Source organism: Podarcis pityusensis (assembly GCF_964106645.2).
Source record: "Podarcis pityusensis genome assembly, chromosome: 7".
In the NCBI taxonomy this organism is placed as follows: domain Eukaryota; kingdom Metazoa; phylum Chordata; class Lepidosauria; order Squamata; family Lacertidae; genus Podarcis; species Podarcis pityusensis.
In genome coordinates, this window is record NC_138031.1 from 72,080,829 (window position 1) to 72,152,917 (window position 72,089).

A 72,089-nucleotide genomic window follows, 5' to 3' on the forward strand; every position below is an offset into this window, starting at 1 on the left:
TCTTCTGCTTTGCTCAAAACCCCATAGATGCTTCAACCAAGGAGAAATGTCCAAATTTTCCATGAAATTTTTGCCAGAAGAGAAATTCAGGCACAATTTTAAATGCATCATAAAACAAGTGCTGAACTGGACATCAAAACACCATTTGCTGTTGTTTCTTGGTCATCTTTCTGTCATATATTAAACTCTGCAAAGTGCAATGTATTTGTGTGAATTGACCTATGCAGCTACCTATATATTCATCTGTTGAACCAAAGAAACATTCTGCAATGCCATGCAAAGACAACTGGATGGCTTTTGTGCCTAGATGCACACTTGAGCTATGCCATTCATCACCTGTACTAAATTATCTACTGTGGTATCTACAGGTGAGATTAAAAATGAATGAATGAATGGGAAAGTAGTAGACCTGGACCAAAATGATCCACCACATTAACTCAGTGTGATTCTGGGAGAAGTCCAAAGATCACTCCCATATAGGGCATTGACCAGGCCTGCTTGGCATTACTGACACACTGAAAGCTTTGAGACAGAAGCAAGGGCACATATGCAATGTGAGTTTGCTCATATTCAAGCAACTGCAGGTGGAAGCCTCCTGCAGTACTTCCCCAAGCAACATGATGAAAATTGGAGATTGAGAGGAGGCACACCATGCAAAAGGGCATTGCAACCCCACCTTGGTGTACCCATGTGTTCAGGCACACCATACCTGAACACACCTATTATGGGAACTGAAATGTCATGGTCTACAACCCATCCAACCCTTTGCTCAGTCTGTGTTTTTAATATTCTGTTGGGAGCCACCCAGAGTGGCTGGGTGACATATAAATAATAAAGTTGTTGTTGTTGTTGTTGTTGTTGTTGTTGTTGTTGTTATGTAGCTGCACGCTGCAAAGAAATATTAGTAGTGGATGGCAAGCTGTATTTAAAGAAGCTTGTTTGCCATTATTGGTTTTCTTATTTAAAACCCCCTGAAAAGTTTCCAGGAACCCTCAGGCTTCACTGGAGCACAGTTAAACCAAAACTAAATGATTGAACCTTCTCCAAATACTACTTTAAAAAAAAAAAAGTCCTAACAAGGCAGGCTCCTTCTTTTTTTATTTGTAATTATGTTAGTGACACCCAAAGAAGCTTGACTTCTGCCAGTTGTGAGCATGGATTGCTGATACGCAGCTTCAGGCCTTTGCTCAAATTGAGTCCCTGTGTTCTTCCTACGGAACAGATTCCAGCAGAAAACGGTGTGTATTCCAAGTTTCCTAGATATATTGGGATGGGCACTATTCTTTGGCCACAACTCTGCATAAGGAAGGAGGCTGCAATCTGCTTTCTCTCTCTCTCTCTTTCCAATCAGCTACAGCCACAGGGTCTTGGCAAAACTCCATTGTGGCCGAGAGTCAGAGTCAGCTGTAGCTTGGGTGCATCTGTCAGCCCTAACTGAAATCTTAACATTTTTTGCCACGGCGTACTGATTTGCTTCCAGCAGAAGCTATTAGTGAAGGTTCGTTCCAGTTGCTGTTAGTCATCGTTGCTAGCACTCTAATTGTTTGACTTTCAAATATCGGGGATAATGGCATTTTTAATGTGATGACTTTGGTTATTTTTACTCAACTTTTTTTGTGGGGGGGGTAATGATAAAGGGCTCTCCAATTTTCATGGAGCATATTAGTATTGAGGTGGCATGTATGGCATTTCTCTTGCTTGACGATAAACAAGAGGACGCAGGCTCTTCGATGTTTTTGATGCGATCCCACAAAGTAAAAATTGAAGAGGGGATAAAAGAAAGCCAGTGGCAGAGCTTTCGACACGAAGTAAACAAAATGTGAAGAAAGGCCAAGAGATTGGCTTTGAAAGTCTTTGAAGACAAGCATTATCATTGCTTCTAAAAGTCTACAGAAAGAGGCAGAGACTCACATAATTATGCATTTATAAAGATACTGGGTTAGACTAAGAAGTGCTGATAACCTTTTAAAATAATAAAACTGAGGGACTCTATAAAGGACGTGCAGATCATCTGATCTAGTCATCTGCTCCCAGAATCCTACATGCTGAAACAAATTTGTGTATGCAAGTGTATGTGTAAATGTAGGTGTGTTGTATCTGACAAAAGGGACAATCCTGTGGCAAGATAATGCAGGGCAGCCAGCATTAAGTCCCCAATCCTGGCTCCTCCAAAGATATGCTGACATAACTTGCTCATCCTAGCTCATCTGGGGCTCAGACAGCTAAGCTAAAGCTGGCTGAGCCAAGTCCAGTGTTAGTCTCAAAAATAGGTGTTCTGGAGATGAGACCAGAGACAAGGGGACTTTGGCCAGACCCGAAACCCCATTCACATCAATCATGTGAGCTGGAAACCTGGTATAAATTACTATTTTAAAGGCTTGTTTCCCCTCTGCCAGGCTTAGGCAGACAGCAGTCTCTCCACTGCTAAATGCAGTTTGGATCTGGTGTAACTTTACTCTTCTGTAAGTTATACCAGCTTGCTTTTCACGAGCTTTTTCTGCATAGGATTGCTTCCTAAGTCATCCTAAGAGTAGACCCATTCAAATCAATGGACTTAGGTGAGACAGTCTACTCTGGGTGTGACCTAGTTGGATACCACGCTTGATTGAAACAGGTATACTCAGATTACGGCTTAGTTGGATAAATCGCAACTTCATTTTTTTTAATAAAATAATATTTATTGCTTTTAAAAGTTACAAAAAAGTAGAAAAAAGAGAGAAAAAAACAAAAAACAAAAAAGAAAGAGAAAAACAATACAATATATAAACAATACAAACCCACCCTAAACCCATTGAACTAAACACATGAACAAAGCAAGACAAAAACAATTTAAAAACATCCCTCCTTTTCCATACTCTGTCCTTCATTCCCTTGTTTCCTCGACTTCCTCACACCTCCGCTTCTAGTACTTGTTTCAGCAAATCCTTTCCATCTTTCTCTATTTTCTGTCATATTATGAATAACATATTCTTTAACCTTATTTCCCATTAACGGTTGATTACTTATATACACCCAACTTCTTATAGCATTTCTGCTAAATCCATAAAATATCATTCCACCATTTTTCTGACAGTCATTACTTTAACAAAATTTCTAAATAAACACTTTAAATTTTCCATTAATCTTCCACTATCTCCTCTCCCTGGCTTCGGATTCTGCCAGTCCTTTCCGTCAGTTCCATATAATCCATCAACCTGGTGCCCTTATATCGGAGGCTCTTAAATCTCTTCCAAGTCCCTTCTGCAGGTCTTCTTCATATTCTTTGATGCTCAGGAGCAAATCTCGGGAAAACTCCAGCCTAGCAATACTTTTGTTCCTTCTGGACAGTTCAGCCAAATTTCCAAAGTTAAAAGTAAAGTCCATAGAGTGTTTCAGAACGTATTTCAGGATTCCTCCAATTCTAGTGACCCCCAAAACTTCAAGCTCCTCCAAGCCCAGGTCCATGTCCCAAAAGTCAGTCAACCCCTGGATAGAGGGTTCTTTCCAACTTTCCTTCTTCAATCCAAGCCGGGATCCTAGCCTCAAAATTTGACTTTTGCTAGATTCAGTCATGAAAGACCTCAATTTATAATCCTCAATCTGCTTCTGAGAAATTAAGGATCCCGCTTGTACTACTTTTGGTTTCACATCATCAGCTTTCTCCTTTTTCTCCACCATTTTCACATCATCAGCTTTCTCCTTTTCCTCCACCATTTGTCCAACCAAGATATGTTCCTGTACCAAATCCTGAGTTGTTTCTGTATTGACACTCACTTTTTGATTCAAATTAATCACGTTCTGTTCCAAGTTGTCAATTTTAGAGATCGTGTCATCTGTCTTTTTATGGAGCTGTTCCAGCGAGTAGTTTATCTTGTATAATACAGTCACAATGGCTTCTCCTATCAACATTTTGAGTGATCCAAGGTCAGACTCCAGTTTTCAGAATCTTATCTTGCAGCTGGAGCTCTCCCTGTTGCACTCCTGTAACAGTTTCACATGCTCCCTCTAGAGGGAAACAGTCTCCGTTTGTATCAATTCTTTCAAGCACGACTCAAGCAAGTAACAATAGTTTCAATTTCGGTTACTTTTTCCTCCATTTTTAAACGCAGAAGAGGACAATGGAAACAGTGCCTTTCTTATTTTAGCTAGCTGTCAAATCCGTTCTGTCAATAAACATTCCCCGAACGTCATCTGGCAGCCCTTTTCCAGGTTCAGAGCAGTGGCAATTTAATTTTGACTCTCTTCTGCAGGCGCACTAAATCCAAAACTTCCCCTCTCTTCTCCTGCTTCCAAGAGGGGTTATGTATTTTTGTCTGGTGGGAATTTAATCCTTTATCAAAAGCTTTCAAAGACTTTAGCTTGTAACGTCTTTGCTTCAATCTATTTACAAAACGGGAGGCGGACTTCCTGTTTACAGCCTTCCCGCTTCAGCGCCAGATTAAAGTGTTTCAAGATCCAATTCTCCGTTCTACTCACTGGTAGTCATTTAAAATCCAATTGTCCACAGGAAAAAGTCAGCGCTCTCTGGCAACAGCAATGCAGCTTCACTCCGTGAAAGAAGCGGTGGATTCAAAGCACCGCGCCGCTCACCCCACGTCACTCCGGATCCCCAAAACAGGGTTTCCCCATGAGTAGGGGAGGCGCAAAGGGTGCCAGCCGAATCCCAGGTTCACAGGCTTCTCCCGCCTGTGATTTCTATGGGTCTCCGCCTTCACCGTGGCGGTCAGACCCTGCTTTTCACGGAGCAAATTCCTCCCGATCGGAGGAATTCAGCCATTGCCGGAGGCGCCTCCCCGGAAATCTCGATAAATCGCAACTTCAGAATGGCATCACTAAAGTTATGTCACGCTTTTATGGCATATGATTGACCAAATCGTGGCAAATGGAGCAAAACTATGCAAACCGTAGCAGTCTTGCTTCTAAAGGTTCCCTACTATATTTTATCGCTTGCAACAAATGGTCTGCAAATCAATAAGATGGCTAGTAGAAGGGCAAAAACTTGCTTTTTCCAAGGAAATGGACATGGAGTCTTCACCTTCTGTCATGAAACTGCATTCCAAAATAAGAATGAGGGAGGGCAAAATAGCATTTTTTTATTTTTACATCTGGTTTGTGTATGTGTACACACACACACACACACACACACACACACTTTATTTATTTATTTATTTATTTATTTATTTATTTTAGATTCTCAGCAAGCAACAACACCATGAACTAATTAGCAAAAATAGCTATGAGTAAATAAGCAGCAAATATAAATAGCTCAAATCATACACCACCGTTATTTATGAAGCAAAGCTAGCTCAGGTTGCTAGATTGGTAACAGTTTCTTTCACAGTTTCTGTTGCTCTTCAGCAACAGTGGGAGAGCTAACTGAAGCACCATGAGGAACCATCTGCACTACTGCTTCTGCATGTTTTTAGAAATCTGGGCAGTAGGGCAACGCCCCACACAAGCGGCAGGCCTCCTGGCCCTGCTGTGCTTTTGATAACATTAGTACAACAGGGCCCTAACTTTAGAATTGGGTTTCTTAAAAAAATAAACAACAACCAATAATTCGTTATCATACTTGTGTGCCAAGGCTCTGTGCCCTGAAGCTCCCCACTGATTAATAAACACACGGACATGAATATTTAGGTTTATGGGATAAAGAAGGCCACAGCTTTATTGGTTACAACTGTAAGTGGTTTGGCTTAGGCACTGGGTGAAGCCAGGCTATATCTTGACTCCCTCCCTTCTGCAGGGAGTTCAACTAAAGGTAAAACACCAGTAGGGGGAGCCCTATGACTTACTTCGAATAGGGGCACCCTGAGGGGTTCCCATTGGGGTTGTGGCATGGCCATAGCCCACGTCCGGACAGGATCCACACACACACCAATCCCTTTAACAGGATATCATTAATGAGGAGGGGCAGGCGGGCACTACAACCTCCCCTCCCTTAAAAAAAAAAGGCTTTGTTGTTGTTTAGTCATTTAGTCGTGTCTGACTCTTCGTGACCCCATGGACCAGAGCACACCAGGCACTCCTGTCTTCCACTGCCTCCCGCAGTTTGGTCAAACTCATGTTAGTAGCTTCTAGAACACTCTCCAACCATCTCGTCCTCTGTCGTCCCCTTCTCCTTGTGCCCTCCATCTTTCCCAACATCAGGGTCTTTTCCAGGGAGTCTTCTCTTCTCATGAGGTGGCCAAAGTATTGGAGTCTCAGCTTCAGCATCTGTCCTTCCAGTGAGCACTCAGGGCTGATTTGCCTAACTGCCACTCGAGCCCAAACAGCTCTCCACCGATACCCTCACACCTACAACCAATTTCTGAGGCTCTCTGTAATGCCTTTCAGCCAGATATCATATCCAACATCGGAAAGGCGTACTCCATCATTACGGAACAATGCCTCCTGGTCGAATGTGATGGCAGGGTGACATATCACATGACCTTTCAAGTGTTGCACCTTCTGTGCAACTACGCAATTAGGTTGCTTTCTAGCTTTTTTGGTGGCAACTGGGTCAGGGCAGTCATGCCAGCAATTCCTATCCAATAGCTAGGATCAGATTAAGGTTAAATCCGGGTACAGGGCAGCAAGCTTATCAAAGTCCTCTTTAATGTTCCAGGTTAGGTCAGTGCCCTTCCTTAGAACCCAGTCATTTTTGCCCAGCTGAACGACCAACGTGTCAGGAGGGCCAGGCAACACAGCTCTGTCTGGAAAACAAATCATTTTACCGAAGCCCCATTCCACACTGAGATGGGTGGGTGTGCTCACACATCAAATGCAGTTATGAAACAGGGTATTATTAGACATTGAGATTGACATTATCAACATTACTGGCCCTCTTTTGCATCCAAGCATTCTCAAGCACTTGGCAAATGTGATTAAATACTGCTGTGTCCTTTATCTATCTATGCCCACTGGAGCATCACACCCAAAGGCACTGCTAATTCGCAATGATGCAGCTATACTTTGAGGAGTATGTATTGTGAAATTGGTGGCGGTGGGGAGACACCCATTGCTCGTTCTCTCTCTCTCTCTCTCTTGCCTAAGACGAGGGGGAAAAAGGAGAGACAAGCTAAACATTTCCCCTACTTACTAAGCAAGATATCACAGGACAATCTATTTCTGACAGCCTAATTCTATGCTCTAGTGTGCTAAAACTGCAGTCTATTAGGCTAATATCTCCTAGCTCTATAGCAGCAGCTGTCATCATTGGTTCGCCAGATCGTGTCCTCCTCCCAGAGAGCACGCGTTGCAGTGAGATCGTCAAGACTGACCTCACTGCTGTTGTGGGTGGGAGCAATTGGATAGCCACAACAACCCGATTGGTGGTCCCTCGGTGACTGGGGTAATTCTGGCCAATGGGATCGTTCCATGCATTAACCGAGGGACCTATATACCGCTGCACGTTGTGTTGAGCTTCCTCTTTTCGCCTCGTGCATCGGATCACCTGTCCACCCTCCTTATATTTACGGTTCATTATGACCTTGCTATGCCGTCATGGGTTGTCTGTTTTTGGGACAGGGGCCCGGTAGGAATTTTCCCATTTGGCTGATAGGCTGGTGCCACTTGGGTTTCGCCTGCCGCGTAGCAAATCATCACAACTTTGTAAGGTTTGGCTGTTAGGCATTGGTTCAAGGTGGAGGGGAGGGGAGGTTGTCACACCTGCCCCTCCAATGCACAAAAGGCTTTTCCATTAAAGGAATCCAGGGGCTCGCCTTGTTTTTGTCCGATCCCCTTCCAGGGGTTAGGGCCATGCCAGAGCCCCTGGGAGCATTTCCGGTGAGCTTGAGTCTGAACCTGGTCCAATGCTCTCCCAGGATGTTTTCCCTTACTGACGTCTGCTGGTGTCCAGTTGTCAATGTTGCCCTGCCAGAGGTGTAGGTGCAGCTAGTCGGGAACCAATGCCTAAGCAAACCACTCACAATCTGTAATCAATAAAGTTGTGGCCAAAATTATGCCAATAACCTTAAACTAAATTCTGTGTCAATTGTGTCTTTATTTATTGGGGGAGGTCTTGGGATCTTAACACGCAACACCCCTTGTATCAGGGCACATCCATGGAACAGAAACACTGGGATAAAGAGGAGGGAAAGCAGGGTATATTGGGGAAGAATTCCCTCCATTCCCCATGTCAATGTATGAGTGCCAATGCACATGGAAGTAAAATGGCACCATCCACACACAGGGATGAAAGAAGTAATTGTTTTTCATTCTGTCCTGTATTACTTGCATGCAGTGCTATTTTTCTAGAAAAAGACGTGTTGGAACTCGCCTCCCTTGTTCTCTTACAATGGCAATGGCACCCATCTGAGAGGTCCCAGAATGGAGAAAAACTTTCCCTGCCAAAACTTAACTAAGGAGAAAATCCCTGCCTCTGCCTATGTGTACAGTCATCTGATTATCTCATCCAGACATTATTGGAGTGCCACAGACTGAGCCAGGGGGATGAGGCTCCCACACCACTGAGGTAACGGAGGAGAAATGGAGGACCTTTGAGCTTCCAGATGTTGCTGAACACCATTCATTCATTAATTTATTTGTGTGCTGCTTTTGCACACAAAACCATGCCCAAAGTGATATACAACTAATAAACAGGGATACGTTTCAAGCAACACTACAATTCCATAATAGCACAGCAAAACAATAACATAATATCAGTTTCCTAATAGCACGGCAAAACAAAAAGCTATTTCAAAAATCCCATACTCTGAAAGATGCTGCCCTTGTGGCACAAAACAAGTCGAATCCAACACACACATTTTATTTTATTGCCCATTTAATGCAAAAATATGTGATAAGTATTTGGCCCCCTTAATGAAAGAGGGCATTTACCGCACTGACTCTTCCAGGGTGTCTTATTTGCTGAGCAATTGTAGTAATGAACTTGTGGAGAATGTAGCAAGATTTCTGAAATTATGTCACCATAGGTCCTAAGAACCATTTTTGTACCTCACGATGTCCATACAGTGTTTGGGTTTTTTTAAAAAAAAATATTTTTATTGATTTTTGACATACGAAATTAAAAAACGTACCCCACAAAATTATCACAAATATAATCGTATTAGACTTCCGTCAGCACCTCTGATAATCTTCCGTCTTACATCACTTCTTATGCATTTCCTAACTTAATACTGCCTTTATATCTCTTAACCTATTTTCTCTCCTTTTCCATTTTAACAATATTTCCATTAATACTCCTCACAGAACTTCTTGTAAACCTACAAACGTCATCTGGTCATCACAAATACTCTTCAAATAGTCTGTAAATTTACTCCTGTCTTCAGTAAACTTCTGGTCCCACCGGTTTTGGATCCTTCCTGTTAGTTTGTTGAGTTCTGTGTAGTCCATTAATTTCATCCTCCATTCTTCTATCGTTGGTAATTCTTCTTGCTTCCATTTTTGGGCCAATAGTATTCTTGCTGCTGTTACTGCATATTAAAAAAAAGCTTACTTTCCTTTCTATTTATATCATTTCCAACAATACCCAAGATAAATGCTTCTAGTTTCTTTACAAATGTATATTTTAACATTTTTTTCAACTCATTATATATCATCTCCCAGAAGCATTTCACCTTTTTGCATTCCCACCACATGTGATAAAAAGATCCTTCTTTTTCCTTACATTTCCAACATTTATTACTAACTTTATACATTTTTGCTAACTTAACCGGTGTAATATACCATCTGTACATCATTTTCATCACATTTTATTTTAATGCATTACATGCAGTGAATTTTAAACCTTCTTTCCATAATTTTACCCAGTCACTCAACTGTATATTATACCCAAAGTCTTTGGCCCCACGATGTCCATACAGTTTTATCCATAAGTATCTCCTACTACGTTTTGTTAACTGTGTTGTGTTCTGATCCATGTATACGATGCACATTTTCTATGCCAATAAAGGAGATAGATAGATTGATTGAACAAAAATCCAATAGCATACAAAAAAAAAAAAAACAACCCCACCCAGATTTTAATACTATAAATATAACAAGATTGCTGAAACAATGTGTAGCACCCAACAGCAAAAATAACTAGGGAGCTTCACAGTTTCACCTTAGTCCTAGAAATGCCCTCTGATTATGTTGCTCTCCTGCAACAGTTTCCTATAAGGCTTCCAAAGGCAAGGGATGGTGTAACAACATTTGCCACAGTGTCAAAAACTTTTAAGCTGCTGCTCAACCCAAGCAGAGGAACCCTTTTTCGAGCTTCTTCAGAAACCTGGCAACAGAAAATGGTACAAAACCCCAATGTCGCAATTCCCTATCAGAAATCAGAAGGAAAATGAAACGACTCTGAATAAATGAGATACAAGAGCAAACATGCAAATTACGATTTAAACTTTGTCATGTTAATCAAACAGGGCAGAAGCATATTATGCTGCTAGATGAAGTTGCAGACTTTCATTAGATAGCTTGATTTCCTTGAGATCTGGACAGATAAAATTGAAATAATGACAACCAATTGTTTTTCCTCCTTCTGAAACAGATCAAAGACAGCAGACCTGAAATTTATTGTACTTGGCACCTTCATAAAAATGCCGAATGCCTACGTGATTGAATCACTCTCTCGGTTCCATTAGTTTTGTATCTATTAAAATTAGCAATTCATATCCCCAGCCAAACAAAATATCTAGAAAACTAGACAGAAGGCTATAAACATGACACTTAGAAATTAACAGGAAGAATCTCTTAGAGAACAGTATCTGTGTTAATGTTATGTCAAGAAGTCCGCATCTGGGGCAAACTGAGAATTTTCCAATGGGCACCAAAGGGATTTTGGGAATGGCCCTTAAGTGGTGATTTCTATCTAGCACCAAACATCAATGTGCCATTGGGCTAGAGGGAATTGTGGCTTTCATACTGTTTCTGAGGATGGGGATGCAGCTGGGGTGTGGAACAAGCACATTACATTACATTATTATATATTAGTTCATTCTTTTAGCATGCCCTTCCTCCCTAAAAACACACACACAGTACATGAAATATTACACACACACACACACACTTAAAACACTACACACTGCACAATAAAACTTAAGACTCCAATAAGTCTATATTCCAAAAGCCCGACCAAATAAATAAGTTTTTAGTTTGTTCCTGAATGTTGTCTATGTGGGGGACAACTGAATTCCAACTGAGATGGAATTCCATAGATGGAGGATTGCCACACAGAAGACCCTGCCCCATGGGCCATGCCCATAGGTGGGGCTATGAGCAGGGCTTTCCCAATTGATCGTAAAGCTCAGGTCATCAAATGTTGAGGGAGATGCTCCTTTAAAGCTCAGGTCATCAAATGTTGAGGGAGATGCTCCTTTAAGTACTTGGGACCGAAACAATAAAGGACTTTGTACTCCAGTGCCAACACCTTGAATTCAGCTTACAGAAAGAGCAATTCTAAGAGTGTTGGCTGCCTGATGGAGAGGGGGAATGAAAATCAGAATGTAGTGAAATGAGAAAGACATGGCTGACTGGCTGGAACCCTGAACACTCTACTCCACACTAAAATATTTTATTGAATGTCCCCTTGTAACTCTCCTAATGGTTTCTGCATCACTGACAAGTTGGTGCCTCAAGAAATACAATAGTCTAGATTAAAAGTATCTCAGCTATCAAATTTAGGTAAACTGAACCTCCATGGTCAGAGAAAGGATACCACAGACTATCAAGTGTTGGAGACAAAAAACATAGGACAATCATCATTGTGCCCTGCTTGTGAGCTTCTAGGAACACTTGGCTAGCCGCTTTTAGAAATGATGATCATTAGATCCCTCTGTAATAACACATAGTCATCAATAGCTCATAGTAACCCAACTGCTAAAAGCATGTTCTCTGTCATGTATTAGGCAACATTTATACAACATGTGGCATTTATGTAGCCAAAATGAGACAACCCACATACAAGAGGCTTGGGGGAAGAAAACCCTAAGAAGGAAACTCGAGCACAGCCAAATGAGGACTGGGCAAGCTCACTGGTGACAGAATGATGACTTGACTCTTGGTGGTAGTGATGGGACAAATGGAAAATCAATGGGAAAAGGAAATGGAATGGAGTATACTGGGAAAGGACTGCAACAATGAATGGGTCCCACTTGCCCTCTTTTTAATCACAAAAGAGCAGGCAACTGTATGCATTATAAAGGTATTGCATTGTTCATGAAACTGAATTCAAAACTGAGTATATCCTAGTAATATTTGTCCCTAAAGTCTTTAATTATATGTTTAATTGCTTAAACTACTGTTAACCTTTCCTGAAGCAGGGAATTATGACTGTGAGATAAAATACGTCCATGCTAGTTATTTTTCTTCTTTGTCATGTCTTATTTAGGATTTATTTGTGGTGTGAGCATATAAATGGATCTGTTAACATGTTTTTAAAGTACCCATCTAATGTCTAAATGACAGAGATTCTTCCTTACTTCATTATCACTCTCAAAATTTACAGAGAACACCTCTTTCAGCACTTTTTTCCCCCTTCCTGAAAATGAACATCTATATTTTTTATATATATCGTCCCCATGGAGTACAAGGCTCCTGGTAGACTAGTGTTTGATTTCCAGTCCTTTTATCTCTGATTGTAGATACGATAATTCCAACCTTAGCCAAGTCTGATTTTAATTGAAACTTCATAAGAAATTGCATTTCCCTTTGATAGAAGATTTCAAAGTTGCCAAGCAAAGTTTTGGGGTATAATTGAAGGGTCATGAAAGGAGAGGGCCCTGAAGTGTTCCAGTGCTCCTGGCCATGATCATCAAAGGGTTTCTCTGTTACTGGCAGCCACAGAAAAGCTAGTTTGAAGTTCTATTAATATAGGAGTCCTACATCAGTCCAAATCAACAAATAAAACTGCCTTCTGTTGCCTTTCCATGGATTCAACCTGAGACCCATAGTAGCATGAGTCTTCTGTATGATCTTTGATCTACTGGCCAAGAAGACTGATTCTGTATAGGTGTCAGTAGCATATCCTCACCTCAGCATATCTGCTGCTTCCTATAAAAGCATCAGCAACCTAGACTTTCCTTATTTTATCCATATTTTCCACCATCATGAATGACCAGAACCACAACACCATAGAATGTGAAGTAGGACTTACAGAAGTGGTGAAGTGCCTGCTTTGATTTCTCCAGCAAGATAAAAGCTGAGGATAAAGGCTTCGTCTCAGAAGTTGAATGTTTCAGTTTTCAAACACCAAAAACCTGGAAATAACTGCTTCAGTTTTTGAATGTGCCTTGGAGGTCGAACAGGAAACATGACTTCCATTTTGAGTTTTCTATAAGCAATTGCTTCTGGAAGCAAATGCTTCAGTTTTCGAACGTTTTGGAAGTAGAATGGTCTTCCAGAACAGATTACATTAGAAAACCAAGTTACCGCTGTATAGTGTGTCCTTGTTTCTTAATTTGACCCTTTGACATGGTTTTGTATGTTTAGTGGTATTTTATGCATTGTGACTTGCCATTATTTTGGTTGATTATAGTTTAGTATTTCTTTATTGTAACTGATAACTGTAAACTGCTTAATTATTATTTGCTGATATTTAATTTTACTGTTTACAATTATATTCCAATGGATTACTGAATGTTTATTTGATATACTGTATTTTTTGCTCTATAAGACTCACTTTTTCCCTCCTAAAAAATAAGGGGGAATGTGTGCGTCTTATGGAGCAAATGCAGGCTGTGCAGCTATCACAGAAGCCAGAAGAGCAAGAGGGATTGCTGCTTTCACTGTGCAGTGATCCCTCTTGCTGTTCTGGCTTCTGAGATTCAGAATATTTTTTTTCTTGTTTTCCTTCTCCAAAAACTAGGTGCGTCTTGTGGTCTGGTGCGTCTTATAGAGCGAAAAATACGGTAACTTGTTTTGTTAAAACCGCTCACCTTTTGCAGTGGGTGGCATTGCGGCTGGGCGGCTGGACCCTCATGGTGATCCGGCTAGGGGGCGGGGGATTGATGCCCACCTCGTGCCAATTTCCCAGCCGTGTCACGCTCGCGCAGCCAATCAGTGCTAGCAAGGGGCATGACCACAGGTGTTTTAAACTGCGGCTTGGCTGGCGGGCTCCCTCTCTTGCCTCCTTGCAAAATCTACCGGTCGCTTCTCCTTTGAGACTTCGCTTCTTATTTTCTTCCAATCCAGTTCCAGGTTACTGTTGATCATTGCTGCACCCGCAAGATTCCCACCCCATTGCCTGGGATTATCGTTTATGTTAAAGTTATTGTGACTTTGGATGAGATTGTTATTACGTGTGTGATCTTTGTGTCTATTTTGTTGTTTCTTCAGCTTGTAAAGGCGGTATACAAATTAAAAGTGAAATGAACTGAAATGGGAATATGATATCAGTAAACACCAATCCCTTTAGTGAGATTGACTTCTAGCACCAGTTAGAAAATAGATAGATGATCTCTAGATAGCTAGATAGATATAGCAGACATGGTACATGAACCATAGCTCTAATAGGACATGAAGATCCAGAGACCCTTGATGACCTAGGTGCCCTATGATTTTAGGGAAATGTCTTAAGTTGGATGGTAGTTCTATCAATTCCAGTAAAGGCTATTTCGACTGACAGCATGGTCCAAAGTCTCAAAGCAGAGGGCTTTCCTCAAGCAGGAGCACAGCCCCATCCACAGTAGGCCACCTGCCTAATTTCTGGACCTGGAAATTGCCTACCAATATGACCTCTTGCCTTTGCAGGATCCACTTTAACCTTGTTGATCCTCACCCAGTCCACTCTTGCATCCATGCACTGACTCAGGACTGGCACGGCCAGAGAAATAGAAATATCTTATCAACTATTGCCAATGAAAAAAAGAACAGTAATTATATTTTAAAAGTCATAACTGGTATTTTCAAACACTGTGGAAAGAACAGTGTTAACCTATGAAGTCAGGCAGATAAATAATGCATATGTCTCAAATACTTATTTTCGTAGCAGGCAAAATATAATTAAAAGTTAATCATGTAGAAGAAATCTTTCCCTTCATATTTTTCAAAAAGTAATGTGGGGTTGTTGTTGGTTTTTTTGTCTTTGCAACACTTTCAGTCACCTTATTTACATTTACTGTATCACTTGCTAACAAGACAGCAGAATGAAGATTTCTGAGTTCTCCACCTACAATTAACATTTTACAACTTGAAGGACGAAGCAAAGGTGAGCAGCGGTAGCTGTTTCTTGAGGAAAGAGGAAAAAGCTAAATGGTATTCCTAAAATTCTTTCAGTTACTATGGGGCTTATTTTCTCTAAAGGGTCAGTCAATCTTACCATTTTATTTCTGTTACCAGTGCTGGAACATTAGATTATATATAACAGTGGTCAACAACATCCCTCTAAACATGTTGCTGAACTACAAATCCTGTCATCCTTGATAATTGACTATGTTGGTTGTGGATGATGGTAGCTGAAGGGCATCTGGGGGCTACCCTGATGTAAAGAATAAATTGAAGCATACTTGAGTGTGTGCAGAGCACATTTGTTTTCCAACTAAGGAGCTACATAGTTTACACACAGCCATAGGTGCCTACTGTAAGGGTCCGGGGTCCCTTGACCCCTTCAATAATTTTCTCCTTGATATTTCTCCCCATGTGCTTGCCTTCCCAGCTCCCTCTCTCCCTCAGTCTGCTGCCTTCCCCCAGCCAGGCACCACCCTCTGTTTCCATCTTGCCTCCAAGAGAAGCAAGGTGGCACAGCGGTTGCCACAATCAAGTGTGTGGCATGTGCATGTCTGTCCCCTGGCTGGCTGCCCATCCCTCCTTCCTCTGCTCACTCGCTTGCTCCCTCCATGCGGCTTGGCACAGAGCAGACCAACGCAGGCGGATGGGTGATCCAATGGAGGTGGCACCCTCTTATGGTGAGGACGGTGGCCTCCTTGGAGGCAAACCTCAAAACTACCATGGTGGCAGCCCAAGCACTGACGGGCGCACAGGGTCAGTGGGCTGGAGTGGGCTTAGGAGAGGTGGGCGTTCATCTTGAGGGAGGCAGCTGACCAAAATTCATTTATGAATTTATTCCCATAAAGTACCTTGAAGCAATGCCACAATAAAAACATCAGCCTATGTCAAAACATTTTCCAATCCAATACTAATACAGATACAGGCTGGGATCAAGATCTCCACTTAAAAGGCTTGTTGAAAAAGGAAGATCTTCATTAGGTACCAAAAAGACAAAAGAGAAGCCTGGTTTTTACCCGGAGGGCATTCAAAAGGGTAGGCACTGCATTACTAAAGGTCTGATTCCTACATTGTATCAATTGGAGCTATAGCAATTATGGGGGGGGGGGTAGAAATTCTCTTTTAAATTTAGTTAAAAGTTGGAAATTATCTCTGTGTAAAGCAAGCAGAACTGGCACCACCTCCATCCCTGCGACCTGAGGCAATTGCTTCAGCTTACCTAATGGAAGTGCCAGCCCTGGTTTCCCTCATACCAGTGCCACACCTCTGTTTGAGACCGGTGACATTGCTGCGAGAAGGAACCATACAAACAGCATGATCCAAAGCATCACTGCTTTCGTATGTCATTGCCTCACAGTAGAATTATTTTGGGGAGATTGTTGTCCGGCCAGCATGTTACCAAGGTAATGAATTTGTTGGGTCTAAACCTATTTGAATTATATATATATATATAGTCTGAATGCTGACCTTAATTGAAAACTATAGAAGGCATTTTATTGAAAACACGCTGCTGCTGCTGCTGCTGCTGCATCATCAGTAACTTTGTTCCATTGTGTGTATTTGTTGTGTTAAATAAAGTGGACTCCAGTCCATGGAAGCTTATGCCATAACAAGTGAGTGCCTTGAAGGCATTGCAATTCAATCTGGTGTTTTTGCTGCAGCAGATTAAACACAGCTACTCCTCCCCTGAGTTTTCAGGGATCTGATAGGGACACTAAGCTAAGGTTACCAGACATCCCCGTTTCCCGGGGTCAGTCCCCAGATTTACAAATCAGTCCCCTGACAAAATCCTGAAAAATCAACTGAAGTTGAAAATTGTCCCCGGACTCATGGAAAAAAAATCTGGTAACCTTACACTAAGCTGCACGATAACAGACCCCTGCCTGCAAAAGTCTATTGCCTGCCTGCAAAGAGCCCTCCACTCGATTGTGGACAAGTGCTATTCAGCCTTAGGTTTCCCAACATTCATGGACTACAGTTCCATCATCCCTAACTACTGGCTAAAATGGCTTGGGGGATGTAGTCCCAAACAACATCTAGGGACTCAAAGTTGAAGACCCAGCTACACCAGGGAGTTGCTATCATTAGGAGGCCTTGTACTTTTAATGGAAGTTCCGTAGAAGTGATTTACTAAGTCATCGGCTTTAAATAACAGATAATTGATTTCTTTGCTTAATGGTCCTCCAAGTCTGCTTAGTAAAGGAAGGCTTGTCTGCTAAATTACTCAACCTCTGCTCTGCTGAAAGAGCTATCTTGTTAGATTCATTGACATTAGATGTTACCATGCCTGGAAGTCCTGTATTCTACAGAGCAAAGATACTTTTAGCCCATCCATTTGTGGTGGTGGTTGCTGTTGTTGGTTTCTTCAGTAATTGATTGCATCTATATTATACAATGACAAATGCAACGCCTTGAACCAAAGTGCAGTGAATGCTGACAGGAGGCGAAAACCAAAAATCTAGACATTGCTGAATAATACTTTTTTTCCCTTCTGCCAGCTCCATTTATCATGCCAATGTTAAAGTTAAGGAATGGATTAAAGCATAACTTTAAAAGCAAAGACACACTACAGAGGGTATGACTGCTACAGCCTGGCCCAATCATTAATCAGACCCGGGACTGTATTTGCTTTGCAGTAACAGATTTGTCTCAGGAAGCAGAACTATCTAAGGCAATTCTTTCACATGACATATGAGAAGCAAATTCATTCCAGAGAGTCTCGTTTTCTAGGCCACTGTTGTGAGATTCCTCTCCAAATTGCAGATTTAATTCCCTTTGTGTTTCTTATTATCTTTGAGGAAGGCACAGAACGGGCAACTTTGTAATAAATGGAACTCATGACCCAGGTCAATTTATTTGCTGTCAAGCAAAGATGTCCGTTTTTAGGATAATCTTCTAGATTTTCAAAAAATGGAAAGCATTTTCTTTTAGCACTGAGCTATAAAACCAAGCATACCTCATTTTGTTGTGCTTTGTTTTATTGTGCTTCACATATATTGCTCCTTACAAGAATGTGGGTCCAGCTGCTTCCAGGGAAAGAAGTCCCCTGCTTTTGCAGCCCATCTACTAGCCATGGGAATGGACCTGGTTAGGGCTGGAGCAAGGTTTTAACCCTCCCATCCCTGCAGCCAGGGGGTGCTGGCTTAATAGACTACAGTATAGTGTAAACATAACTTTTATATGCACTGAAAAACAAACAAACAAAAATGTGTGACTTGCTTTATTGCAATGTTTGCTTTATTGTGGTGATCCGGAACTAAACACACAATATCTCTCCAATGTAGGTAAAAGGTAAAGGACCCCTGGACAGTTAAGCCCAGTCAAAGGTGACTATTGGGTTGCGCCGCTCATCTCGCTTTCAGGCTGAGGGAACTGGCGTTTGTCCACAGACAGCTTTCGGGGTCATGTGGCCAGCATGGCTAAACCACTTCTGATGCAACAGGACACAGTAATGGAAGCCAGAGCACACAGGAATGCCGTTTACCTTCCCGTCACAGTGGTACCTATTTATCTACTTGCACTGGTGTGCTTTCAAACTGCTAGATTGGCAGGAGCTGGGACAGAGCAAAGGGAGCTTACTCCGTCATGGGGATTTGAAACCGAACACACAATATCTCCAATGTACGCCTGTAGCAGATTCATTCCTGGCATTTCTCAAGAATTCTAAAAAAACTTCAAAAAAGTGCAGGTTTGAAAGGTTCAGGCCACCATCTCAATTCAAAATGGCATCCAATTTTATCCAAACATGGATGCTCCTTGATCTCAGGAACCATCACACATACAGGATGGGACTATCAGCTACCTGGGTTTGGGGTTCTGTTCAACCACCCCCCCTGCATTGCTCATCACAAAAGATCCCTTTGCCTCAGTTTAGAATCAGGCTGGCAATTCTGAGCATCCTCAAAGAATGGTTTATAAATGCATATATTGCAAAGCTCTAAATTGCCTTCCTTTCTGGGGCACAAACACATTACTACAATGCTGCTTGGGAACTGTAGTGGATTGGCAGAGGAAGACTGCACATTGCTTAACACAGTCTTCGCTTTTCATCCATTTACATCATGAGTGATGACACCTGAACCCAGGAGCTACCAGTGTATTATTATTATTATTATTATTATTATTATTATTATTATTAACCCATGGACTAGGTTGTGGTGTCCATTGCAGTTTCTCCAGTTTGCAAATGCGTCTATGGACTCAAAAAGGCTGAAGATCCCAAACATGGAAAACATGGAGAAAGTTGCAAGAATTCTGGTGGCGATGGTTGAAACATCAGCAAAAGCGCTGCCCCCATATGAACAAAGGTCACGAAGGTAGGGATTTTTAAAACAAACTAAAAAAATGAGGGAGCCAAAATGACTCACTTTTCTGCTCTTTCCACCAGCTGTACTGTTCTGGTTTACATGTATCCACACACTATGGTTTCTATGGCAACACCAACATCACTTTTTCCACTTTCAATTTGATTAGTTTGTTTTTTCAAGAGGCCAGTTGCTCCCCACCCCACACACTTGGACTCATGAGTTTCGTTAAAGGTCACATTTACATGATGTATGCCCCTCGGTTGTAAGTGACTTTTTTTGAACTTGGAAATTCTCAGGCCAGCTGATTGCTAGGGAGCCAAGGTATTGTTGTGTAAATTGCATTTTTATTTTGAGAAGTTCTAGCTGAAAGTTCAGCTATCAGCGACAGTTTCATCGGAAGTGAGGGGTTAAGATAATCAACTTCTAATCGTGCATTGACTCCAGCTGTTGGCATGAGCTCCTAGCCTGATTAATGTGTATCATACAGGTGCAATATTGGCACATACACCCATCATCATCTTGTTTCGCATTATGAACGTAGGAAAATTGTTGGGGCAAGGAAACTTTCTGCAGAATACATCCTGGTATTTCAACCAGGGGGAAATTACATTATGAGCCCATTATTTCCAGACTGATGGCATCACTTGCCATAATGCGTAGGCTTCAGAATTCATTTTTGGCTCTATGCTATGCCACTTCTGAGATCGCCATCTGTTGCTTGCCACTGTTCATTTAGTGGTGCTGGATAGCTAGTCTTCATTCCCAAGAGACTTAAAATGTCTCTCAGTGTACCATTCTACCAGAAAATGTTAGCAATTTTCAAGGACACACGGGGATCACTACCATTTGTATGCTTACAACGTCTAATATGTTCCTTGTCCTATGAGTCCTGCTTGCCCCAGAAGAATGCTTGAATGATACAGATAAATAGAAGCACTGGGGCTTTCTGGAGAACAGTGAGCCACATGGTGGGACAGGGACTTCTTTTTTGTGGCCCCACAGCTGTGGCATGCTCTCCCCAGGGAACTTGGCACCACTCCTTCCACATTAGCTTTTACATGCCAAGCCAAGACAGCCCTCTGGTTCCCCTTTTGTTTCTGCTCCTGTGATCATTACTGCTAATTAGTATTTATAGGAAGTGATGCTTAAAGAGTGGACAAATATTTATATAATGCATGTCCCCCCTCCCCATGTTTCAGTGGGTCTTGTCTGCCATCTTGGATACTTGGCATTGCACATTAAAAGAAAAGCCCAACAAAGTTAATTTAGTAAAAGTAAATATACAGCAATACACAATTCACTATGATTTCTGGTGCCTGATTGTTACATTTGCCTAAGTGACAATTCAGCCTACTCTCTCCATTAACTGAACTCTGCAAAACAATTGATGAAGCTTTGTGCAGGCAAAAGTTATAAACTGGATAAAAGTTCTCACCTTTAGAGAGTTACCCCTAAATTACTCCTTAAATGAAATTCCCCACAATGGGAGAATGGTACTACTGCTCATAAATGGAAGGAAATGCATAATATTTATTATTTTGACATGGTAGCAATGAATGAATTTAGGGCTTGCAATCATAATTCCTCCATTGAGGCTTCTGGTAGGGCTGCGGGAGTGTGATATTGCTTTGGTTTAAGCTCTCAAAGTTTGCAAGTTTGGCATCTTGCGCTGAAGACATATTGCTAGCAACAGGGATGCAGTTGACTTTACTTATCTCCCACCAAATGCTCGCTGTTCATATTTCAAAACCTCATTTCATTACTTTACTTTGGATTCCAGGAAATATATTCCTTCCAAGGCTTTGTCTAAATCCGTTTCATTCATGATCAAATTTATCAGCTGTTATCAAAGCCAGCATTTGGAATGCCCTTCAGCCACCTTGTATGCCAGTTCTCCTGGCCCATGCTGGCTCTCAAGTATCAGCTACATTTCCATGACTGGCGATAAACAATGAGAAGAATATATTTTGTATTCCCTTCTCCTTTGTTGCTACTTTACACACAAGGAGAGAGAGTAAGGGAAACCTGGGCTTCCTCACCTGCATATATGTTTCCAGCTGAATGGTAAAAACACACATTTCATCAAGCAGATATTGTATTTTGTTCAAATATGAAGAACACATATCCCTTTGAATGAGAAGCTGGACTCTAGGCGAATGAAATCCAAGGCACTCATGCTGTATTTCTCCTGGCTCTCTGGACCATCCTAAGCAGCTCTTCGCGTCTAATATTCTAACATCTGTGGAGTTAGAAGGTACCTAGTGAGGAGGGGAATGTTCTAAAAACATGATGGATCAAAATGTTTTCTTGACTGCTCTGGGGAAAGATTAGTCACCTCAGCTGGTGGTTCTGTTGAAGCTCTGGTCAAACTCTGGAGCAACCAGGGGAGTTGAGAGGTTCATTCCCAAGCAGTTCCTCCTACATGGAGGCAAACTGATTCATTGGTTTTGCAGAGATGGTGAAACAGCAGGGACAACAAATGCAGCGATGGCAGAGGAAAAATCAGACAAGTCGGGCAGAACACACGTCCATATTAGGGCCTATTTTATAGGGGAGATGGCTTCAAAGAAGTCATACTTTTCCGCTATTGTTGCACACCACCCAGAATTCTCCATCAGAGCTGTTCTGAACTGCTAATGATCTGCCACATCTTTGCATGGGGAATGAGTGCTCTGTAGCCTGCTGGGACTTTTGCTGGACACTGTGCAGCTAAAATCACTTGTATCAAGTAAAATGTGGACACCATGCTCACAGCAGATCCCAGTGAAGTGCCTTTGCTACCTGCTCGTCTTGCTGCAACAGATGCATTTCCATTTGTGCAACCCAAGGATGTGGGCAAGATCCTTAGAACCATGGGGCTGACCACTTACGCGATTGACCCTGCCCACCCTGAGTTATTAAAGCAGCTAGAGGATGTTGACGCACAGCGTAAATTAATAATGCAGAGTTTTTAATTGAATAAAAGCTTTACTGACTTAAAATAAACTTCTTCATAAACAACATGGTACCAAACAGTTTGACTGAGATAAATTATTGACTCTGTTCACAGCTGAGGCAGACAGACTCTGCTGAAATCCTACAGAGAACACAAAGTGAAACTGACTGCTAAGTCACACGTCAGAGTGACTCAACAGTTAGCAGTTAGGCCTGAATAACTTTAGTAGGCCCAAATGATTGTGCAGTCCCAGCACTTCTCAGCCTGCTTTGCTGCTTCTGCTCTCATGTGTCTTTGTCACATGACAGATGTTTACCTCAGTGTACTAGGAAAATGGTGATGCCCCTTCAGAGCAGGGTACAGCACCATTCAGGCTGAAGATGGCTGCTATAAAAACCTATTTTGATCATTGGACAACATGTAACCAGATTCATAAAGTCCACTCTGCTTGTTGTTAATTGCCCCACTGTGACCTTAGGGTGGAGGGCATTGCAACATTAATCCTGGGTTTACGTGGGTATGAGTGTATGGTAGCAACTAAGCTTGAAGGGTTCTCGGTTAAAACTTATTTAGACATTTCAATTTGGCTTCAAGTCTGGTTTGGGGTTTTGGTCACCCTGGTGGAAGGCTTATGCTTGGAACCAGACATGAGGAGAATGTTCCTGTTGGTTCAGCTGAACATCTCAGCAATATTCAGTGCCATTGTCTACAGTATCTTTCTGGGAAACATTATCCTTGAAAGCACTTTTTGTAGTGCTCTGATCATTATGGGACGACTGTTGCTAGAAGGTGACGATGGGGAATTCTATGGAAGGTGCGCAGGCCATTAATTCATTTCCAAATTCAATTCAAAGTGATGTTCAGCTCCTTTAAATTGAAAATAACTTGGGCTTAGGATAACTAATGGTCTTTCCCCCACACCAATGCCAGTCTGCCCACTCCTTAAATATACCTTGTATGAAAGGTGGCAGGACTCCTCTTCATGTTCCAAGGGTGCCCAAGGCACAACTAGCTGGAGCACTGGAACAACCTTTTGATGTGGGCAGATCTAAACTATGGCACTTCCTACCTCTGGAGGTCTGCTTGACTCCCTGTCTTTTTGCTTTCTGATGCCTAGCCAAAGATAAATTCTGGCAGGAATTGATTTGCCAGACTGATGTTCTTTAGCGGCTGAATTCCTTGCATTTCATGTACTGCATCTCTCTTTCTCAAAATAATATTTTTTCTTAGATCCTATCGTTTTAAAATTGTTGCAAGCTTCTGAGTGCTGCATGTACAGAGGAAGGGTAGGATGTCTAATAATAATAATAATGATGAAGATGATGATGATGATGTTTACCCAGGGCCAATGAGGAAGTACAAACAGCTTTAGGGGGAGGGTAAATAAAATAAAATAAAATATATTGTCTCCCTGCTTATTTAACTTATATGCAGAATTCATCATGCGAAAGGCTGGGCTGGATGAATCCCTAGCCAGAATTAAGATTGCCGGAAGAAATATCAACAACCGCAGATATGCAGATGACACAACCTTGATGGCAGAAAGTGAGGAGGAATTAAATAACCTTTTATTGAGGGTGAAAGAGGAGAGCGCAAAATATGGTCTGAAGCTCAACATCAAAAAAACAAAGATCATGGCCACTGGGCCCATCACCTCCTGGGAAATAGAAGGGGAAGAAATGGAGGCAGTGAGAGATTTTACTTTCTTGGGCTCCATGATCACTGCAGATGGTGACAGCAGCCACGAAATTAAAAGACGCCTGCTTCTTGGGAGAAAAGCAATGACAAACCTAGACAGCATCTTAAAAAGTAGAGACATCACCTTGCCAACAAAGGTCCGTATAGTAAAAGCTATGGTTTTCCCAGTAGTGATGTATGGAAGTGAAAGCTGTACCATAAAGAAGGCTAATCACCGAAGAATTGATGCTTTTGATATTGTGGTGCTGGAGGAGACTCTTGAGAGTCCCATGGACTACAAGAAGATCAAACGTATCCATTCTTAAGGAAATCAGCCCTGAGTGCTCACTGGAAGGACAGATCCTGAAGCTGAGGCTCCAATACTTTGGCCACCTCATGAGAAGAGAAGACTCTCTGGAAAAGACCCTGGTGTTGGGAAAGATTGAGGACACAAGGAGAAGGGGACGACAGATGACGAGATGATTGGATAGTGTTCTCGAAGCTACCAGCATGAGTTTGACCAAACTGCGGGAGGCAGTGGAAGACAGGAGTGCCTGGCGTGCTCTGGTCCATGGGGTCACGAAGAGTTGGACACGATTAAACGACTAAACAACAACAACAACAAATAAAATAGGTGTTGTCCTAAATAAAGAAGCCCTTAAGTGGGCAAAAAAGAGTGCCTCCTTGCTCAACTCCTTTGAGGAACAAGGCTCTATGTTGTGTGCCCATCATACAATTTTCCTGCTTGCATCCCATTGCCTTTTTTCTCTAGTCACTTGTATGGGTTAGGGAAAGAGAGTTGCCAATCAGTTCAACCTCAAGGGAGGGCACAGAACTGCAACCGTTAAAACGATATGCTAGGGAAAAGTGAGATCATTTTTGCATCAGGGAGCAAAACAGCTTGAGAGACTGCCCTAATTTTATGCTGCATGTTGTGTCTGCCACTCCCCAGAGTGCTTATCACCTGATGAAGTAGGCCATTGCCTATAATAGCTCAGATAACATATAAGGCAGTTTAGTCTCCAAGGTGTCACAGCACTTTTCCATGAAGGTGTCATATCCAGCCTGTAATGACATAAACACTGATTTTCAGGACAGATCGCTGGCTAATTGTTGAGATTCATTTGCACCAATCTGTTCCTCACATTCAGAGAGACTATAGCTGCTTGTTGCCTCATGATAACCTTATACAGTGGTACCTCGGGTTAAGTACTTAATTCGTTTCGGAGGTCCGTTCTTAACCTGAAACTGTTATTAACCTGAAGCACCACTTTAGCTAATGGGGCCTCTTGCTGCTGCCACACCGCCGGAGCATGATTTTTGTTCTCATCCTGAAGCAAACTTCTTAACCCGAGGTACTATTTCTGGGTTAGTGGAGTCTGTAACCTGAAGTGTATGTAACCTGAAACGTATGTAACCCGAGGTACCACTGTAATGTGTAAATGCTCAAAAATATTTTGCCAAGACCTACCACTTTCCTTCCATGAATATTAATGGCCACTATCATAAAAAGGTCATTTATTTCTATGGGCTATAATTCAGACCCTCAACTCTTATGGAGACTAAGTTGCATGTGTGCAACTTTTTAGCAACCACAGTTGTTTAAGGAAAGAAACCTGGGCACAGATTAGAAGGAAAGCAAAGTGAAGAGGATGCAGGACAGAGACTTCCAGAGCTGTCTTTGAATTGTTAATAATAATGATGGTGATAATAATAATTTATATAGCATCTGTCAGGGTGCTGTCAGTGGCTCCCAGCTGGTTGCACAGGAAAGTATAAAGAAAAGGAAAAGTTTCTTACAGTTCTTTTTTTCATTTCAAACTTTACAGAGAGAGGCTATAGAACCCAGCCTCTTGGATGGCGTTGTCCCGAGAATCTCCACTCCAACCCCCACCTCTCCCACTTCCTCATCTTCATCATCACCTACTCTACAGGTGGCACTAAGTCCCCTCTGCCCAGTCTCTGACAATTAGTTTTCTTTAAGAGTGGAAGCAGGTTTTCAGATTATACAAAGCTCTTCTTCAGGCTTTGATTATGAGAGCAAAAAATAAACATCCAGTAGTCTAGATAGAAACCACTGGGTAGTCAGGCTGATGGTTACTTGGTTGCAGAAGTTTACTGGCCATTGCTGTTGGCATGGAGATAGTCTAGGTTGAATGCAAATATGCCATTCTGATGTCATGTGTGATGTCACAAAGAGGCTGTGCTTTAAGTCTTGGTAAAGCCAAAAACAGTTAACAGTCAGACTGCATCTCAGCCCTGTCAAGATGGATCTCCATAACAGGTGATGAATAGTTTTATTTGGGGGATATATTAACTTTTACTATTGGGGGAAAGTTTTATATTAGTTTGCCAGTTTGTAACCCAGCAAGTTGAGGCCAATAGATATACATTCGCAACCCTGTACCCATCAAATAATCAACTTTATTGGTGACTTTGGGATGGATTCATACAACCACATTTCCTTTCTCAAGAAAGGTTGGAAGGTATGTAATTTGAATGGCTATTGCTCTCTGCTCACTGCTGTCAGGGTGCTGCCAGCAGATCCTGGCTGGTTGCCCAGAATAGTATAAAAACAAGGAAAAGTTTCATACAGTCCTTTTTTATTTCAAACTTTACAGAGAGAGGCTTTAGAACCCAGCCTCTTGGATAATGGTGTTGTCCTGAGTAAATCTCCACCGCCCATTTCCTCATTCACCAACCTCATCACCTCCTCTATGGATGCCACTAAGTGCCCTCTGTCTTAAGCTGTTTGCTCTCCTACTTTTAAGGCTTGCCAGATTCTGGGAGATGGTAGGTCTGGGATGCTTTCTAGTGACAAGATGTCAGCCAGGTGTTGCTCTGGCTCTCCCATGATTTCCCAGCTTTCCCCCTCATCTACCTCTGAGCTGCTACCTCCCTCAAACCCCTGTTGTAAATCTATACTATCTTCCTCTTCCTCCTCCCTGGAAGGGTCAGGATGGGGAGGCAGTCTCCACCACTTCTCCTTCTCTGCCCAGCCCTTGACATCACAACTATAGCATCATAGCTAAATAATAATTTATATAGCATATATAGCTCTCTTGAGTCACTCTTGTGGGGTTGAATGGCACATCGGAACACTGTGATGGAAGCCAGAGCACACCAAAATGCCGTTTACCTTCCCACCACAGTGATACCTATTTATCTACTCGCACTGGTGTGCTTTCAAACTGCTAGGTTTGCGGGAGCTGGGAGAGCAATGGGAGCTTACTCCGTCAGGGGATTCGAACCATGCCAACCTTCCGATCGGCAAGCCCAAGAGGCTCAGTGGTTTAGACCACAGCACCACCCGCATCCCTACTGTAGGTAATGCCAAGTGAAGAATGGACATTGTGAAGCATTGGGAGTTGTAGCTTAACAATACCTGGAGGGTGCTACGTTGACTACTGCTGAACTACTGGTATCAATGATAGACCATTTCATAATGATTGTATTAATGCAGTACACCTTTATAGAGTTATAATTCCATTTTTGTTCCAACACTCACTGGGGAAAATCTATTCACTTCTTTATTTAAATCTCAGATATTAGCCTCAATGTGTGTGTGTGTGTGTGTGTGTTCAGTACTAATATGAAATCTGCTTCCAGTGTTGACACAACTTTTTGTAAGACTAAACTTTTCCCATCATGCTTCTTTCTATCATTTCATCTTGCTGCTTGTTATACGGAAAACAAGACTGACAAGTGGTGTCTCATAAATCAGCCAACTTTGTGTACCTGTTCCCCATGCGCTCTGCACCACTGGCAGACAGCTCCAGTCCTACAGAAAATGCGAAATGATTTTGACTTATTTTCAGCTAGGAAAAGCACAGCTAATTTATACTGTGGTGACATGTGTTCCTGAGAAATTACACGACTGCATTCCAGTGGATAGACATAACTTGTCACTTCAGCTGCTGTGCAGACCTAAACTAGAGTGACACGCCAGCTTGACATAAATACTGTATTGTGTTTGACTGATGTGTACCTGTATATCCTTTGCTTAATGAAAAATGGCAAACAGCCACAGCGAAGGTTGTTTAGGGTTCAGTAAGTTTTTAGTAGGAGGGAATTAAAGGTGAGCGGCTTGAACTCTGCACTTAACTTTTGGAACAAGCCAACAGTAGCTATGCATCCAGTTCTATTATATGCTGTTATCCTTGACAAGCATGGCATTGAACCCAGGTTCTTTGGGATGAAACAGGTTTTGACTTTAGATTATGCAAGTGTCCCTCAAGGCTTTTCGCCAAACATTGAGTTCTGGGTAGAAATGTTGATGCTAACTTTCACAACATGGAGATTACAGTGTGAGTGGGCTTGCATGTTCCTATGACCCTTGTGAACGAAGCCGTCAGGAGTTTCATACTCCCAGCAGGGTCACCCAAGGCAGTAAGTTCAAAGGGGAGGAGCTAGACAAAGAATGATCCAAGAAGTCCTCAACGGCAGAACAGGCGGATGATAACAAGCAGTATGTTACAATGGCTGTTAAGGCAGATGAAGGCTGCAGCAGATCAGAATCTACTGGTCGTTGTGATACTCATGCCATCGGAATAGAGTTTTACTGCGAAAACTGTGCATTGGTCAGCGCGCACTGATCTACACACATAAAACAAATTCACGCACAGATGTCTTCCAAAAATCCATCCAAAACCCAAACCCCCAAAAGTCCCATGGTTATCGGCAAATGGTAAAGGGGGCAGGGCTGTGGAATCTGGAAGCCCCTAGTCATGAACCGGCACATGGGTGGTGGATACAGATTCAATCGCTCTGACTCAAGGAATGAGGCAGCTGAGAAGCTGTATCCATGACTGAGCAACCCTACTTAGGATCCAGTCTGCTCCCAAAAAGGGGGAGGGGCTAGAAAAGGCCCTAAACATAGTCTGCCTTCCTTTACAATCTTACTCAGCTACGAGTGACCGCCAGAGAAGAAGAGAAGATATTGGGGTAGGGAAGATTCTTTCAGTTCAAAGGCCACATTGCCTTCTGGACAACTTTCTCAGTGTCACATGACATGGGTGGGTGGGGACAGAGGCAAAACTGGGTGGAGCAATGCATGTGGATTTTATTTCCGTACTGTAGACAAGTCAGGGTGTCAGTGATCTGAGCCCTGGGATGTAGCCTTGGAAAATGCCCAACCATGGCAACCCCTGCCCCTAACTTAAATCCAATTGATTTCAATGGGTCTACTTTGGTTGGCACCCATCTGCCTCAGGAGACAATGAAGGAGTGCGTTTCTGGGGATGAAGTTAACTGTTGGGACTATTGGAAGGTTACAGCACCTCCCTTGCTACACTGGCTGCCCTGCTTACCTGTCTGTTTCCATGCACAGTGCAAAGTGCTGGTCTCATTAAGCAAAGGATATAATGTATAAATATACATATACATTTATACACTTACACATTAATGTATAAATATACATAGAATCCAGAATTAGGTCTGCTTAAGCAGCTGGCTATAGGGAACATACCACTTCCTTGCAAAATGCTTGTCATCACCGATAAAGCCCTACACAGCCCAGGTCCAAGTTATCTGAAAGATAATATCCCCTCATATGAAGCTGCCTGGGGTTTGAGATCTTCAGGGGAGGGCCTTACCTCAGACCTGCCACCCTCACGGGCATACATGGTGGGGACAGGACAGGCCTTCTTGGTGGTGGCTCCCAGACTTTGGAACTTCCTCCCCAGAAAAGCTGGACTGGCTCCTACCTTGCAGTCCTTTCACTGGCAGGTCACAATTTTCTTGTTCCAATAGGCTTTTGGGATTGACTACTTTCAATTAAAGGGATTGTGCTATGCTGTTTTTATTGTAATTATTGGTACATTCTAAATAGATTTTATATATGTATATAGTTTTAATTCCAGTGTGGTGTAGTGGTTAAGAGCGGTAGTCTCGTAATCTGGAGAACCGGGTTTGAGTCTCCGCTCCTCCACATGCAGCTGCTGGGTGACCTTGGGCCAGTCACACTTCTTTGAAGTCTCTCAGCCCCACTCACCTCACAGAGTGTTTGTTGTGGGGGAGGAAGGGAAAGGAGAATGTTAGCCGCTTTGAGACTCCTTAAAGGGAGTGAAAGGCGGGATATCAAATCCAAACTCCTCTTCTTCTTCTTCTTCTTCTTCTTCTTCTTCTTCTTCTTCTTCTCAATGCTGAATTGCATTTTAATGATTTATTTTTCTATGTTTTTAGCAGTTCTTGTTTTTATCTGTAAGCTGCCTTGCATCCCCTCTGCGGAAAAGGTGATGTGTATATATATATAATCATCATCATCATTACACCCCAGGTATCAAAACTTTGGGAAATGTTGGTATAGCTGCAGTTTTGATGACAGACAGCTGAAAAGTCAACGGTGGCTATTTAATATGTCTCAAGGAGAACTTTATAGCATGATAGCTGCCCGTTAACTGCTACACAATAAAATTTAATTGAACATTCACCAAAAGGTTAGGAAGTTAGTCAAACTGTAACTGCTGCAATTATCACCCCACCCTGTAGTCATGTACTGAAGGCAAAACAGTTTGTGTGCAAGATAAATAGAAGGAGCAATGGAAGTTTCTAGATGGCTTTCGGGATTTCTAATTCGCTGCTTAGGAAAATAGTTCAGTGTTTTCATTTGCAGGATTAAGGTTCCTCAGATTCAGTGCTTATGAATGAAGTTTTTTCAGTTGTATTTAATTAGCAGCAGTAATGCAGCTGTTGCATTAAGCTGAGGAGGGAACATTTAAAACTTGTTTTGTTTTAACACATAGATTATGGGGATTCAATGTAAGTAAATAGAGATACACAATGAAGCAAAAATATTGACTTTGATTATATGCTTACTGACTCTAGATACTTTATGGTGTTGGCATGGGATTTAGGGTTGCCAACTGACTGGATAAGAATAGATTCACCTAGTCTAATTTTCTCCCTTGCAACTCATCTGCAGAGAAAAGCAGATGAGCAAATAAGATGCATATTCACAGCATGGAGATAACTCACCATAACATATTTACAAAAACTGCTGCTAAAGCATAAGAACAGGCATTTTGGTAACAACCTATCCTCGTCGAAAAGATGATATGCATCAATAGAAGAGAGGACAAAAGAGGATATACATGTGGACAACATTTCCTATGCTAATTTTTATGTTTGCATATTACCCATGTGCCCTTTTAGTCTGCTGACCAGGTACTTCAAGGCTCCTGCTCTTTCTCCTGATGGTTATCTTTGGAACTGACAGCCCTTCAAATAAAGGATGGTCCTTTATAAAGTAGGGCAACTCTAGCAGAAATTCACAAGCAGGCCACCAAACCCTCTTGGGAGAATTAGATCTTCTGTGTTTCATGATTGATTTGAGATTATATTTGAAGAACATCTCAATATGTGTGTGTCATGACCCTCTAGATTAGACTCTTCTTCCTCAGGAGATGAAGTTAAAGATTCTGAGTGCAAGGGGGAATTGGCCTCAGGACCAGCCCCAGGTATACATATCCAATCAGAAGCATTTGCGCAAGAGGAGCCCAATGTGCCATTATATTTCTGGCCTGGGGATGTTGTGTGCCATTCTCCACTCAGAAGGCTTAAAGGTAAAGGTAAAGGTACCCCTGCCCGTACGGGCCAGTCGTGTCCGACTCTAGGGCTGCGTGCTCATCTCGCTCTAGAGGCCGTGAGCCGGTGCCATCCGAAGACACTTCCAGGTCACGTGGCCAGCGTGACGAAGCTGCAGCTGGCGAGCCAGCACCAGCGCAGCACACGGAAACGCCGTTTACCTTCCCGCTATAAAGCGGTCCCTATTTATCTACTTGCACTTAAGAGTGCTTTCGAACTGCTAGGTGGGCAGGAGCTGGGACCGAACGATGGGAGCTCACCCTGCCGCGGGGATTCGAACTGCCAACCATATGATCGGCAAGTCCTAGGCACTGAGGTTTTACCCACAGCGCCACCCGCGTCCCTTCTCAGAAGGCTTAGTGGAACCATAATCTCCTCTACTCTTCCTGAGTCATTCATTGCTAAAGCAAGCTGGGCCCATTTAACTGAAGAGGCTCCACTTACAAAAGGTAGAGTTAGCAACTGGAATAGAGTTACCTCTCCCTCTAAAGGCTCAGTTTGAGGATGACTACTGCTGAAACAACACCAGACCTTTGCGCTTGTGGAGGTGGCAGCCAAAACCCTGCAGGGAGCTGTCCAGGGTACTTCTGAAGCCTCAGCTCTGTACTTCTGAGGCCCTTTCTCAGAATGAGGGTTGGGGGGAAGAAGATAAAAAGGCAAAGTCTGCACTTAGTTATTTTCTTTATAGACAGGTATACAATTACCTCACAGATTAAGGGGTAGACAACAGTTGCTTAAGTCTAAATCTATAACTAATCAGCTTCTCTTTAACAATAGTTGCTATTAGAAACCAGCTTCTTAACTCTCTGCAATTCCTAAGCAATCAAGGTAAAGTGGGAGACAGTGAGGAAAAGTGAATGAACGTGGTTCATTGCTGTGCCCCTGCACAAAGAACAAAGTGTCTATGGTTTCATACAAGCAAACAGATAAAGCATGCCGTTGTTTATCTGGCAACTAATCAACAACTGGAGACCCTAGTGCCACTGCTCCATATCACCTCCTCTGAATACCCCTGCCATAAATAGTGGGTGGAGCTGTAGTCTAAACCACTGAGCCTCTTGGGCTTGCCAATCAGAAGGTTGGCGGTTTGAATCCGCACAATGGGGTGAGCTCCTGATTCAGTTCCTGCCTACCTAGCAGTTCGAAAGCATGCCCGTGCAAGTAAATAAATAGGTTGCAGGAAAGTAAACAGCATTTCCATGCACTCTGGTTTCCGTCACGGTGTTCCATTGACCCAGAAACGGTTTAGTCCTGCTGGCGACTTGACCCGGAAAGCTGTTTGTGGACAAACGACGGTTCCCTCCGACTGAAAACGAGATGAGCGCCAGAACCCCATAGTCGCCTTTGACTGGACTTTACCTTTACCTCTTTTTCTTTTTCTTCTTCTTTGCTTACCTTTGTCATAAAACTAGTCATTGACCATGAACTTTGTCCTTTTCCAGGTTCTCCTATGTAAGATAGTCTAGGGTGGGCAGGTCTGCAGTGATTGAAGGCATTCTGGAACATTCTGCAGGATCAACAAATGGCTCCATTGTTAACCCTAACATAAACTTGCACAGCAAGAAAGGGTGCAGGGATTTATGCAAGATTCAGTTCTGCTGCTCTGAACTTTATATAAACAAAGCTGTCTGATATAGTGCTCCTGTATGCCACCATCCTAGATCTGATGAGTCTTGATGAGAAAATGTAATACACATTACGTTCCCTGGAAAGTAATATAGGGAAAAGGAAATCAAGGTAAAGAAATAAACAAAAACTCCAAAGAGCTTTCAACAATGAAAGTAGCTTAATATAGTGGAACAGTGGATGGTCACATCTCCATTTTTATTTAGAGCAAACCTACATAAGTAGTGACCTAGCAAGCCACCCACGAGCAGACAACTCACCATGAGTGAGCGCAGGCATAAAAAGGCTTCTTTGTTATCTAGGTGGGGGTACAGGGCTGCAAGTCAATGCCTGCCTTAACCAAGGTTCTCACACAAATATGCAGGGGTGGCTAATCTTTTTTAAAACACACACACACAAAAACCTTTTTATCTATTTTATTCCCCACCAACTGTCAAAATATGTGGGATCTTGTTTGGCCAGAAAAACTTGTTCGGGGGTACATGGATCGTCTTGAGCCAGAGTTTAACCACCCCAATTTAGTATCTATTATTCTAAATATTACTAAAGCTGTGTATCAGGGACTGGACTGAGGAGGAATTGTGGGGACCGCCCCTCCTCTTCCTGCACCTTCCCGGAGAAGAGGAGGACAGTATAGATTCAGAACAGTGGTTTGCAGAAGGGCATAGTTCAGAGGCTGCAGAGGGGAGAAGCTGGAAAATATTGGAGCAAATACAGGAACAAGAATCACTAGAAGGGAGACAATTAACATACTCAGTGTCTCTTGAAAGCATTCCACCGCCGCCCCTTCAAGAACCAGCTGTGCCTTGAGAGTAGTAGAACAGAAAGCTCAGAGGCAGAAATCACAGATCAGCTGGCACAGGGGTGATGTAGAATAGGAGAAACTGAGGGGGTGGGACTTTACTTGGAACAATGCCATTATCCTTCATCTCCCTCTGTGTATAGTGAATAAACTAATTGGTAAGTACTCTTCTTGTTTATCTGCTTCTTGGCTGCCACTGTGCAAGGTATAGGATTCCCTGAAGCCTGACACTGTGGCCCTCTTAATGCAACAGCAGTTGGCTCACCTCTTTATTCTGCGCATAGGTTTACGCAGGTGTTGTGGTTAGGCATGCCACAGCATCAGAGTTCCTCCTCTTTGACTAATGTGCAGATTAGAATGTAGTCCTCCTTTGGGATTCTGACTCAATCAAATTCCACATTTGTGTTTCGAGGGGGTGGAATAAACAGGCAATAAACACAGTGGCTAGAAAGTGGGTGGGTGGTGTGACAGGTAGTGAAAATGGGACCACAAATTTCCTTGGAGGCACCCATCTTTTCCCCAAAACAATACCCCTAGGAGGGATAGGACAGCAACACATCTCTTCGCTCCCGGGGCATATTTTGTGACAAACTCTGTATCTATTCCAAGCAGTCATTAACTATCAAATAAAAAGCAGGCCTTGGGTATTGGATGACCTTGTAAACAGGTGTAATGGCTTTTGTTTGGGGTGCATACATTTAGAATTGCACATGGGTTTTTTTTAAAATGTACATGGGGTGGAACAGAATCACAATTGAACAGTTGCACAAGTGCTGTGATTCACCAGTCCTGGCCTTCCCTGTTTATAATAGCTCTCTGAAAATTGCTTCTACCTTATTGTTAACCTTGGCTTCTGGTGTGATAGGTCTCCATCAATAGTAATGGTCTTGCCTGAGCAGGTTTTCTGTTCCATCTTCTCCCATCTTGCTTCTATTGGGTCCTAATTGCTCCCTTCCCATTGTCTCAACTTCCTTAATACTTGGACTGGGCATTTGTGACACTGTCACAATCTGCAGGCACAGTAGCATTACTGAAAACTCAGAAGAGCAATACAGATAGTTGCGTGCGCAGCAAGAGGGATTTTGGACATGTATTTCCTGAGCAGCAGCCTCTCACATTGCACATCAAATCACTGTTGAAATGTGATTTTTAAAAAGCTGTTTGACATATGGCACAGGGGATCTGCTGTTCCAAGGTTTGGCATGCGGAAGCCTTCAAGCATGCCTCAAGTAGCTCTTGGGATTATGGCTTGTGTGTGCATTACAGCGCACATAGGGCTTTGGGTTGGGGTGTACAGCTGTTTCCATCATTGCATCTTTGTGCAGCACAGGGCAGCGGGGTGAGTGCTTGAATTCCTACCTGGCCTTATTACAAACACTAAGTCCTTGTCAGGCATAGATACATATACCAATCCTTCTCAACAGGTTTTTTTTTTTTTTTTTTTAAAGTACAGAGAAAACTAAGCTTTGCTTCTCTAATAGAGCAATGTGATGCTATCCCACATCAAAATGGATCCTTGTTTAATTGCATTAATGGGCTCCTAATCCGTGCTCTTTTCCTAGAAAAAGAGGTGTTGGAATTCACCATGAACACCTCCCTTGTTCTCTTAGAATGGCAATGACACCCACCTGAGAGGTACCATAACTGAGTTCCCCTGAGTTCCTGCTCCTAATCAGGATTTAGGAAGGAAATATTATGCCAAACTGAAGCAGCATCCACCTTTTAAAAGGAAAGAAAGAAATTTTATTTTTCAAAAGGCGTGCCATTCACAGTCCATGATTCACAACATTCAAAAGCTTTTAGGGTACTTACTTTTCTGCAGTGTTATTTCATAACCTAACATTCACATTGCAGGCTGCATGCACATTGCCTCTTTTCTAAAGTATGGTGCAAACGGCAACTTCTGTAGTCTCCGAATTGTTATGTTGGTCATTATTAAAACACTCATTCATGTAAGTCTTTCATGTGCACCCTAAAAGCATGGCTGCGTGCCATGGCCCATTCACATGTCTTGTTAAGACCTCAATGGAAATGCTTCATACAAATGGTGCAATACATATAGCCAATGTGACAACAGTGGGGCAGGGTTATTTTTGATTTACTGTTTTGGCAAACACATTTTAAGTACATGCGGTACCATTTCCCCTCATTTATCCTCTTCGGTCTTGTTTCTCCATGTTGTTGATTCCCCCCCCCCCCCCAGTCTATTTGCGGACTGCAAACTCCTTGGGGACAAGGACCTATCTATTTTTGTCTATGGAACCTTTTCCAGCAGAGGCATATCTGCTGATAGTTCTGTAATGATGATGGCGACAGTGCAATGAAATGTCAATTGGTGCTGTCTTTCTGTGAGATTTTACAAGAGAAACAACCAATTTCAAATCTAGACAGCATGAACGCTATGTCGTTTTAAATCTCAACACTTGCCCTAAGAAAACAGTCTCTGCATTTCAGCCAATCCCAGTCTTAATCAGAGTAGATGCATTTAGAAGCCCATCCACACGCCTGTTTGCCCTGCTGCTTTCCCCCAGGGAAACCTGCAGTTTAGCGCTGAATCGGAACAAATGACAATTGGGTTTTCCACAGATTGCTGTTTGTTCCAATTTTATGCTAATGAGCGGGTTTTCTGGGTGAAAGCAGCTGGGCAAAGGCAAGACCACGTGGACCCATGCGTAAAAAGCATGGGATGAGTAGAAAACCACTCAGATCTGTGCTGTGGGTGAGTCCTAATGAACCTAAATTACTCACACTCTGTGCTTTTTTCTGGGGGTAAGGAGGGGTACACATACCCCTAAACATTTTTTGAATCTAAGTTTGGCCTCATTGAGGGGCAGTATTTTAATACGAGTGGGAAAATGAGAGTACCCCTAAACATTATTTTTTTTTTTTGAAACAAAGCACTGCTCACACTCATTAACCTCTATGGGCCTACTCTGAGTAAGGCTAGCATTGGATACCACCCCTTAACTCAGAATCACAGAATCATAGACTTGTAGATTGGAAGGGACCATGAGGGTTAACTAGTCCAACTCCTTGCAATGCAGGAATATTTCACCCAACATGGGACTCAAACCCACAACCCTGAGATTCAGAGTCTCATGCTCTACCGACTGAGCTATCCCTCAGCTTCTCTTTTTAATGTAGGTACTGAAATGGAGGAAGTCACTAGTGTGGCCATTCCAAGGTTATACCGATAAATATCCACATGAACATGGACCCATGTCAAAACCATAAGGATACTCATCACTATGCCATCTTTGCTAGGAGAATCAGATTACAGGCTTCAGCATGAGCTGATGAGACAGCTTGCTTGTGAGCATAGCATCAGACAGTTAGCAGTTTCCTCCTCTTAGGGAAATTATTAAAATGGCCTGTCCTTATCGTCTGCTGTTGCCTGGAGTCAGGAAACAGGAGGGAGGCAAACTCTTCTCACTACAGTAAGGAACCTCAGCTGCGCAAGTTGCTGAAAACTCAATTAAGGATACATTTGTTGCCATCTTCTTTGGCAGTGGCTCAGAGAACCCTTCCCAGATTGGATTTATCTTTGTCTGCAGAGATTGCCTTTGATAGCTGGTATCACTCTCTTAACACTCGGCTCTCGGATTGACTCCTGCTTCAATGCTGAGAGTGGGGGAAATAACCCCTTCCCTGCGATCTGATTCAATCTTTGGAAATGGAGCCTCCTGCAATAATTTTGGGATGTGCCACCCATTGGGCAAAGTCAAATGGCCACATTCTCTCTTCCTGAAAAGTCTGAAAACATTTTGGTGGGATTTATTTGGAGGATGGAAATATTATGCTTTTTAAAATAGGGAGCTTTAAACTGGCCAACAGGCTGAACTGCATGGTTAGCTGCCACAAGTTAAGTTGTTGAGCATGCTGCTTTTGAAAGTTGCTGGTGGGGGAAGCAAAATGTAAGAACCTTCACAAATTGGTTTGCAATTTAAAATATGGAGAGGTTTCTTTTTCTGGCGTAGGAAGAAGGATGAAGTAATGATTACCCCCTCAATCCTATTCACAGAAGCATATTCCTGAGATCAAACCCTTCACAGTATTCCATCACCAGCAATGATTCCCCGGGTGGTTCACAAACAAGATAACCTTAAACATACAATACAGAATAATTAAAATCTACAATAAGCAATCACAAAGAGAGAGGGAGCTGGGAAATTTCCTTATAATAGAGAGAACATAAACAGTTGGCAGCTTTGATTAAAGCCACAATAAGGCACAATGAAATTAGCTTAAAATGCATTAAAATTGGTTTGGTTTTTTTAAAAGGTTTTTCACCTGGTGGCAAAAAGACCACAGAGAAGTGTGGCAAAGGTTTTCACCTTGGTAGCTACTAGCCTCACTTCATTTCTAATAGTTTTTAATTACACTTATACCTCTCTTCTAAAGACCTTGATGTGCCCCTCCCCCCATCCCCACCATGAATTTTGTACTCACCAACCTCATGGGATTAGTTTAGGCTGAGACTTAGGGACTTGCCTAATGTCACCCAGTGAGCTTTGTGGCTAAGTAGGGATTAGTGCTGTGGTCTAAACCACTGAGCCTCTTGGCCTTGCCAATCAGAAGGTCGGCGGTTCGAATCCCTGTGACAGGGTGAGCTCCCATTGCTCGGTCCCTGCTCCTGCCAACGTAGCACTTCAAAAGCATGCCAAAAAGTGCAAGTAGATAAATAGGTACCACTCCGTTGGGAAGGTAAACGGTGTTTCCGTGCGCTGCTCTTGTTTTGCCAGAAGCGGCTTAGTCATGCTGGCCACATGACCCAGAAAAACTGTCTGCGGACAAACTTCAGCTCCTTCAGCCAGTAAAGCAAGATTAGCACCGCAACCCCAGAGTTATTCGCCACTGGACTTAACTGTCAGGGGTCCTTTACCCCCCCCCCTTTTTAGGGATCTGAATGTGGGTCTCCCAAGTCCTAGCCCAGTGGTCTAGCCATTACACCACAACTTGGTGGTGGCACCCAGAGCAGGGCCTCCTCAGGATGACTTTAGGGCTTTGGCAGGTACATGCTGGAGGAGGCAGGTAACTACCAGGCCATTGAAGGTTCTCTAGGTTCGAAACACCACTTCAAACTGAGCCTGGAAATGGACTGGGTACCAACGCAGCCAGTAAAGTACTGATATAATATGATCAAAATGACAGTTCCAGTTCCAACGACAGTTTCTGAACCATTTTTAAAGACAACCTCAGGAATAATGGACTGAAATAGCATACTATCATCATTTGTATATGTTCCCCACTTTTCCATCCCCAAAGAAGTCCAAACCAGCTCAAAACTTCATACAAAAACAAGCAACTCTAGGAGGAAGAGCTTGAGCTCTGTTAGAGCAGATAGTTTGCCTGCAGTAGGTCCCTGGTTTAATCCATCTCCAGGAAGGGCTGAGGAAAGCATCCTTGACTGAAACTACTGGAGAGCCATTGCTAGCCAGGGTAAATGATACTAAGCTAGGTTGACCATTGGTGTAATTTGGTATAAGGCAGCTTCCCAGGTTCATTGTTATCAGTTGCCAACAAAAAAATATTAAAAATCTTGCATTATCTTGGCATGTTGTACACTTAAAGAAATCTATATGAAAATGATGTAGCAACCAGTGGTATTTGGCTCCTAGTAAGTTAGCAAAAATTGTAAGACAAGTACAAATACCTGCTGGAAATGTAAAAAAGAAGAAGAAGGTACCTTTTACCATATGTGGTGGCCGTGTAAGGTAATAAAAGCATTTTGGAAAATGATATATAATGAAATGAAAAAAATGTTTAAAATAACCTTTATTTTAAAACAAAACAAAACCCAGAAGCATTTTTATTAGGAATTGTAGGTACCAATATCCCAAAGGAGCAGAAAATACTTTTTATGTGTGGAACAGCAGCCGAGCAGATACTACTAGCCCAGAGATGGAAAGAAGATAAAGTCCCTACCAGAGAGGAATGGCAAACCAAACTGATGGGCTATACCAAAATGGCAAAACTGACTGGAAAGCTCAAGAACCAAGAAGACAAAAAACTTCAATAAAAAATGGGGGGAAATTATAATTTATTTAGGAGATCACTGTAAACAGATGAAAACATTAGCAGGATTGTAATAACACTTGTAATGTAGCAAATATAATGGACAATATGGAAAGATATAAAATATAGACTATGAAATAATATGCAGTTGAAAAGGTTGACAATAGGACCCATGGAGGGGAAGGTGGAAAGTCTGGAGATTCAGAAAAATCTCTAAATATGGATGTGTATTTTGTTTTGTCGTAATTCTACACTTGTAAAATCAAATAAAAATATTTTTTAAAATAAATAAATCTAGCATTAAAAATTGTTACAGTGAGCCTATAAATAAGTTATCAATTTAGTACGGTGGTACTTAATCTGTTCCGGAAGTCAGTTCTTAAGCCAAAGCATTCTTAAACCAAGGCATGCTTTCCCATAGCAGCAGGGGACTCAATTTACAAATGGAACACACTCAACCGGAAGCAGAACATTTTCTGCTTCCAAGTCAAAGTTCACAAACCAAAACACCTACTTCCGAGTTTGCAGTGTTCTTAATCCAAGTTGTTCATAAACTAAGCTGTTCTTAAACCAAGGTACCACTGTTCTTAAAAAAAAAAAAACCTATTCAGTTCATACAAGGGGATAATAAAATGCTACCCATATTTTAGCCAAAAATACACACACTGCACCTGTGTTCCAGTAACCATGCTGGTGTAATGTTGAAGAGGACAAATCTACCCAAGAGCTAGCAGAAACCAAGAGAAGAACTAGGTATTAATTGATACAATCCATTCATACAATGAATAGTAACTTGCCACAAGTTAATACAGAGGAAAAGAGGTAGGTGGGGAATCAGCCAACCTATTTGACTTTATAATCATAAAACTTTGTGGCCCAGCCTGCAGCATACTCACAAGATACTAGTAACATATTTCATCCAGGTTTTTTTTTTTGGGGGGGGGGGAATCCACCCTTAGACAGCTAGGAATCTACCCCTGAGAAATTCTCAAAAGCCCAGCTTGACAATTTGAGAGCTCTGTTCTAATAAGTGGTTCAAACTAATCTGTCTTCTGAATTATTTTCTTGCTGCTATCTCTTGCAATGGTTGGACAGCTGCCGATGTGCTATCATGCTGTGGAGAACATCATAGCACATTGGAATATGTTGTTTTTCTTCCAAGAAAATCCTTTAACTTCCTGCTGTGCATTACAATTTGCTGATGGTGTTTCGGCTAAAAGAGGCATTCTTGTACAGATGTGGGATGATAGGTGATTTAATACCTTTTTGGTCACCCTGCCCTCCAATGTTGCTGTCCTCAAGAAATATATTACCTACTGTTCAGAGTACGTGGAACTGGGAAGTGGAAACTTCCAGCTGCGAGGAAATGCTATTTCTGCAAGATTTCACTACCTGTCTTTCTCTCCATTAATCTAACACTAAATACTGAAAGATGTGGCCCTCCTTGGCCTTCGGTGAACAAACCGAATTGAATTACTTTACTTTTTCCCAGAAAAATAGACTTTGGACATTGCTTCTGAATATACAGGGAGTTGGAAGTGAGACATTTTTTCTTTTTCTTTTTTTTCAGAAGAAAGCTGTTGTGTTTGAAAAGAGACTGTGTCTTATCCAGCACAAGTTAATTACCTCTAAGTCCCATTCCAGCCAAATATTAAACTAGGCAACCATCACTGATTTCCTTGAGAGACACTTCTGGATAAGTATGAACATAAAATTCAGCCTTTTAGCTTGCTCTGATTCATGCTTATGTGGAAGTAAGTCTCACTAATTTTAATTTGAATTACTTACAAGGCTCCATTCACATTGCACTTTATTCAGTTTCCCCGATGATTCCTTAACAGTTAATTTCTGCATTATATTTGAGCTTTTCCACCATGTAAAAGCCACTTCCAGAAAACTAATGGAATATACCGTATTTTTCACTCCATAAGACACACTTTTTTCTTCCTAAAAAGTAAGGATAAATGTCTTTGCATCTTATGGAACAAATGGTGGTCCCTGGAGCCGAATTGCCCAGGGGCAAAAAGCAGATCATGCTTTTTTTTAAAAAAGGGGGGGAAGAGGGAAGTGGGTGTTGAAACAAAGCCGCTAATCAGCAAGTGATCGGGGAGGGAGATAAGGGACGCTAGCAATAAAGGAGGCTGCCTTGGGGGGGGGAGGTAAAGACAGCAAACTTGCAAGGAGAGGAGACAGGAACACTAAAGTAATGAGGAGAGAAATTAGAAGAAAAGGAGAAGCAAAAAACTGCTCCAGCTACGGAAAAGACACTAAGGCAAACAAGAGGGAAGGGAGTGTTGAAAGGAAGCAGCTGATTGGCAAGTGATCAGGGAGGGAGATAAAGGACGCTAGAGATAAGGGAGGCTGCCAGGGAGGGGAGAGGTAAAAGCACATGGATCCTCAGGATTTCTGCATTTGGATCACCCCAAATTGACCATCAGATCACATAGCATGTCCAGGGCTACAGCCAGCACACACACAAAAACATTCAATATTTCATGGAGCCGCAATGGCGCAAAAAACTGGTTGCGAAGCACGAATCCACATGGATTCTCAGGATTTTTACATTGGGATACCCCAAACTCACCGGCAATTCACAAATCTCTGCCCACAGCATGAACCACAAAAATCATACTTCTACTGTTTCATTCAGAATATTTTTTTCCTTTCTTTTCCTACAATAAAAACTAGATGCATCTTAAGGTAAGGTGCGTTTTACGCATTGAAAAATAGGGTACTTGACTCAAAAATGGTGCCAAACTATTGCAAATTCTCCCCTGAAAGTTTGGCGGTGGAAACGGAAGGCTTTGGATCATAGGCCGAGAAGTCAGCCCTTGACTACTTCACCTGCGGAAAAAGATTTTTCTGAAAAAATACCTAAGCCGCGCGGACACAATGTCATCAAAAATCAGCCGTTTTCCAATTTGCTCAAAAATGGTGCCAAACTGTTGCAAACTCTCCCTTGAAAGGTTTGGCGGTGGAAAGGGAAGGCTTTTGATCATAGGCCAAGAAATCAGCCACCGACTACTTCACCTGCGGAAAAAGATTTTTCTGAAAAAATACCTAAGCCGCGCGGTCACAATGTCATCAAAAATCGGACGTTTTCCACTTTGCTCAAAAATGGTGCCAAACTGTTGCAAACTCTCCCCTGAAAGGTTTGGCGGGGAATACGGAAGGCGTTTGATCATAGGCCAAGAAATCAACCCTCGACTACTTCACCTATAGAAAATGATTTTTCTGAAAAATCCCTAAGACGCGCGGTCACAATTTCATCAAAAATCGGCCGTTTTCCACTTTGCTCAAAAATGGTGCCAAACTGTTGCAAACTCTCCCCTGAAAGGTTTGGCAGTGGAAACGTAAGTCTTATGATCATAGGCCAAGAAATCAACCCTCGACTACTTCAACTGCTGAAAATGATTTTTCTGAAAAATCCCTAAGGCGCGCGGTCACTCTTTTATCAAAAATCGTCCGTTTTCCACTTTGCCCAAAAATGGTGCCAAACTGTTGCAAACTCTTCCCTGAAAGGTTTGGCAGTGAATACGGAAGGCTTTTGATTATAGGCCAAGAAATCAGCCCTCGACTACTTCACCTGCGGAAAATGATTTTTCTGAAAAATCCCTAAGGCGCGCGGTCACAATTTCATCAAAAATCGGCCGTTTTCCACTTTGCTCAAAAGTGGTGCCAAACTGTTGCAAACTCTCCCCTGAAAGGTTTGGCGGTGGAAACGGAAGTCTTTTGATCATAGGCCAAGTAATCAGCACTCGACTACTTCACCTGCGGAAAAAAAAAAATCTGAAAAAAACCCTAAGGCGCACGGTCACAATTTCATCAAAAATCGGCCGTTTTCCACTTTACTCAAAAATGGTGCCAAACTGTTGCAAACTCTTCCCTGAAAGGTTTGGCGGCAAATACGGAATGCTTTTGATTATAGGCCAAGAAATCAGCCCTCAACTACTTCACCTGCGGAAAAAGATTTTTCTGAAAAATCCCTAAGGCGCGCGGTCACAATTTCATCAAAAATCGGCCGTTTTCCACTTTGCTCAAAAATGGTGCCAAACTGTTGCAAACTCTCCCCTGAAAGGTTTGGCGGTGGAAACGGGAGGCTTTTGATCATAGGCCAAGAATTCAGGCCTCGACAACTTCACCTGCGGAAAAAGATTGTTCTGAAAAATGACTAAGCCACGTGGTCACAATTTCATCAAAAATCGGCCGTTTTCCACTTTGCTCAAAAATGGTGCCAAACTGTTGCAAACTCTCTCCTGAAAGGTTTGGCGGTGGAATACGGAAGGCATTTGATCATAGGCCAAGAAATCAGTCCTCGACTACTTCACCTGCGGAAAAAGATTTTTCTGAAAAATCCCTAAGGTGCGCGGTCACAATTTCATCAAAAATCGGCCGTTTTCCACTTTGCTCAAAAATGGTGCCAAACTGTTGCAAACTCTCCCCTGAAAGGTTTGGAGATGGAAACGGAACTCTTTTGATCATAGTCCAAGTAATCAGCCCTCGACTACTTCACCTGCGAAAAAAAGAATTCTGAAAAAATGCCTAAGGCGCGCGGTCACAATTTCATCAAAAATCGGCCGTTTTCCACTTTGCTCAAAAATGGTGCCAAACTGTTGCAAACTCTTCCCTGAAAGGTTTGGCGGGGAATACGGAAGGCTTTTGATCATAGGCCGAGAAATCAGCCCTCGACTACTTCACCTGTAGAAAAAGATTTTTTTGAAAAATCCCTAAGCCGCGCGGTCACAATTTCATAAAAAATCGGCCGTTTTCCACTTTGCTCAAAAATGGTGCCAAACTGTTGCAAACTCTCCCCTGAAAGGTTTGGCGGTGGAAACGGAAGTCTTTTGATCATAGGCCAAGAAATCAACCCTCGACTACTTCACCTGCGAAAAAATAAATTCTGAAAAAATTCCTAAGGCGCGTGGTCACAATGTCATCAAAAATCGGACGTTTTCCACTTTGCTCAAAAATGGTGCCAAACTGTTGCAAACTCTCCCCTGAAAGGTTTGGCGGGGAATACGGAAGGCGTTTGATCATAGGCCAAGAAATCAACCCTCGACTACTTCACCTATGGAAAATGATTTTTCTGAAAAATCCCTAAGACGCGCGGTCACTCTTTTATCAAAAATCGTCCGTTTTCCACTTTGCCCAAAAATGGTGCCAAACTGTTGCAAACTCTTCCCTGAAACGTTTGGCGGTGGAAACGGAAGTCTTTTGATCATAGGCCAAGTAATCAGCACTCGACTACTTCACCTGCGGAAAAAAAAAAATCTGAAAAAAACCCTAAGGCGCACGGTCACAATTTCATCAAAAATCGGCCGTTTTCCACTTTGCTCAAAAATGGTGCCAAACTGTTGCAAACTCTTCCCTGAAAGGTTTGGCGGCAAATACGGAATGCTTTTGATTATAGGCCAAGAAATCAGCCCTCAACTACTTCACCTGCGGAAAAAGATTTTTCTGAAAAATCCCTAAGGCGCGCGGTCACAATTTCATCAAAAATCGGCCGTTTTCCACTTTGCTCAAAAATGGTGCCAAACTGTTGCAAACTCTCCCCTGAAAGGTTTGGCGGTGGAAACGGGAGGCTTTTGATCATAGGCCAAGAATTCAGGCCTCGACAACTTCACCTGCGGAAAAAGATTGTTCTGAAAAATGACTAAGCCACGTGGTCACAATTTCATCAAAAATCGGCCGTTTTCCACTTTGCTCAAAAATGGTGCCAAACTGTTGCAAACTCTCTCCTGAAAGGTTTGGCGGTGGAATACGGAAGGCATTTGATCATAGGCCAAGAAATCAGTCCTCGACTACTTCACCTGCGGAAAAAGATTTTTCTGAAAAATCCGTAAGCCACGTGGTCACAATTTCATCAAAAATCGGCCGTTTTCCACTTTGCTCAAAAATGGTGCCAAACTGTTGCAAACTCTTCCCTGAAAGGTTTGGCGGTGAATACGGAAGGCTTTTGATCATAGGCCAAGAAATCAGCCCTCGACTACTTGACCTGCGGAAAAAGATTTTTCTGAAAAATCCCTAAGGTGCGCGGTCACAATTTCATCAAAAATCGGCCGTTTTCCACTTTGCTCAAAAGTGGTGCCAAACTGTTGCAAACTCTCCCCTGAAAGGTTCGGCGGTGGAAACGAAAGGCTTTTGATCAAAGGCCAGGAAATCAGCCCTCGACTACTTCACCTGCAAAAAAAAAATTCTGAAAAAATCCCTAAGGCGCGCGGTCACAATTTCATCAAAAATCGGCCATTTTCCACTTTGCTCAAAAATGGTGCCAAACTGTTGCAAACTCTCCCCTGAAAGGTTTGGCGGTGGAAACGGAAGTCTTTTGATCATAGGCCAAGAAATCAACCCTCGACTACTTCACCTGTGAAAAAAAAATTCTGAAAAAATCCCTAAGGCGCGCGGTCACAATTTCATCAAAAATCGTCCGTTTTCCACTTTACTCAAAAATGATGCCAAACTGTTGCAAACTCTTCCCTGAAAGGTTTGGAGGTGAATACGGAAGGCTTTTGATTATAGGCCAAAAAAATCAGCCCTCGACTACTTCACCTGCGGAAAAAGATTTTTCTGAAAAATCCCTAATGTGCGCGGTCACAATTTCATCAAAAATCGGTCGTTTTCCACTTTGCTCAAAAAAGGCGCCAAACTGTTGCAAACTCTTCCCTGAAAGGTTTGGCGGTGGAAACGGAACTCTTTTGATCATAGGCCACGTAATCAGCCCTCGACTACTTCACCTGGGAAAAAAAAAATTCTGAAAAAATCCCTAAGGCGTGCGGTCACAATTTCATCAAAAATCGGCCGTTTTCCACTTTGCTCAAAAATGGTGCCAAACTGTTGCAAACTCTCCCCTGAAAGGTTTGGCGGTGGAAACGGAAGTCTTTTCATAATAGGCGAAGAAATCAGCCCTAGACTACTTCACCTGTGAAAAAAAAAATTCTGAAAAAATCCCTAAGTCGCGCGGTCAAAATTTCATTAAAAATTGTCCGTTTGCCACTTTGCTCAAAAATGGTGCCAAACTGTTGCAAACTCTTCCATGAAAGGTTTGGCGGTGAATACGGAAGGCTTTTGATCATAGGCCAAGAAATCAGCCCTCGACTACTTGACCTGCGGAAAAAGATTTTTCTGAAAAATCCCTAAGGTGCGCGGTCACAATTTCATCAAAAATCGGCCGTTTTCCACTTTGCTCAAAAGTGGTGCCAAACTGTTGCAAACTCTCCCCTGAAAGGTTCGGCGGTGGAAACGAAAGGCTTTTGATCATAGGCCAGGAAATCAGCCCTCGACTACTTCACCTGCAAAAAAAAAATTCTGAAAAAATCCCTAAGGCGCGCGGTCACAATTTCATCAAAAATCGTCCGTTTTCCACTTTACTCAAAAATGATGCCAAACTGTTGCAAACTCTTCCCTGAAAGGTTTGGCGGTGAATACGGAAGGCTTTTGATTATAGGCCAAGAAATCAGCCCTCGACTTCTTCACCTGCGGAAAAAGATTTTTCTGAAAAAATCCCTAAGGCGCGCGGTCACAATTTCATCAAAAATCGGCCGTTTTCCACTTTGCTCAAAAATGGTGCCAAACTGTTGCAAACTCTCCCCTGAAAGGTTTGGCGGTGGAAACGGAAGTCTTTTCATAATAGGCGAAGAAATCAGCCCTAGACTACTTCACCTGTGAAAAAAAAAATTCTGAAAAAATCCCTAAGTCGCGCGGTCAAAATTTCATAAAAAATTGTCCGTTTGCCACTTTGCTCAAAAATGGTGCCAAACTGTTGCAAACTCTTCCATGAAAGGTTTGGCGGTGAATACGGAAGGCTTTTGATCATAGGCCAAGAAATCAGCCCTCGACTACTTGACCTGCGGAAAAAGATTTTTCTGAAAAATCCCTAAGGTGCGCGGTCACAATTTCATCAAAAATCGGCCGTTTTCCACTTTGCTCAAAAGTGGTGCCAAACTGTTGCAAACTCTCCCCTGAAAGGTTCGGCGGTGGAAACGAAAGGCTTTTGATCATAGGCCAGGAAATCAGCCCTCGACTACTTCACCTGCAAAAAAAAAATTCTGAAAAAATCCCTAAGGCGCGCGGTCACAATTTCATCAAAAATCGTCCGTTTTCCACTTTACTCAAAAATGATGCCAAACTGTTGCAAACTCTTCCCTGAAAGGTTTGGCGGTGAATACGGAAGGCTTTTGATTATAGGCCAAGAAATCAGCCCTCGACTTCTTCACCTGCGGAAAAAGATTTTTCTGAAAAAATCCCTAAGGCGCGCGGTCACAATTTCATCAAAAATCGGCCGTTTTCCACTTTGCTCAAAAATGGTGCCAAACTGTTGCAAACTCTCCCCTGAAAGGTTTGGCGGTGGAAACGGAAGTCTTTTCATAATAGGCGAAGAAATCAGCCCTCGACTACTTCAACTGCTGAAAATGATTTTTCTGAAAAATCCCTAAGGCGCGCGGTCACTCTTTTATCAAAAATCGGCCGTTTTCCACTTTGCCCAAAAATGGTGCCAAACTGTTGCAAACTCTTCCCTGAAAGGTTTGGCAGTGAATACGGAAGGCTTTTGATTATAGGCCAAGAAGTCAGCCCTCGACTACTTCACCTGCGGAAAATGATTTTTCTGAAAAATCCCTAAGGCGTGCGGTCACAATTTCATCAAAAATCGGCCGTTTTCCACTTTGCTCAAAAGTGGTGCCAAACTGTTGCAAACTCTCCCCTGAAAGGTTTGGCGGTGGAAACGGAAGTCTTTTGATCATAGGCCAAGTAATCAGCACTCGACTACTTCACCTGCGGAAAAAAAAAAATCTGAAAAAAACCCTAAGGCGCACGGTCACAATTTCATCAAAAATCGGCCGTTTTCCACTTTGCTCAAAAATGGTGCCAAACTGTTGCAAACTCTTCCCTGAAAGGTTTGGCGGCAAATACGGAATGCTTTTGATTATAGGCCAAGAAATCAGCCCTCAACTACTTCACCTGCGGAAAAAGATTTTTCTGAAAAATCCCTAAGGCGCGCGGTCACAATTTCACCAAAAATCGGCCGTTTTCCACTTTGCTCAAAAATGGTGCCAAACTGTTGCAAACTCTCCCCTGAAAGGTTTGGCGGTGGAAACGGGAGGCTTTTGATCATAGGCCAAGAATTCAGGCCTCGACAACTTCACCTGCGGAAAAAGATTGTTCTGAAAAATGACTAAGCCACGTGGTCACAATTTCATCAAAAATCGGCCGTTTTCCACTTTGCTCAAAAATGGTGCCAAACTGTTGCAAACTCTCTCCTGAAAGGTTTGGCGGTGGAATACGGAAGGCATTTGATCATAGGCCAAGAAATCAGTCCTCGACTACTTCACCTGCGGAAAAAGATTTTTCTGAAAAATCCGTAAGCCACGTGGTCACAATTTCATCAAAAATCGGCCGTTTTCCACTTTGCTCAAAAATGGTGCCAAACTGTTGCAAACTCTTCCCTGAAAGGTTTGGCGGTGAATACGGAAGGCTTTTGATCATAGGCCAAGAAATCAGCCCTCGACTACTTGACCTGCGGAAAAAGATTTTTCTGAAAAATCCCTAAGGTGCGCGGTCACAATTTCATCAAAAATCGGCCGTTTTCCACTTTGCTCAAAAGTGGTGCCAAACTGTTGCAAACTCTCCCCTGAAAGGTTCGGCGGTGGAAACGAAAGGCTTTTGATCAAAGGCCAGGAAATCAGCCCTCGACTACTTCACCTGCAAAAAAAAAATTCTGAAAAAATCCCTAAGGCGCGCGGTCACAATTTCATCAAAAATCGGCCATTTTCCACTTTGCTCAAAAATGGTGCCAAACTGTTGCAAACTCTCCCCTGAAAGGTTTGGCGGTGGAAACGGAAGTCTTTTGATCATAGGCCAAGAAATCAACCCTCGACTACTTCACCTGTGAAAAAAAAATTCTGAAAAAATCCCTAAGGCGCGCGGTCACAATTTCATCAAAAATCGTCCGTTTTCCACTTTACTCAAAAATGATGCCAAACTGTTGCAAACTCTTCCCTGAAAGGTTTGGAGGTGAATACGGAAGGCTTTTGATTATAGGCCAAAAAAATCAGCCCTCGACTACTTCACCTGCGGAAAAAGATTTTTCTGAAAAATCCCTAATGTGCGCGGTCACAATTTCATCAAAAATCGGTCGTTTTCCACTTTGCTCAAAAAAGGCGCCAAACTGTTGCAAACTCTTCCCTGAAAGGTTTGGCGGTGGAAACGGAACTCTTTTGATCATAGGCCACGTAATCAGCCCTCGACTACTTCACCTGGGAAAAAAAAAATTCTGAAAAAATCCCTAAGGCGTGCGGTCACAATTTCATCAAAAATCGGCCGTTTTCCACTTTGCTCAAAAATGGTGCCAAACTGTTGCAAACTCTCCCCTGAAAGGTTTGGCGGTGGAAACGGAAGTCTTTTCATAATAGGCGAAGAAATCAGCCCTAGACTACTTCACCTGTGAAAAAAAAAATTCTGAAAAAATCCCTAAGTCGCGCGGTCAAAATTTCATTAAAAATTGTCCGTTTGCCACTTTGCTCAAAAATGGTGCCAAACTGTTGCAAACTCTTCCATGAAAGGTTTGGCGGTGAATACGGAAGGCTTTTGATCATAGGCCAAGAAATCAGCCCTCGACTACTTGACCTGCGGAAAAAGATTTTTCTGAAAAATCCCTAAGGTGCGCGGTCACAATTTCATCAAAAATCGGCCGTTTTCCACTTTGCTCAAAAGTGGTGCCAAACTGTTGCAAACTCTCCCCTGAAAGGTTCGGCGGTGGAAACGAAAGGCTTTTGATCATAGGCCAGGAAATCAGCCCTCGACTACTTCACCTGCAAAAAAAAAATTCTGAAAAAATCCCTAAGGCGCGCGGTCACAATTTCATCAAAAATCGTCCGTTTTCCACTTTACTCAAAAATGATGCCAAACTGTTGCAAACTCTTCCCTGAAAGGTTTGGCGGTGAATACGGAAGGCTTTTGATTATAGGCCAAGAAATCAGCCCTCGACTTCTTCACCTGCGGAAAAAGATTTTTCTGAAAAAATCCCTAAGGCGCGCGGTCACAATTTCATCAAAAATCGGCCGTTTTCCACTTTGCTCAAAAATGGTGCCAAACTGTTGCAAACTCTCCCCTGAAAGGTTTGGCGGTGGAAACGGAAGTCTTTTCATAATAGGCGAAGAAATCAGCCCTAGACTACTTCACCTGTGAAAAAAAAAATTCTGAAAAAATCCCTAAGTCGCGCGGTCAAAATTTCATAAAAAATTGTCCGTTTGCCACTTTGCTCAAAAATGGTGCCAAACTGTTGCAAACTCTTCCATGAAAGGTTTGGCGGTGAATACGGAAGGCTTTTGATCATAGGCCAAGAAATCAGCCCTCGACTACTTGACCTGCGGAAAAAGATTTTTCTGAAAAATCCCTAAGGTGCGCGGTCACAATTTCATCAAAAATCGGCCGTTTTCCACTTTGCTCAAAAGTGGTGCCAAACTGTTGAAAACTCTCCCCTGAAAGGTTCGGCGGTGGAAACGAAAGGCTTTTGATCATAGGCCAGGAAATCAGCCCTCGACTACTTCACCTGCAAAAAAAAAATTCTGAAAAAATCCCTAAGGCGCGCGGTCACAATTTCATCAAAAATCGTCCGTTTTCCACTTTACTCAAAAATGATGCCAAACTGTTGCAAACTCTTCCCTGAAAGGTTTGGCGGTGAATACGGAAGGCTTTTGATTATAGGCCAAGAAATCAGCCCTCGACTTCTTCACCTGCGGAAAAAGATTTTTCTGAAAAAATCCCTAAGGCGCGCGGTCACAATTTCATCAAAAATCGGCCGTTTTCCACTTTGCTCAAAAATGGTGCCAAACTGTTGCAAACTCTCCCCTGAAAGGTTTGGCGGTGGAAACGGAAGTCTTTTCATAATAGGCGAAGAAATCAGCCCTCGACTACTTCAACTGCTGAAAATGATTTTTCTGAAAAATCCCTAAGGCGCGCGGTCACTCTTTTATCAAAAATCGGCCGTTTTCCACTTTGCCCAAAAATGGTGCCAAACTGTTGCAAACTCTTCCCTGAAAGGTTTGGCAGTGAATACGGAAGGCTTTTGATTATAGGCCAAGAAGTCAGCCCTCGACTACTTCACCTGCGGAAAATGATTTTTCTGAAAAATCCCTAAGGCGTGCGGTCACAATTTCATCAAAAATCGGCCGTTTTCCACTTTGCTCAAAAGTGGTGCCAAACTGTTGCAAACTCTCCCCTGAAAGGTTTGGCGGTGGAAACGGAAGTCTTTTGATCATAGGCCAAGTAATCAGCACTCGACTACTTCACCTGCGGAAAAAAAAAAATCTGAAAAAAACCCTAAGGCGCACGGTCACAATTTCATCAAAAATCGGCCGTTTTCCACTTTGCTCAAAAATGGTGCCAAACTGTTGCAAACTCTTCCCTGAAAGGTTTGGCGGCAAATACGGAATGCTTTTGATTATAGGCCAAGAAATCAGCCCTCAACTACTTCACCTGCGGAAAAAGATTTTTCTGAAAAATCCCTAAGGCGCGCGGTCACAATTTCACCAAAAATCGGCCGTTTTCCACTTTGCTCAAAAATGGTGCCAAACTGTTGCAAACTCTCCCCTGAAAGGTTTGGCGGTGGAAACGGGAGGCTTTTGATCATAGGCCAAGAATTCAGGCCTCGACAACTTCACCTGCGGAAAAAGATTGTTCTGAAAAATGACTAAGCCACGTGGTCACAATTTCATCAAAAATCGGCCGTTTTCCACTTTGCTCAAAAATGGTGCCAAACTGTTGCAAACTCTCTCCTGAAAGGTTTGGCGGTGGAATACGGAAGGCATTTGATCATAGGCCAAGAAATCAGTCCTCGACTACTTCACCTGCGGAAAAAGATTTTTCTGAAAAATCCGTAAGCCACGTGGTCACAATTTCATCAAAAATCGGCCGTTTTCCACTTTGCTCAAAAATGGTGCCAAACTGTTGCAAACTCTTCCCTGAAAGGTTTGGCGGTGAATACGGAAGGCTTTTGATCATAGGCCAAGAAATCAGCCCTCGACTACTTGACCTGCGGAAAAAGATTTTTCTGAAAAATCCCTAAGGTGCGCGGTCACAATTTCATCAAAAATCGGCCGTTTTCCACTTTGCTCAAAAGTGGTGCCAAACTGTTGCAAACTCTCCCCTGAAAGGTTCGGCGGTGGAAACGAAAGGCTTTTGATCAAAGGCCAGGAAATCAGCCCTCGACTACTTCACCTGCAAAAAAAAAATTCTGAAAAAATCCCTAAGGCGCGCGGTCACAATTTCATCAAAAATCGGCCATTTTCCACTTTGCTCAAAAATGGTGCCAAACTGTTGCAAACTCTCCCCTGAAAGGTTTGGCGGTGGAAACGGAAGTCTTTTGATCATAGGCCAAGAAATCAACCCTCGACTACTTCACCTGTGAAAAAAAAATTCTGAAAAAATCCCTAAGGCGCGCGGTCACAATTTCATCAAAAATCGTCCGTTTTCCACTTTACTCAAAAATGATGCCAAACTGTTGCAAACTCTTCCCTGAAAGGTTTGGAGGTGAATACGGAAGGCTTTTGATTATAGGCCAAAAAAATCAGCCCTCGACTACTTCACCTGCGGAAAAAGATTTTTCTGAAAAATCCCTAATGTGCGCGGTCACAATTTCATCAAAAATCGGTCGTTTTCCACTTTGCTCAAAAAAGGCGCCAAACTGTTGCAAACTCTTCCCTGAAAGGTTTGGCGGTGGAAACGGAACTCTTTTGATCATAGGCCACGTAATCAGCCCTCGACTACTTCACCTGGGAAAAAAAAAATTCTGAAAAAATCCCTAAGGCGTGCGGTCACAATTTCATCAAAAATCGGCCGTTTTCCACTTTGCTCAAAAATGGTGCCAAACTGTTGCAAACTCTCCCCTGAAAGGTTTGGCGGTGGAAACGGAAGTCTTTTCATAATAGGCGAAGAAATCAGCCCTAGACTACTTCACCTGTGAAAAAAAAAATTCTGAAAAAATCCCTAAGTCGCGCGGTCAAAATTTCATTAAAAATTGTCCGTTTGCCACTTTGCTCAAAAATGGTGCCAAACTGTTGCAAACTCTTCCATGAAAGGTTTGGCGGTGAATACGGAAGGCTTTTGATCATAGGCCAAGAAATCAGCCCTCGACTACTTGACCTGCGGAAAAAGATTTTTCTGAAAAATCCCTAAGGTGCGAGGTCACAATTTCATCAAAAATCGGCCGTTTTCCACTTTGCTCAAAAGTGGTGCCAAACTGTTGCAAACTCTCCCCTGAAAGGTTCGGCGGTGGAAACGAAAGGCTTTTGATCATAGGCCAGGAAATCAGCCCTCGACTACTTCACCTGCAAAAAAAAAATTCTGAAAAAATCCCTAAGGCGCGCGGTCACAATTTCATCAAAAATCGTCCGTTTTCCACTTTACTCAAAAATGATGCCAAACTGTTGCAAACTCTTCCCTGAAAGGTTTGGCGGTGAATACGGAAGGCTTTTGATTATAGGCCAAGAAATCAGCCCTCGACTACTTCACCTGCAGAAAAAGATTTTTCTGAAAAATCCCTAAGGCGCGCGGTCACAATTTCATCAAAAATCGGCCGTTTTCCACTTTGCTCAAAAATGGTGCCAAACTGTTGCAAACTCTCCCCTGAAAGGTTTGGCGGTGGAAACGGAAGTCTTTTGATGATAGGCCAAGAAATCAACCCTCGACTACTTCACCTGTGAAAAAAAAATTCTGAAAAAATCCCTAAGGCGCGCGGTCACAATTTCATCAAAAATCGTCCGTTTTCCACTTTACTCAAAAATGATGCCAAACTGTTGCAAACTCTTCCCTGAAAGGTTTGGCGGTGAATACGGAAGGCTTTTGATTATAGGCCAAGAAATCAGCCCTCGACTACTTCACCTGCGGAAAAAGATTTTTCTGAAAAATCCCTAAGGCGCGCGGTCACAATTTCATCAAAAATCGTCCGTTTTCCAATTTGCTCAAAAATGGTGCCAAACTGTTGCAAACTCTCCCCTGAAAGGTTTGGCGGTAGAAACGGAAGTCTTTTGATCATAGGCCAAGAAATCAACCCCCGACTACTTCACCTGTGAAAAAAAAAAATCTGAAAAAATTCCTAAGGCGCGTGGTCACAATTTCATCAAAAATCGGCCGTTTTCCACTTTGCTCAAAAATGGTGCCAAACTGTTGCAAACTCTTCCCTGAAAGGTTTGGCGGGGAATACGGAAGGCTTTTGATCATAGGCCGAGAAATCAGCCCTCGACTACTTCACCTGTAGAAAAAGATTTTTTTGAAAAATCCCTAAGCCGCGCGGTCACAATTTCATCAAAAATCGGCCGTTTTCCACTTTGCTCAAAAATGGTGCCAAACTGTTGCAAACTCTCCCCTGAAAGGTTTGGCGGTGGAAACGGGAGTCTTTTGATCATAGGCCAAGAAATCAACCCTCGACTACTTCACGTGTGAAAAAAAAAATTCTGAAAAAATCCCTAAGGTGCGCGGTCACAATTTCATCAAAAATCGGCCGTTTTCCACTTTGCTCAAAAATGGTGCCAAACTGTTGCAAACTCTTCCCTGAAAGGTTTGGCGGGGAATACGGAAGGCTTTTGATCATAGGCCGAGAAATCAGCCCTCGACTACTTCACCTGTAGAAAAAGATTTTTTTGAAAAATCCCTAAGCCGCGCGGTCACAATTTCATAAAAAATCGGCCGTTTTCCACTTTGCTCAAAAATGGTGCCAAACTGTTGCAAACTCTCCCCTGAAAGGTTTGGCGGTGGAAACGGGAGTCTTTTGATCATAGGCCAAGAAATCAACCCTCGACTACTTCACGTGTGAAAAAAAAAATTCTGAAAAAATCCCTAAGGTGCGCGGTCACAATTTCATCAAAAATCGGCCGTTTTCCAATTTGCTCAAAAATGGTGCCAAACTGTTGCAAACTCTCCCCTGAAAGGTTTGTCGGTGGAAACGGAAGTCTTTGGATCATAGGCCAAGAAATCAACCCTCGACTACTTCACCTGTGAAAAAAAGAATTCTGAAAAAATTCCCAAGGCGCGTGGTCACAATTTCATCAAAAATCGGCCGTTTTCCACTTTGCTCAAAAATGGTGCCAAACTGTTGCAAACTCTTCCCTGAAAGGTTTGGCGGCAAATACGGAATGCTTTTGCTCATAGGCCAAGAAATCAGCCCTCGACTACTTGACCTGCGGAAAAAGATTTTTCTGAAAAATCCCTAAGGTGCGCGGTCACAATTTCATCAAATTCAGCCGTTTTCCACTTTGCTCAAAAGTGGTGCCAAACTGTTGCAAACTCTCCCCTGAAAGGTTCGGCGGTGGAAACGAAAGGCTTTTGATCATAGGCCAGGAAATCAGCCCTCGACTACTTCACCTGCAAAAAAAAAATTCTGAAAAAATCCCTAAGGTGCGTGTTAATGGTTTCAGAACTCACAGAGTTAAAGAGTTCTTGTGACGTCTCTTTCCTGAGGCGTGGTTAGAAACACTTAAGGGAGGGGTTTGACTCCGTGTGTTTCAGTCTGACTCTCGGACGCCATGCGAAAGGGAGAATGTGTCAGTTCTCGCCAGGTCTGAATTTATGGTGTTATTCTTCATGATTAAACGCAAGAGTAGATAAGGACTGCCTTGTGTCTGCTCTTATTTATTCCACACGTGCTGCACTTTGCTTCTCACCGCTGTGTTTCGCTCTGCTACCGGCAAGAGAAAGAGGCCTGAGGAGGACTTTTGCAGGAGGCACGGATAGCTTGCAGAGTTTCGCAACGGAAGTGTGCCAGGCTCCATGTTCAGTCTCTGTGTACACTCTTGTCCGGTGTAATCCGAAGAGGTTATGGGTGCTCGCCAAAGCTTTGAAGCATTGCAGGAACGTCCCACGTGTGTGGGAAGCCAGCAGGAAAGTTGCTGGGCCAGCTGGAGCTCTGGAGCTGTGTCTTTGAAGCTGGAAGGAGCTCGCTGGGAGGAGAAGCCGATCTGCCGGAGGCCGGAGGAAGCTACTGCCGAGTCGTGAGTAAGCTCAGCCCCCGGGGAGGAGGAGATGGCTCAGTCCCAGGAACACGGCTTTGAGCTTAAGCTGCCGTGTGCGAAACTAACTCTTAACTCGTGGTTAGAGTGGAGTTATTTAGCAGAGTTGTCCCTAGTTGGAGCCAAGCTCTGGGAAACAGTCACGCCGATGTCTACGTCAGCTGGGGCTGGTGCAAGCCAACGTGAAGCTGAGGAGCGTGTGCTTACTTTTTTGGCTGAGAACGTCAGTGCTGATTTGAGGCCTATAGTTCTGGATGCAAGGAAGCCTGAGGTCGCTTGGGTAGCTCTCCAGGAAGCGTGTGAAGCTGGGGGCAGAGGCAAGGGCCGGGAGATGGCTGCATCAGGTCAGGAAGAAAGGCAAGAAAGCACGGAAAGCCGGTGCACAGCTGGGAAAGGCTGTGGGACCCCTGAGGGGGGCGAAGGGACTATTGCCACTGCTGCTGCTGCTGCTGGTTTAGCAGAGTCTAAAAGCTGCGTGGGTGATGCAACATGTCTGCGTGAGGAGCTTGGAGAGAGGCAAGCTGCTGGGGGCCCTTTACCCATCACTGGGGGTGCAGGAAAGCGTCCTGGGAGCCCTGGGAGCAGTGGGGGGGCGGTGAGCAGTAAAAGCTCAGGAAAGCCTCTTTTTCCAAAGGCTGCCAAGAGTTGTTTGCGTCGTGAGTCGAAGCCTGGGAAACAGGACAGTGCTGAAAGCTTCAAGGCCAGCCATCTGCTGCAGAGGGAGATACGTGCTGCAGAGCTGTCTGGGAACTCTGAGATAAGTCCAGTCTTCAGAGGAACGCAGGAAGTTGTGGTTACGGAAGCTGCCAAGGACAGGTGCAGCCAGACGTTTGTTGGCATGGCAACGCTACAGAGCAATGCCAGCAGGGACACAACTGTGAAGTGGGTGTTGGACTCAGGAGCGAGTCATCACCTGATAACGCCATCTGCTGGGGAGCTGCGGAATTGCAGGGCTGTTTTGGCTGGAATGACTTTTACATTAGCTGACGGGACAAAACGAAATGTATCTAAAGTTGCACATGTATATGTTTCTGTTTTGCAGGCGGAGCTGGAGTGCTTCATTGTACCAGGGATGAAGTGTTGCCTGTTATCGATTTCTGCTCTGGCGAAGCAGGGATACAAAATTTGTTTTGAAAATAATACCTGTTCCATTTTCAGAGGGGGGAGGCAACTTGTCAACGTGGAGAGCAAGGACAATCTCTTTGTTCTGGAAACACCTCTGGAGGGTGGTGGGAATGCAGGGAAAGCACAGGCGCAGTGTGCTAGTGTTCCCAGCCATGATTCATGTGTACATGTATGGCACAAGAGAATGTCTCATGCTTGTCTGGAGGATGTTAAGAGGTTGCCAGGCTGCACCAAAGGATGTAAAATCACGCCATGTGAGGGATCCCTAGTGTGCAGGGCATGCAGCAAGGTTCAAAGGTACAGGTTTCCCGGGGTAAAGAGGGTAACCACAAAACCTTTTGAGTTGATTCACACAGACCTTACAGGACCAATGAAGTGTGAGAGTCTGGGTGGGGCCAGATTTCTGCTATTGATAGCGGATGATTTTACTCAGAATTTATGGTCTTTTTCTCTCAGGTCGCAGAGAGAGGCGGCGCAACTCATCCAGGATTGGGTTGCGGAGGTAGAACTAAGGTTTTCCACCAAGGTGCAAGAGTTCAGGAGCGACCGTGGGTCACAGTTCACTGGGTCTGCTCTGAAGGAGTTCTTCAAGGAAAAGGGAATTCGTCACCAGGTGACGGGTGCAAAGTCTCCTCAAGAGAGAGGCGTGGCAGAGCGCAGGAGTGAAGCACTGGCTGAAGTTGTCAGGGTTTTACTGTGTGACTCTGGGCTGCCTCAGAGCTTTTGGAGTGAGGCTGGGAAGTTTGCCAGCTTTGTCTTTAACAGGTCCTACAATCACGATGTAGGTGACACACCGTATTTTCTGTTGCACAAGAGGAAGCCACAGGTGCATTTCTTCCGTTCGTTTGGTTCCAAGGCTTCAGTGCCAATACCAACAGCGCAACGGAAGGAGGGTGGTCCTAGGTACCAGGACATGATCTTCTGTGGGTATGATCCTGCAACAAATGGGTGGAAGTTTGCATACCCAGAGGGTGATCAGACCACGCTGCTGGTCAGCAAGCATGCTGAGTTCTTTGAGCAGGATGGTTGGTCACAGCCTAGGTATGGTCCTGATATTCTCTCAGAATGCTTGTCCGATTCTGAGGGGGAGGAAAGGGAGGAAGGAGAGGCAGAGGCGGAGCCTGTTGCTGAAGACCAGGTTGCCGATGATGGTCAAGCACAGGGGTGGGTTTCTCCACAGGTTAAGAGGGAACCCAAGAGTGAGCCTTCATCTCCTGTTAGCCAAGTGCAGGAAGCCCGAAGACGCAGCAAGTCAGAGGGGGAGTCTTCTGAGCTTGCTGGAGACACACTTGCTGACCCCAGTGGGTCAGGAGGAGCATCCGAGGTTGTGCTCCGGCGGTCAACTCGGACCACAAAGGGGATTCCACCGGAGAGGTTTCAGGTCACCAGTGCGTGGGTTGGTTTCGCACAGTGTGATTCTGGGAGTGTGGAAGGGATTCAACAATTGCCTGGGATAGATGCCAGTGGGAGGCAAAAGGCAATGGGAGGTGAGTTGAACTCAAAGAGGTCTGTAAATAGGGGTTCACAGTTTCCCTCAGGATTCGTGACGAGAGGGGGTGTTAATGGTTTCAGAACTCACAGAGTTAAAGAGTTCTGGTGACGTCTCTTTCCTGAGGCGTGGTTAGAAACACTTAAGGGAGGGGTTTGACTCCGTGTGTTTCAGTCTGACTCTCGGACGCCATGCGAAAGGGAGAATGTGTCAGTTCTCGCCAGGTCTGAATTTATGGTGTTATTCTTCATGATTAAACGCAAGAGTAGATAAGGACTGCCTTGTGTCTGCTCTTATTTATTCCACACGTGCTGCACTTTGCTTCTCACCGCTGTGTTTCGCTCTGCTACCGGCAAGAGAAAGAGGCCTGAGGAGGACTTTTGCAGGAGGCACGGATAGCTTGCAGAGTTTCGCAACGGAAGTGTGCCAGGCTCCATGTTCAGTCTCTGTGTACACTCTTGTCCGGTGTAATCCGAAGAGGTTATGGGTGCTCGCCAAAGCTTTGAAGCATTGCAGGAACGTCCCACGTGTGTGGGAAGCCAGCAGGAAAGTTGCTGGGCCAGCTGGAGCTCTGGAGCTGTGTCTTTGAAGCTGGAAGGAGCTCGCTGGGAGGAGAAGCCGATCTGCCGGAGGCCGGAGGAAGCTACTGCCGAGTCGTGAGTAAGCTCAGCCCCCGGGGAGGAGGAGATGGCTCAGTCCCAGGAACACGGCTTTGAGCTTAAGCTGCCGTGTGCGAAACTAACTCTTAACTCGTGGTTAGAGTGGAGTTATTTAGCAGAGTTGTCCCTAGTTGGAGCCAAGCTCTGGGAAACAGTCACGCCGATGTCTACGTCAGCTGGGGCTGGTGCAAGCCAACGTGAAGCTGAGGAGCGTGTGCTTACTTTTTTGGCTGAGAACGTCAGTGCTGATTTGAGGCCTATAGTTCTGGATGCAAGGAAGCCTGAGGTCGCTTGGGTAGCTCTCCAGGAAGCGTGTGAAGCTGGGGGCAGAGGCAAGGGCCGGGAGATGGCTGCATCAGGTCAGGAAGAAAGGCAAGAAAGCACGGAAAGCCGGTGCACAGCTGGGAAAGGCTGTGGGACCCCTGAGGGGGGCGAAGGGACTATTGCCACTGCTGCTGCTGCTGCTGGTTTAGCAGAGTCTAAAAGCTGCGTGGGTGATGCAACATGTCTGCGTGAGGAGCTTGGAGAGAGGCAAGCTGCTGGGGGCCCTTTACCCATCACTGGGGGTGCAGGAAAGCGTCCTGGGAGCCCTGGGAGCAGTGGGGGGGCGGTGAGCAGTAAAAGCTCAGGAAAGCCTCTTTTTCCAAAGGCTGCCAAGAGTTGTTTGCGTCGTGAGTCGAAGCCTGGGAAACAGGACAGTGCTGAAAGCTTCAAGGCCAGCCATCTGCTGCAGAGGGAGATACGTGCTGCAGAGCTGTCTGGGAACTCTGAGATAAGTCCAGTCTTCAGAGGAACGCAGGAAGTTGTGGTTACGGAAGCTGCCAAGGACAGGTGCAGCCAGACGTTTGTTGGCATGGCAACGCTACAGAGCAATGCCAGCAGGGACACAACTGTGAAGTGGGTGTTGGACTCAGGAGCGAGTCATCACCTGATAACGCCATCTGCTGGGGAGCTGCGGAATTGCAGGGCTGTTTTGGCTGGAATGACTTTTACATTAGCTGACGGGACAAAACGAAATGTATCTAAAGTTGCACATGTATATGTTTCTGTTTTGCAGGCGGAGCTGGAGTGCTTCATTGTACCAGGGATGAAGTGTTGCCTGTTATCGATTTCTGCTCTGGCGAAGCAGGGATACAAAATTTGTTTTGAAAATAATACCTGTTCCATTTTCAGAGGGGGGAGGCAACTTGTCAACGTGGAGAGCAAGGACAATCTCTTTGTTCTGGAAACACCTCTGGAGGGTGGTGGGAATGCAGGGAAAGCACAGGCGCAGTGTGCTAGTGTTCCCAGCCATGATTCATGTGTACATGTATGGCACAAGAGAATGTCTCATGCTTGTCTGGAGGATGTTAAGAGGTTGCCAGGCTGCACCAAAGGATGTAAAATCACGCCATGTGAGGGATCCCTAGTGTGCAGGGCATGCAGCAAGGTTCAAAGGTACAGGTTTCCCGGGGTAAAGAGGGTAACCACAAAACCTTTTGAGTTGATTCACACAGACCTTACAGGACCAATGAAGTGTGAGAGTCTGGGTGGGGCCAGATTTCTGCTATTGATAGCGGATGATTTTACTCAGAATTTATGGTCTTTTTCTCTCAGGTCGCAGAGAGAGGCGGCGCAACTCATCCAGGATTGGGTTGCGGAGGTAGAACTAAGGTTTTCCACCAAGGTGCAAGAGTTCAGGAGCGACCGTGGGTCACAGTTCACTGGGTCTGCTCTGAAGGAGTTCTTCAAGGAAAAGGGAATTCGTCACCAGGTGACGGGTGCAAAGTCTCCTCAAGAGAGAGGCGTGGCAGAGCGCAGGAGTGAAGCACTGGCTGAAGTTGTCAGGGTTTTACTGTGTGACTCTGGGCTGCCTCAGAGCTTTTGGAGTGAGGCTGGGAAGTTTGCCAGCTTTGTCTTTAACAGGTCCTACAATCACGATGTAGGTGACACACCGTATTTTCTGTTGCACAAGAGGAAGCCACAGGTGCATTTCTTCCGTTCGTTTGGTTCCAAGGCTTCAGTGCCAATACCAACAGCGCAACGGAAGGAGGGTGGTCCTAGGTACCAGGACATGATCTTCTGTGGGTATGATCCTGCAACAAATGGGTGGAAGTTTGCATACCCAGAGGGTGATCAGACCACGCTGCTGGTCAGCAAGCATGCTGAGTTCTTTGAGCAGGATGGTTGGTCACAGCCTAGGTATGGTCCTGATATTCTCTCAGAATGCTTGTCCGATTCTGAGGGGGAGGAAAGGGAGGAAGGAGAGGCAGAGGCGGAGCCTGTTGCTGAAGACCAGGTTGCCGATGATGGTCAAGCACAGGGGTGGGTTTCTCCACAGGTTAAGAGGGAACCCAAGAGTGAGCCTTCATCTCCTGTTAGCCAAGTGCAGGAAGCCCGAAGACGCAGCAAGTCAGAGGGGGAGTCTTCTGAGCTTGCTGGAGACACACTTGCTGACCCCAGTGGGTCAGGAGGAGCATCCGAGGTTGTGCTCCGGCGGTCAACTCGGACCACAAAGGGGATTCCACCGGAGAGGTTTCAGGTCACCAGTGCGTGGGTTGGTTTCGCACAGTGTGATTCTGGGAGTGTGGAAGGGATTCAACAATTGCCTGGGATAGATGCCAGTGGGAGGCAAAAGGCAATGGGAGGTGAGTTGAACTCAAAGAGGTCTGTAAATAGGGGTTCACAGTTTCCCTCAGGATTCGTGACGAGAGGGGGTGTTAATGGTTTCAGAACTCACAGAGTTAAAGAGTTCTGGTGACGTCTCTTTCCTGAGGCGTGGTTAGAAACACTTAAGGGAGGGGTTTGACTCCGTGTGTTTCAGTCTGACTCTCGGACGCCATGCGAAAGGGAGAATGTGTCAGTTCTCGCCAGGTCTGAATTTATGGTGTTATTCTTCATGATTAAACGCAAGAGTAGATAAGGACTGCCTTGTGTCTGCTCTGATTTATTCCACACGTGCTGCACTTTGCTTCTCACCGCTGTGTTTCGCTCTGCTACCGGCAAGAGAAAGAGGCCTGAGGAGGACTTTTGCAGGAGGCACGGATAGCTTGCAGAGTTTCGCAACGGAAGTGTGCCAGGCTCCATGTTCAGTCTCTGTGTACACTCTTGTCCAGTGTAATCCAAAGAGTGCGCGGTCACAATTTCATCAAAAATCGGCCGTTTTCCACTTTGCTCAAAAATGGTGCCAAACTGTTGCAAACTCTCCCCTGAAAGGTTTGGCGGTGGAAACGGAAGTCTTTTGATCATAGGCCAAGAAATCAACCCTCGACTACTTCACCTGTGAAAAAAAAATTCTGAAAAAATCCCTAAGGCGCGCGGTCACAATTTCATCAAAAACCGGCCGTTTTCCACTTTACTCAAAAATGATGGCAAACTGTTGCAAACTCTTCCCTGAAAGGTTTGGCGGTGAATACGGAACTCTTTTGATCATAGGCCAAGTAATCAGCCCTCGACTACTTCACCTGGGAAAAAAAAAATTCTGAAAAAATCCCTAAGGCGTGCGGTCACAATTTCATCAAAAATCGGCCGTTTTCCACTTTGCTCAAAAATGGTGCCAAACTGTTGCAAACTCTCCCCTGAAAGGTTTGGCGGTGGAAACGGAAGTCTTTTCATAATAGGCAAAGAAATCAGCCCTAGACTACTTCACCTGTGAAAAAAAAAATTCTGAAAAAATCCCTAAGTCGCGCGGTCACAATTTCATAAAAAATTGTCCGTTTTCCACTTTGCTCAAAAATGGTGCCAAACTGTTGCAAACTCTTCCATGAAAGGTTTGGCGGTGAATACGGAAGGCTTTTGATCATAGGCCAAGAAATCAGCCCTCGACTACTTCACCTGCGGAAAAAGATTTTTCTGAAAAATCCCTAAGGTGCGCGGTCACAATTTCATCAAAAATCGGCCGTTTTCCACTTTGCTCAAAAGTGGTGCCAAACTGTTGCAAACTCTCCTCTGAAAGGTTCGGCGGTGGAAACGAAAGGCTTTTGATCATAGTCCAGGAAATCAGCCCTCGACTACTTCACCTGCAAAAAAAAAATTCTGAAAAAATCCCTAAGGCGCGCGGTCACAATTTCATCAAAAATCGTCCGTTTTCCACTTTACTCAAAAATGATGCCAAACTGTTGCAAACTCTTCCCTGAAAGGTTTGGCGGTGAATACGGAAGGCTTTTGATTATAGGCCAAGAAATCAGCCCTCGACTTCTTCACCTGCGGAAAAAGATTTTTCTGAAAAAATCCCTAAGGCGCGCGGTCACAATTTCATCAAAAATCGGCCGTTTTCCACTTTGCTCAAAAATGGTGCCAAACTGTTGCAAACTCTCCCCTGAAAGGTTTGGCGGTGGAAACGGAAGTCTTTTGATCATAGGCCAAGAAATCAACCCTCGACTACTTCACCTGTGAAAAAAAAAATTCTGAAAAAATCCCTAAGGCGCGCGGTCACAATTTCATCAAAAATCGTCCGTTTTCCACTTTACTCAAAAATGATGCCAAACTGTTGCAAACTCTTCCCTGAAAGGTTTGGCGGTGAATACGGAAGGCTTTTGATTATAGGCCAAGAAATCAGCCCTCGACTACTTCACCTGCAGAAAAAGATTTTTTTGAAAAATCCCTAAGGCGCGCGGTCACAATTTCATCAAAAATCGGCCGTTTTCCACTTTGCTCAAAAATGGTGCCAAACTGTTGCAAACTCTCCCCTGAAAGGTTTGGCGGTGGAAACGGAAGTCTTTTGATCATAGGCCAAGAAATCAACCCTCGGCTACTTCACCTGCAAAAAAAAAATTATGAAAAAATCCCTAAGGCGCGCGGTCACAATTTAATCAAAAATCGTCCGTTTTCCACTTTACTCAAAAATGATGCCAAACTGTTGCAAACTCTTCCCTGAAAGGTTTGGCGGTGAATACGGAAGGCTTTTGATTATAGGCCAAGAAATCAGCCCTCGACTACTTCACCTGCGGAAAAAGATTTTTCTGAAAAATCCCTAAGGCGCGCGGTCACAATTTCATCAAAAATCGTCCGTTTTCCACTTTACTCAAAAATGATGCCAAACTGTTGCAAACTCTTCCCTGAAAGGTTTGGCGGTGAATACGGAAGGCTTTTGATTATAGGCCAAGAAATCAGCCCTCGACTACTTCACCTGCGGAAAAAGATTTTTCTGAAAAATCCCTAAGGCGCGCGGTCACAATTTCATCAAAAATCGGCCGTTTTCCACTTTGCTCAGAAATGGTGCCAAACTGTTGCAAACTCTCCCCTGAAAGGTTTGGCGGTGGAAACGGAAGTCTTTGGATCATAGGCCAAGAAATCAACCCTCGACTACTTCACCTGTGAAAAAAAGAATTCTGAAAAAATTCCTAAGGCGCGTGGTCACAATTTCATCAAAAATCGGCCGTTTTCCACTTTGCTCAAAAATGGTGCCAAACTGTTGCAAACTCTTCCCTGAAAGGTTTGGCGGCAAATACGGAAGGCTTTTGCTCATAGGCCAAGAAATCAGCCCTCGACTACTTGACCTGCAGAAAAAGATTTTTCTGAAAAATCCCTAAGTTGCGCGGTCACAATTTCATCAAAAATCGGCCGTTTTCCACTTTGCTCAAAAGTGGTGCCAAACTGTTGCAAACTCTCCCCTGAAAGGTTCGGCGGTGGAAACGAAAGGCTTTTGATTATAGGCCAGGAAATCAGCCCTCGACTACTTCACCTGCAAAAAAAAAATTCTGAAAAAATCCCTAAGGTGCGCGGTCACAATTTCATCAAAAATCGGCCGTTTTCCACTTTGCTCAAAAATGGTGCCAAACTGTTTCAAACTCTCCCCTGAAAGGTTTGGCGGTGGAAACAGAAGTCTTTTGATCAGAGGCCAAGAAATCAACCCTCGACTACTTCACCTGTGAAAAAAAAAAATCTGAAAAAATCCCTAAGGCGCGCGGTCACAATTTCATCAAAAATCGTCCGTTTTCCACTTTACTCAAAAATGATGCCAAACTGTTGCAAACTCTTCCCTGAAAGGTTTGGCGGTGAATACGGAAGGCTTTTGATTATAGGCCAAGAAATCAGCCCTCGACTACTTCACCTGCAGAAAAAGATTTTTTTGAAAAATCCCTAAGGCGCGCGGTCACAATTTCATCAAAAATCGGCCGTTTTCCACTTTGCTCAAAAATGGTGCCAAACTGTTGCAAACTCTCCCCTGAAAGGTTTGGCGGTGGAAACGGAAGTCTTTTGATCATAGGCCAAGAAATCAACCCTCGGCTACTTCACCTGCAAAAAAAAAATTCTGAAAAAATCCCTAAGGCGCGCGGTCACAATTTAATCAAAAATCGTCCGTTTTCCACTTTACTCAAAAATGATGCCAAACTGTTGCAAACTCTTCCCTGAAAGGTTTGGCGGTGAATACGGAAGGCTTTTGATTATAGGCCAAGAAATCAGCCCTCGACTACTTCACCTGCGGAAAAAGATTTTTCTGAAAAATCCCTAAGGCGCGCGGTCACAATTTCATCAAAAATCGTCCGTTTTCCACTTTACTCAAAAATGATGCCAAACTGTTGCAAACTCTTCCCTGAAAGGTTTGGCGGTGAATACGGAAGGCTTTTGATTATAGGCCAAGAAATCAGCCCTCAACTACTTCACCTGCGGAAAAAGATTTTTCTGAAAAATCCCTAAGGCGCGCGGTCACAATTTCATCAAAAATCGGCCGTTTTCCACTTTGCTCAAAAATGGTGCCAAACTGTTGCAAACTCTCCCCTGAAAGGTTTGGCGGTGGAAACGGAAGTCTTTTGATCATAGGCCAAGAAATCAACCCTCGGCTACTTCACCTGCAAAAAAAAAATTCTGAAAAAATCCCTAAGGCGCGCGGTCACAATTTAATCAAAAATCGTCCGTTTTCCACTTTACTCAAAAATGATCCCAAACTGTTGCAAACTCTTCCCTGAAAGGTTTGGCGGTGAATATGGAAGGCTTTTGATTATAGGCCAAGAAATCAGCCCTCGACTACTTCACCTGCGGAAAAAGATTTTTCTGCAAAATCCCTAAGGCGCGCGGTCACAATTTCATCAAAAATCGTCCGTTTTCCACTTTACTCAAAAATGATGCCAAACTGTTGCAAACTCTTCCCTGAAAGGTTTGGCGGTGAATACGGAAGGCTTTTGATTATAGGCCAAGAAATCAGCCCTCGACTACTTCACCTGCGGAAAAAGATTTTTCTGAAAAATCCCTAAGGCGCGCGGTCACAATTTCATCAAAAATCGGCCGTTTTCCACTTTGCTCAAAAATGGTGCCAAACTGTTGCAAACTCTCCCCTGAAAGGTTTGGCGGTGGAAACGGAAGTCTTTGGATCATAGGCCAAGAAATCAACCCTCGACTACTTCACCTGTGAAAAAAAGAATTCTGAAAAAAATCCTAAGGCGCGTGGTCACAATTTCATCAAAAATCGGCCGTTTTCCACTTTGCTCAAAAATGGTGCCAAACTGTTGCAAACTCTTCCCTGAAAGGTTTGGCGGCAAATACGGAAGGCTTTTGCTCATAGGCCAAGAAATCAGCCCTCGACTACTTGACCTGCAGAAAAAGATTTTTCTGAAAAATCCCTAAGTTGCGCGGTCACAATTTCATCAAAAATCGGCCGTTTTCCACTTTGCTCAAAAGTGGTGCCAAACTGTTGCAAACTCTCCCCTGAAAGGTTCGGCGGTGGAAACGAAAGGCTTTTGATTATAGGCCAGGAAATCAGCCCTCGACTACTTCACCTGCAAAAAAAAAATTCTGAAAAAATCCCTAAGGTGCGCGGTCACAATTTCATCAAAAATCGGCCGTTTTCCACTTTGCTCAAAAATGGTGCCAAACTGTTTCAAACTCTCCCCTGAAAGGTTTGGCGGTGGAAACAGAAGTCTTTTGATCAGAGGCCAAGAAATCAACCCTCGACTACTTCACCTGTGAAAAAAAAAAATCTGAAAAAATCCCTAAGGCGCGCGGTCACAATTTCATCAAAAATCGTCCGTTTTCCACTTTACTCAAAAATGATGCCAAACTGTTGCAAACTCTTCCCTGAAAGGTTTGGCGGTGAATACGGAATGCTTTTGATCATAGGCCAAGAAATCTGCCCTCGACTACTTCACCTGCAGAAACAGATTTTTCTGAAAAATCCCTAAGGCGCGCGGTCACAATTTCATCAAAAATCGGCCGTTTTCCACTTTGCTCAAAAATGGTGCCAAACTGTTGCAAACTCTCCCCTGAAAGGTTTGGCGGTGGAAACGGAAGTCTTTTGATCATAGGCCAAGAAATCAACCCTCGACTACTTCACCTGTGAAAAAAAAAATTCTGAAAAAATCCCTAAGGCGCGCGGTCACAATTTCATCAAAAATCGGCCGTTTTCCACTTTACTCAAAAATGATGCCAAACTGTTGCAAACTCTTCCCTGAAAGGTTTGGCGGTGAATACGGAAGGCTTTTGATTATAGGCCAAGAAATCAGCCCTCGACTACTTCACCTGCAGAAATAGATTTTTCTGAAAAATCCCTAAGGCGCGCGGTCACAATTTCATCAAAAAGCGGCCGTTTTCCACTTTGCTCAAAAATGGTGCCAAACTGTTGCAAACTCTCCCCTGAAAGGTTTGGCGGTGGAAACGGAAGTCTTTTGATCATAGGCCAAGTAATCAACCCTCGACTACTTCACCTGCAAAAAAAAAATTCTGAAAAAATCCCTAAGGCGCGCGGTCACAATTTCATCAAAAATCGTCCGTTTTCCACTTCAATCAAAAATGATGCCAAACTGTTGCAAACTTTCCCCTGAAAGGTTTGGCGGTGGAAATGGAAGTCTTTTGATCATAGGCCAAGAAATCAGCCCTCGACTACTTCACCTGCGGAAAAAGATTTTTCTGAAAAATCCCTAAGGTGCGCGGTCACCATTTAATCAAAAATCAGCCGTTTTCCACTTTGCTCAAAAATGGTGCCAAACTGTTGCAAACTTTTCACTGAAAGGTTTGGCGGGGAATACGGAAGGATTTTGATCATAGGCCGAGAAATCAGCCCTCGACTACTTCACCTGTAGAAAAAGATTTTTTTGAGAAATCCCTTATCCGTGCGGTCACAATTTCATAAAAAATCGGCCGTTTTCCACTTTGCTCAAAAATGGTGTCAAACTGTTGCAAACTCTCCCCTGAAAGTTTTAGCAGTGGAAACGGGAGGCTTTTGATCATAGGCCAAGAATTCAGCCCTCGACTACTTCACCTGCGGAAAAAGATTGTTCTGAAAAATCCCTAAGGCGCGCGGTCACAATTTCATCAAAAATCGGCCGTTTTCCACTTTGCTTAAAAATGGTGCCAAACTGTTGCAAACTCTTCCCTGAAAGGTTTGGCGGGGAATACGGAAGGCTTTTGATCATAGGCCGAGAAATCAGCCCTCGACTACTTCACCTGTAGAAAAAGGTTTTTTTGAGAAATCCCTTATCCGCGCGGTCACAATTTCATAAAAAATCGGCCGTTTTCCACTTTGCTCAAAAATGGTGCCAAACTGTTGCAAACTCTCCCCTGAAAGTTTTGGCAGTGGAAACGGGAGGCTTTTGATCATAGGCCAAGAATTCAGCCCTCGACTACTTCACCTGCGGAAAAAGATTGTTCTGAAAAATCCCTAAGCCACGTGGTCACAATTTCATCAAAAATCGGCCGTTTTCCACTTTGCTCAAAAAAGGCGCCAAACTGTTGCAAACTCTTCCCTGAAAGGTTTGGCGGTGAATACGGAAGGCTTTTGATTATAGGCCAAGAAATCAGGCCTCGACTACTTCACGTGTAGAAAAGGATTTTTTTGAAAAATCCCTAAGCCGCGCGGTCACAATTTCATCAAAAATCGGCCGTTTTCCACTTTGCTCAAAAATGGTGCCAAACTGTTGCAAACTCTCCCCTGAAAGGTTTGGTGGTGGAAACGGAAGTCTTTTGATCATAGGCCAAGAAATCAACCCTCGACTACTTCACCTGCAAAAAAAAAATTCTGAAAAAATCCCTAAGGCGCGCGGTCACAATTTCATCAAAAATCGTCCGTTTTCCACTTCACTCAAAAATGATGCCAAACTGTTGCAAACTTTCCCCTGAAAGGTTTGGCGGTGGAAATGGAAGTCTTTTGATAATAGGCCAAGAAATCAGCCCTCGACTACTTCACCTGCGGAAAAAGATTTTTCTGAAAAATCCCTAAGGCGCGCGGTCACAATTTCATCAAAAATCGTCCGTTTTCCAATTTGCTCAAAAATGGTGCCAAACTGTTGCAAACTCTCCCCTGAAAGATTTTGCGGTGGAAACGGAAGTCTTTTGATCATAGGCCAAGAAATCAACCCTCGACTACTTCACCTATGAAAAAAAGAATTCTGAAAAAATTCCTAAGGCGCGTGGTCACAATTTCATCAAAAATCGTCCGTTTTCCACTTTGCTCAAAAATGGTGCCAAACTGTTGCAAACTCTTCCCTGAAAGGTTTGGCGGCAAATACGGAAGGCTTTTGATCATAGGCCAAGAAATCAGCCCTCGACTACTTCACCTGCGGAAAAAGATTTTTCTGAAAAATCTCTAAGGTGCGCGGTCACCATTTAATCAAAAATCAGCCGTTTTCCACTTTGCTCAAAAATGGTGCCAAACTGTTGCAAACTTTTCACTGAAAGGTTTGGCGGGGAATACGGAAGGCTCTTGATCATAGGCCGAGAAATCAGCCCTCGACTACTTCACCTGTAGAAAAAGATTTTTTTGAGAAATCCCTTATCCGTGCGGTCACAATTTCATAAAAAATCGGCCGTTTTCCACTTTGCTCAAAAATGGTGTCAAACTGTTGCAAACTCTCCCCTGAAAGTTTTAGCAGTAGAAACGGGAGGCTTTTGATCATAGGCCAAGAATTCAGCCCTCGACTACTTCACCTGCGGAAAAAGATTGTTCTGAAAAATCCCTGAGGCGCGCGGTCACAATTTCATCAAAAATCGGCCGTTTTCCACTTTGCTCAAAAATGGTGCCAAACTGTTGCGAACTCTTCCCTGAAAGGTTTGGCGGGGAATACGGAAGGCTTTTGATCATAGGGCAAGAAATAAGCCCTTGACTACTTCACCTATAGAAAAAGAATTTTTTGAAAAATCCCTAAGCCGCACGGTCACACTTTCATCAAAAATCAGCCATTTTCCACTTTGCTCAAAAGTGGTGCCAAACTGTTGCAAACTCTCCCCTGAAAGGTTTGGCGGTGGAAACGGAAGGCTTTTGATCATAGGCCAAGAAATCAGCCCTCGACTACTTCACCTGCGGAAAAAGATTTTTCTGAAAAATCCCCAAGGTACGCGGTCACAATTTCATCAAAAATCGGCCGTTTTCCACTTTGCTCAAAAATGGTGCCAAACTGTGGCAAACTTTCCCCTGAAAGGTTTGGCGGTGGAAACGGAAGTCTTTTGATCATCGGCGAAGAAATCAGCCCTCGACTATTTCACCTGCGGAAAAAAAAATTCTGAAAAAATCCCTAAGCCGCGCGGTCATAATTTCATCAAAAATCGTGCATTTTACACTTTGCTCAAATATGGTGCCAAACTGTTGCAAATTCTACCCTGAAAGGTTTGGCGGTGAATACGGAAGGCTTTTGATTATAGGCCAAGAAGTAGCCCTCGACTACTTCACCTGCGGAAAAAGATTTTTCTGAAAAATCCCTAAGGCGCGCGGTCACACTTTCATAAAAATTCGGCCATTTTCCACTTTGCTCTAAAGTGGTGCTAAACTGTTGCAAACTCTCCCCTGAAAGGTTTGGCGGTGGAAACGGAAGGCTTTTGATCATAGGCCAGGAAAT

The 72,089-nt window shown here is 43.6% G+C and overlaps 1 long non-coding RNA gene across 1 annotated transcript; it reads left to right on the forward strand.

The window, feature by feature from the left end:
• Positions 1 to 26,274: 26,274 nt before the first annotated feature.
• LOC308482121 lies at positions 26,275 to 33,402 on the forward strand. Its single transcript, XR_013989056.1, has 2 exons — positions 26,275 to 26,335; positions 33,078 to 33,402. It is a non-coding gene; the product is annotated as an uncharacterized lncRNA (long non-coding RNA).
• The last annotated feature ends 38,687 nt before the right edge of the window (positions 33,403 to 72,089 follow it).